Source organism: Dipodomys merriami, unplaced genomic scaffold (genome assembly GCF_024711535.1).
Source record: "Dipodomys merriami isolate MVZ:Mamm:240054 unplaced genomic scaffold, mDipMer1.0.p SCAF_25, whole genome shotgun sequence".
Taxonomy (NCBI): domain Eukaryota; kingdom Metazoa; phylum Chordata; class Mammalia; order Rodentia; family Heteromyidae; genus Dipodomys; species Dipodomys merriami.
Window position 1 is genome coordinate 15,474,926 of NW_027203937.1, and position 60,948 is coordinate 15,535,873.

Consider the following 60,948-nt stretch of genomic DNA (forward strand, 5'->3'; position numbering starts at 1 on the left):
AGTAAAATGGTAAACTGGAGATGTGGTTCAAGTGGTAGAGTATCATCCAAGAGCAAGAAAGTCAAGCAAGAGAGAAGAATGCCAGGCCTTGAGTTCAAACTCTGGTACAAGCTACACACATAAAACTTTTTTTAGCCGGAAACTGGTGGTTCACACCTGTAATCATAGCTACGCAGGAGGCTGAGGATTGCTGTTCAAAGCCAGCCCATGCAGGAAAGTCCATGAGACCCTTAACTACAACTAACCACCAGAAAATAGGAAATGATGCTGTGGCTTAAAGTGGTAGAGCACTAGCCTTGAGCAAAAGAGCTCAGGACAGCACTCTGGCCCTGAGTTCAAGTTCCATGACTAACAAAAACAAAAACAGAAACAGAAAAACAAAAAAACTTCTAGTAGTTTATGTAGGATTTACATTGTTCACCTTAAACTTATTAGTACATCTTTGAATAATAATATTCCATTTCATGTTGTAAGAACCGTGCAATGCTAAATTCCATTTCTTCTTTCCTGTCCTTTGTCCTATTTTGTTACATATTTCTACAAATGTTGTAAGCTCCATAGTAAATTTTAGTGCTTTTGTTTTTAAAGTGATTGGAAATGAGAATATGGTCATCTTATTCTGTTTTGTATCACTATAACTTAATGCCTGACACTTGGTAGTTTATAAAGAAAAGAGGTTCATGTTGGCTCTTGATTCTGGAGACTAGAAAGTTCATAATCAGGTAGCCACATCAAGTGAGAGCTCCCAGATACTCCAACACACAGCATAAAACCATGAGCAAGCAGATGAATTTGTGAGAGTGAAAAGGGGACCAAACTTCTATGATAGCTAACCTATTCCCAAAGAGAAAAGCATTAGTCCATTCTCTCAAGGGATCTCTTCCCATGACCCAAATATCTCCCCAAAGTGCTATACTGAGGAGTTACAGCTCCATCACATGAGTTTTGGGGGATATCCTTGAACAATAGCAACATTCTTGCTGATTTCTTTTCTAGTTCCCAGCGGGCTTTGTTTCTTTGTGTAAATTCAAACTGTCTGATGTCATATTCACCCTTTCAACAAAACACTCTCTAACCTTTCTTGTCATACCCATGTGCTGGCAATGAATTCTCTTAGCCTTTATATTTAAAAAGTCTTACTGTTAGTCTTGAATGATATTTTCCTGGCCAAAAATAAAAAATTCTTGGATGACAAGTTTGTTTGTTCGTTTGTATTCAGTATGAAAGATGTCACTTCATTGTCTTCTGGCTTGCAAAAATTTTAGCAAGAATCTACAGTAAACATTATCTTCATTCCTCCCTATACAACTATCTGTCTGTCTTTTATATTTACTTTTTATTATTGTTTTTGGTAGCTTGATTATATACTTAGATGTGCATGCTTTTGCATTATATTTTTGCATTTGGGTTTCTCTAGAATAATTGGATCTGTGTTTTTGTGTTCATTAAATTTGGAAAATTATTAGCCATTATCTCTTTGAATATTTATTTACATATTTTTGTGCATGGGCACTGTTTCTCAGCTCTTTTGTTCAAGGCGGTTGATCTACCGTTTTGAGCCACATATCCACCTCCATTTTTCTGGTGGTTAATTGGAGATGGGAGTCTCAGGGACTATCCTGATGGGACTGGTTTTGAACCTCGATCTCAGCCTCCTGTGTAGCTAGGATTACAGGTGTCAGCCACCAGTGTCCGGCAGATATTTTCTTTCTCTTTTCCTTCTGGAGCTTTTCATTTCATGCATGTTGGGACACTTTGATATTGTTCTTAGATGCTTTGTTCTCCTCTCACCATACACTCTTTTTTTCTCTTTGTGTCTTGGTTCTATATTTTTTTTCGTATGTATGAGCAGTCACTGGGACTAAAACTGAGAGCCTTACACTCTTGTTCAGCTTTCTTGCTCACAACTGGTGTTCCTAACCTTGAGCTATGCTCCAGTCTGGCACTTTTCTGGTTAATTGGAAATGGAATCTTTCAGACTTTTCTACACAGGTTGGTTTAGAACCATTATCCTTTGGGTCTCAGCCTCCTGAGCAGCTAGGATTACAGGTCTGGCTTGGTTCCATAATTTCTACTACGAATATTCACCAGTGTTTTCCAGCTTGCTTGTGAGTGCATTCAGCAACGTCAGTTGTATTTGATGTATTGCTTTGTTGTGTTTGATACATTTTTTGTTTTTGTTTTTGAAAATAATTTTGTTGTTATTATTAGGGTATTGTACAGAAGGCTTACCATTTCACAAGTTAGGTAATGAGTACAATTTTTCTGGACAATGTCACTTCTTCCTTCCCTCAGTTTCCCCCTCCTGTCCCTATCCACAAATTGCATAGTTCATTTTCCACAGTGTCTTTTGAGAACCATAACTACATTTGTTCATTCTTCTTCCCTCCTTTTCTGCACCCCTCCTTTGCCTCCTAAAAAGGCAAGGAAAAACCCAAAGCAAAAACAAACAACAACAACAAATAACATGTTTCCATTTCCTGGAATTTGTTTTGATAAATAGTATTTTAAATGATCAGAAGACTTCTCCCCATGAGAGTATCATCCTTTAGTCAGACTGTGTGTGAATGCCTAGAGTGTCCTGTAGAAGTTATCATGTTTAGTTGTGATATATTGCTTTTTATCTGTAGCATTTGACTCTTTTTCTATATGTGGTTTTCCATTTCTTAGCTAAAATTCCTATTCAGTTCACACCTGTTACCTATCTTTTCCAAGGTTTCTTGTTTAAATTCTTTCTAAAGAACAAATTGTGGTGATATATAGATAACATCAAGTTTATTGTAGCCATTATCTTATTTTATCATTTCATCTCTAGAAATTCCAAGTATTTATTCAGTAGTAGCATGGACCTGCTATGGATAGTTTTTCTTTTTTTTTTTTTTTTGTCGGTCGTGGGGCTTGAACTCTGGGCCTGGGCGCTGTCCCTCAGCTCTTCAGCTCAAGGCAAGCGCTCTACCACTTGAGCTACAGCGCCACTTCCGGTTTTCTGGTGGTTTATTGGAGATAGGAGTCTCATGGTCTTTCTTGCCCGGGCTGGCTTTGAACCGCGATCCTCAGATCTCAGCCTCCTGAGTAGCTAGGATTACAGGCGTGAGCCACCAGCGCCCGGCTTCCTGCTATGGATAGTTTAGCTTGCCTTCTATGTTATTTTTCCCCTTCCTCCTCTCTACCTTCTTTTCTCATTTGTTCTTTCATGTATCCACAATCTGCCTTTTGCCCATTTCTTAGCTATAGGGAAGTTATAAATAGTTTCTGAAGCTTTCTCAACAGCCCAAGAATTTTTAAAAAGGTTATTCCTCATGGTTTAAAAACTCTAAGATATTTCATTGCAACACTATGAATCATATTCTCCAAGTTATAGAATTCAAGACAGAGGGCTGCCAACCAGTCATACCAAGTGTCTTGGTTCTCATTCCTATATAAGATCTTGTATATTAATTTACATCTTTTAAATTGGCTTCAGTATTTCTCTTTAAGAGGAAAAGATTGTCTGGATACTGATTTAAATCATGTCATTGTAAAGTTTTCTAAATATATATACATCCAACATTATTATATATACCATCATTCTCATAATCCTTCTACAACTAAGACCTAGACATTTCACAAATCAAATACAAAGAAACTTACAAATGGATGATATTGGTAAGTGATGGATTCCTTGTGCTGATACAGGGGCTTGATTTCAGGGCCTCTCACTTTAGCTTGGCTCCTTTTACAAATGGCATTCTATCACTTAAGACACAACTCCAGTTCCTACTTTTTGCTAGTTAATTGGAGATAAGAGTTTCTGATTTTTGTCTTCTTGGACTGCTTTTGAATTGGGATCCTCAGATTTCAGCTTCCTAAATAAGAAGATTACAGGCATGAGCCATGAGTACCTGACAAGATATGGATTTTTTTCTTTTGCCAGTCCTGGGGCTTGAACTCAGGGCCTGGGCATTGTCCCTGAGCTTCTTTTGCTCAAGGCTAGCACTCTACCACTTGAATCATAGCACCACTTGTGGCCTTTTCTGTTTATATGGTATTGAGAAATCGCCCTCAGGGCTTCATGCATGCTAGGCAAGCACTCTACCACTAAGCCACTTCCCAGCCCAAAGTGTGGATTTTTAAAGTCTGGTTTTACTGGATTTTATTTGGGCCTTCTCTGACCTCCCAGTCCAAATCAGTCTTCAGAAATACTTCTAAAGTATGCCTGTCTATATTTAAAAAATAAATTGTCTGAGTCCACATAACTTCCATGGGTGCAGAATTTCATACTTTCTATTTTTCTTGATTCAGTGCCTTGCACTTATGTATGGGATATGAAAAACATTGAATAATTTTTAAAAAGATGATAATTTTATATATAGTGAAAATATTCTGCCTGTTTAAAAAGGGTGTCTACCTGGAATTATGTTAATTTGTATGTGAGAAAGAGTGTTGTCTGGCTACAAGTAATGGGAGAGCTGAAAAAAGTAGATGTAATGATACTGAGTTCACTATCTAACACGAAATGAATTTATTATTATTATTTTTTGATCAGTCATGAGGCTTGAACTCTAGGCCTAGGCACTCTTCAGCTCAAGGCAAGCACTCTATCACTTGTGCCACATTGCCACTTCCAGTTTTTTGGTGGTTAATTGGAGATAAGAGTCTCACAGACTTTCTTGCCTGGGCTGGCTTTGAACCACGATACTCATATCTCAGCCTCCTGAGTAGCTAGGATTACAGATGTGAGCCACTGGCACTCAGCTATGAAATCAATTTTAAGAGTAGAATAGTTCTAAGGGTGACTAATTCCTTTGCTCAAAAATGTCCTCAAGGCAGGAGCCAGTGGCTCATGCCTGTAATCCTAGCTACTCAGGAGGCTGAGATCTGAGGATCACGGTTCAAATCCAGTCCAAATGGGAAAGTCTGTGAGACTATCTCCACTACACTAATCAGAAAAGGATAGAAGTCGCTCAAGTGGTAGATTGCTAGCCTTGAGCAAAAGAAAGTCAGGGACAGCACACAGGCCCAGAGTTCAAGTACCAGGACCAGAAAAACAAAAACAAGAGCAACAGCAAAAACAACTCTTTAAATCTTAAGAACCTTCCATCTTCCTATTCAGCTCTCTTCCGTATTCCACAGCTGTCTCTGAGAATGGTCACAAGACAGCTGTGGCAAGTACCATATTCAGGTAGATGATAGCCGAGGCTCCCAGCTAAGTTCCAGTGACTTCACTGAAGTCCATTGCTAAATTCTTGTTCTTCCTTCTGCAGCCTGGAGGTCAGGTCAGACAGACCCTTACAGCTCTCAGGTATTGTATTCTGTGGTGCTTTGTGAAGTCTAATGCCTCCCACTCTGCCTAGTCTTCTACATCGCTACACAGGAGCCATGGCTCCTGCCCCACCTCTTGTCTCTGATTTACCCTTGGTGCCAGGCTGAATTTGCTATGCCATCTTCACTACCTTATCCCTGGGGGATGCAGAGAGTGGTGGTCCCTTCATGAGCCCTGGCTGGGCAGCTGTCCCTGGCCACCCTCAAGGAGTGCCTCTCCTGCTGCCCATTTAAAAATAGCATTAGTTGCACAAACACTATGATCTAATTCCAGAACTCTTTTTTAATCCCTCAAACAGAACCCTTTACCTATTTTTCCCTTCAACCCCCGGCAACTGCAGGGGTTTGGGTACTGAGCTCTCTCTTTCAACTCACATGATGAAATGTTCTAAAACGGACTGTGATGATGGTTGCAACTCTTACTAAACTAAATTCATTGGATTGTACACACACACACACACACACACACACACACACACACACACACACACACACACACACACACACACACACACTTCTTTGCCAGTCTTGGGGCTTGAACTCAGGGCCTGGACCCTGTCCCTGAGCTCCTTTGCTCAAGGCTAGCAGTCTACCAATTGAGCCACAGTGCTACTTTTGACTTTTTTCTGTTTATGTGGTGCTGAGGAATCGAACCCAGGGCTTTGCGCATGCTAGGCAAGCACTCTACCACTAAGCCACATTCCTAGCCCTGGACTGTATATCTTAAATGGATGAATTCTATGATTTTGAGGTGTACATCAATAAAGCTGTCATCGAGAAAGAAGGCAGAAAGGAGAGATGGGTCGGGAGGGAGGAAGGAAAGAGAGACACAGAGAACCTAAGCAACTATTATCTGACAGTATTTGCCTCTTTTGGATTTTCATGCAAATGCAATCATGCAATGTGTGATCTTCTGTGTCCTGCTGCTCTCACTCACTTTGCTTCTGCAGTTCATTCTTTTTTTTTTGATTTTTTAAATATTATTTTATTTTATTTGAGAACATACTGTACAGAGGGGCTACAATTACATGGGCAGGATAATGCATACATTTCTTACCAAGCATTGCAGCCTCCTCCTTTGTTTACCCTTCACCTCCCTTCCCAGCCTCCCCCCTCCCCCCACCCAATTATACCCCCTCCCCCCCCCACCGACATTGTAAAGCTGGTTTTGACATGACATTTTGTACTTCTCGTTGTTGCAACAGGTCTGCAGTTCATTCTTGCTGAGGCACTGAGTATCTTCAGTACTTCTCTCTGTTATATGGCTATATATTCCCCTGCACAGACACTGTTTCAATTTGTCTGTTCATCAGCTAATGGACATATGGGCTGCTTCTACCTTTGGGCTATTATGAATAATGCTTCTATGCACATTTTGGTACCAGATTTTCTGTAAACCTATTACTTTTTTTGTTTGTTTGTTTAATTGTGGGGCTTGAACTCTGGGCCTGGGCACTGTCCCTCAGCTCTTCAGCTCAAGGCTAGTACTCTACCACTTGAGCCACAGCTGAGGAATTGAACCCAGGGCCTCATGCATATGAAGCAAGCACTCTACCACTGAGCCCCCTTTCCAGCCCCTGTAAACCTATTTTATTTCTCTTTATATATATCTGAGAATAGAATGGCTGAGCAGAATGGTAACTGCATGCTTAACTTTTTGAAGCTTCTAGGTTATTTCAAATGGTCTGTACCACTTTACATTCCTCCTAAGAGTATATAAGGGTTCCAGTTCCTCACATCTTTGACAATTCTTTATCTGACTTTCTCATTTGAACCAGATGTGAACAGTATCTCAGTGTGATTTTGTTTTGTACTTTCTATTTTTTTCCTGTCAGTCATGAGACCTGAACTCTGGGCCTGACTGCTGTCCCTCAGCTCTTCAGCTCAAGGCTAGTGCTCTACTGCTTGAGCTACAATATCACTTCCCATTTTCTGGTGGTTTATTGGAGCTAAGAGTTTCATGGCCTTTCCTGCCCAACCCAGGGTTGACTTTGAACCAGGATCCTCAAACCTCAGCCTTCTGAGTAGCTAGGATTACAGGCTTGAGCCACCAGCACCCAGCTGCTTTGTACTTTCTTTCTTTTTTTGGGGGGGGGGTCCGGTCTTGGGGTCTGAACTCTGGGCCTGGGCGCTGTCCCTCAGCTCTTCAGCTCAAGGCTAGCACTCTACCACTTGAGCCACAGCACCACTTCTGACTTTTTTCTTTTTTTACTTATGTGGTGCTGAGGAATCGAACCCAGGGCCTCAGGCATGCAAGGCAAACGTTCTACCACTGAGCCACCTTCCCAGACCTTGGGTATTCTTGTATTATTGAATTGTAAGAGCCCTGTATATATTGTAATGCCAGTGCCTTATAAAGTTTTCAACTCATAAAAATATGATCTCCCATTCTACAGTTTGTTTTTAATTTCCTCAATAGTGTCCTTTCCCAACACTGAAGCTTTTTTCCTTAGGGTACTGGGACTTAAACTCAGGGTCACTCTGCATGCTGTCAGTGCAGTATTCTAGGATAGAAACAATTTCTTGACCCTTTCAAGAGCCAGCTTTTTTTTTAAATTTTTATTGTAAAAATCCTGTACAGAGGGGTTACAGTTACATGAGCAGGTCATGAGTACATTTCCTATCAAGCATTGTTGCCCCCTCCTTTGTTTTTACCCTTTTCATCCTTTCCCTCCCCACTTCCCCAGCTCCTCCCTCCTCCCCACCCAAGTTGTAAAGTTCGTTTTCAACATAGTGTCTTGTACATCTCATTGTTACAATGGGTCAACCTGTATCCCTATTTAAGCATTTTGTTTTTTTTCCTTCTCCTCTCCAAATTAGAAAAGTGTATATACAAGATGCAGGGCACCGGAATCAAATACAGTGAAAACAGGGGTTTTTCACTGGGGCAGGAACATACAAAGAAACAAAATCACATGGTACATTATAAATATGTTAGAAACAATAGTAAGAATGGAAAAACCACTTGTGTCCCTATCTTGGAGTTCATTTCACTTAACATCATCTTATCTGATCATATGTACATAGCTTTTGACCTTTTCTGCTTGTCCCAGACATATACTAGTTATTGCAAATAAGGGAAAACATAGGACCTATGTTTCTTTGGGCCTGGCTTACTTCACTTAATATAATTTTTTCCAAGTCTTTCCACTTCCTAACAAATGGGGCAATGTCGTTCTTTCTGATGGAGGCATAGAATGCTATGATATATATATATATATATATATACACATATATATACATATATATGTATGTATATGTATGTATGTGTATTTATATATATGTATATATATATATATGTATATATACACACACATTACATTTTCTTCATTCATCCACTGAGGGGCATCTGAGTTGGTTCCATATCTTAGCTATGGTGAATAATGTTGCAATAAACATAATTGTGCTGGTACCTTTAGTATGGTCTTGCTTGGATCATTTGGGTAAATGCCCAAAAGTGGGATTGCTGGGTCATAAGGGAGCTCTATGTGGAGTCTTTTGAGGAACCTCCATACTGCTTTCCAAAGTGGTTGAACAAGTTACACTCCCACCAACAATGCAGTAAGGTTCCCTTTTGGCCACATCCTCTCCAGCAACTGTTGTTAGATTTCTTGATTATAGCTCTTCTAACTGGGGTAAGGTGGAATATCAATGTTGTTTTGATTTGCATTTCTTTTATGGCAGAGAGGTTAAGCATCTCTTCATGTGTCTATTGGCCATCCTTCTTTCCTCTTCAGAGAAGTTTCTCTTTAAGTCTTTAGCCCACTTATTTATTGGGCAGTTATTTCTTTGAGGATTTGTTGTTGGGGGATTTAATTTTTTGAGTTCCAAGTATATTTTAGATATGAGACCCTTGTCCGTTGTATGGCTAATGAAGATCTTCTCCCAATCCGTGGGCTTTCTATTGATTTTGCTAGCTATGTCCTTTGCCATGTAGAAGCTCTGAAGCTTCATGCAATTAGGGCCAGGTTTTTAATTAATTTTTTAATCCTTCCTATAATAATAATCTTTTCATGATAAGCACCTGACTGTGTCCTAGGGGTAACAGAGTTTCCTGTCCACAAAAAAGGGAAGGGTTTACCTCTTCCACAAGAAAGGATTGAATGTTGCTGTGCTCTGCCCCCAGAGGCAGGGCCTGGGAACATGATGATTTTTTTAATTTATTTTATTTTATTTATTTATTTTTTGGGTTCGGTCGTGGGGCCTGAACTCTGGGCCTGGGTGCTGTCCCTCAGCTCTTCAGCTCAAGGCCAGCGCTCTACCACTTGAGCCACAGCACCACTTCCGGCTTTTTTCTTTTTGCTTATGTGGTGCTGAGGAATCAAACCCAGGGCCTCATGCATGCAAAGCAAGCACTCTACCACTGAGCCACCTTCCCAGCCCCTGATTTTTTTTTTTAAATGATGATTTTTTTTTTTTTTTTTTTTTTTTTTGCCTGGGGCTTGAACTCAGGGCCTGGGTACCATCCTTGAGCTTCTTTTGCTCAGGACTAGCACTCTACCACTTGAGACACAGTGCCACTTCCAGCTTTTTCTGTTTATGTGGTACTAAGGAATTGAACCCAGGGCTTCATGCATGCTAGGCAAGCACTCTACCACTAGGCCAATTCCCAGCTTTAGGGCTTTTGGCTTTACTTTACAAAGAGATGGGTCAGAGCAAAGAGGAGGACTTCTGGACCACACTGCTGTGAACACTTGAGGAAGCCTTGGAGAAGACCATGTGAGTCTTTACTTAAGACTTTTAGTGACTGCAACTTGCATACCAAACCATGCTAGAACCTGTAGAATTTCTTATTACATTTCTTTTCACGTGCTTGCATAATGGCCGCCTTTCTTCAGAGTACTGCCAAAAGAGAAAGGATCCCTGAGTCTTGTCTTAGAGGGCACTTGGTGTTCACATGTCTAGTCTCAAAGGATTTGCCAAACAAAATGCCCAAGCTAGAACTCCTGAGCAGAGAAAGAACAGTGTCCCCATAGGACTCACACTGACTGACCGTAGGGCCTGCATGTCAGAGGGCTACAGTCAAGAATCTCACTGGTGGGACCTAGAGCAAATCCTCTCGTCCTCCCTAGGTGTACAGTGCAGCCCCACAGAAGAGCAAGAAGGCCCTGGGCTCCAGAGTTAGGCTGCCTGGGTTGAATCTAGCCTCATCCCATGCCAGCATTGTGACCCTAGGCAGGATACTATGCTTTTCTCTGCCTCAATTACTTCATCTGTTCAATATAGATAATACTAAAGCCAACCTCATAAGGATGATGTAGAAGTTCTATTTAAGACTGTTACTGTGATGCCTGGGACCATTACATTAGCTCCAATCACCATCACTATTACTAGCAGAAATGTGGCAATGCCAGTTGTAGCAGCATAGAGCTACACCATTACTCCTGTCCTGGGGCTTGAACTCAGAGCCTTGACACTATCCCAGAGCTTTTTAAATCAAAGTTAGTGCTCTACCACTTGAGCCATATCTCTACTTCCAGCTTTTTGGTGGTTAATTGGAGATGAGAGTAACAAAGACTTTTCTGCCTGGGCTGGCTTTGAACCATGATCCTCAGATCTCAGCCTTCTGAGTAGTTAGGATAATAGACATGAGACTCTAGCACCTGACTTTTTTTTAATGTATGTGCCAGGATTGGACCTTGAACTTAGTGCCTTGAACTCTCACTTGACATTTTTGCCTAAGAGTTTCATGAACCTTCCTGCCTAAGTTGCTTCAAATATTGGTTCTTAGAACTTAGTCCTCTAAGCAGCTAGCCACCAGCACAGTGGCCATTACTTGAGACCATCTCGATGGATGTTCTCCAAGATTCTCATTCTATTTAGGATTTGATTGAGTTTTGCTTTATTTATTTTGGTGGAAGGATATGGTAGATCAGGTAATAAAATGACTCACTTGGTGAGGGAGAGCAGGCTCTGTTTACATTGTGGCCTCTGGCTAAATCCCCAACCAACTCTGAACCATGCTATCTGTCTGTATAGTAGAGTTGAACCAATGATCAAGGTTGTTTGAGTCTGTGTCAAGGAGCAGGGTAAATAAGAGATGGCTTCTGAACAGTCAGTCAGAAACGGTGTCTGCTAATTTATTTAAATCACAAATCACATAAATTGCCATCCACAGGATATAGGCGCTCAGAGACATCAGGTTTATGGAGAGCTTTGTCGAAGTTCATTCAGAATCATGATCTATCTTAGACATAATAAAATGTCTCAAGTGCATGAATTGGGTGTTGTTAAGTCCAACTTAGCAGCAGAGTACCATGCAAGGAGGGAAGAGAATTAGACCTGGCCACCAAGGTGGGATCTTATAGAGCTGAGCTGGACCTTAGCATCCAGGTTCGTTGTGCAGTGCTTTTTCCATGAATTCCAAGGAGTGGAGTGTCAGTTCCCTAGACTTGTGCTTCCCTTGGTGATTGGGTAGATGAGATCTGGTTCAGCAGAGGGACACGGAGAGAGGGAGCCCAAGTGTTATTATCCTATTTCTTTATACTGACACCACACGTGAACACCTCCAGGGGGCAGTGTGTGTATGTGTGTAATGTGTGTAGGTAATAGGACTTGATCTTAGAGCCTTTTCCTCTTGCCTAGCTTTTTTGCTCAAGGCTTAACAGTCTACCATTTGAGCCATGCCTCCACTTGTGGCTTTTTGCTGGTTAGTTGGAGATAAGAGTCTCATGGTCTCATGGACTTTCTGCCTGGGCTGGCTTTGACCCATAATGCTTAGTTCTCAGCCTCCTGCATAGCTATTTGGCACCCAGCTGTTTTGTTGAACAAATAAATGAACAAAAACGATCTCCTATTTTATATTTTTTTAGGCTTTAGAATCCTGTGCTTTCAGAATGGGTAATACGCTTCACATTTCCCCTACATTTTTGGCTTGGTAAAGCACCAGGAGCAGAGGAAATCATCAGTGAATACTTATTAAAGGGATAACATCATCAAGCCCAAATTTTGCTCAGATCAACACCAACCACAAAACAAGAGGACTGCAGAGAATAAGAAGTGATGGTTTCACTTTGGAGGCAGATGATGGTGAGAATAGCAGAAGGTTGTGTATGTTCTTGAACTCTATGCTTAAAAGTGTTTAAGATGGGGCTGGGAAGGTGGCTCAGTGGTAGAGTGCTTGCCTTGCATGCCTGAGGCCCTGGGTTTGATTCCTCAGCACCACATAAGCAAAAAGAAAAAAGCCGGAAGTGGCACTATGGCTCAAGCGGTAGAGTGCTAGCCTTGAGCTGAAGAGCTGAGGGACAGCACCCAGGCCCAGAGTTCAGGCCCCACAACTGGACCCAAAAATAAAAAAACAACAACAACAAAAAGTGTTTAAGATGGAGAGCCAGGGGTGTAACTCAGTGTATGGCGCATTTATCTCCCATGTATGCGCAAGGCTCTGGGTTTGACCCCACAGCTTGGGGTTAGGGGATGCAAAAATAATACATGTTATGTCACCTGCATTTTACTACAAATAAAGGCTGAAAAGAGGTCAGATGTGGGTAGGAGGTAGGGGCACTGAGGTCAAAGGCTGGTACTAGCCAGAAGCTTGAGGCCCTACCTGAAAAACCAACTAAATCGAAAAGAGGCTGGATTCATGGTTCAAGAGGTAGAGGAATAGCTAAAGGGTCCTGAGAACCAAGAGAATGAGAAAGAGAGAGACAGAGACAGAGACAGAAAGACACATACATACACAGAGACGGAAAGACACATGGAAGACAAAAAATAAATATATTTTCTAACAAACTTGAAAGGAAACAATAAGAAAACCTCTTCTGAATGAATGAGGACTGGCATGAAGGGGAAACCTCCATGACTTCTGCTCACCTCAGCAAGTAAGAAAAAACCACAAGATTAGGTTGTGCCAGCCCAAAGGACCTGCAGATACAGACACAACCTCCACACCCCCACCTAGATTAGCTCACCACCAGATGCCTGGAGTCCTCCCCCTTGGCGAGTCTGCTGCTCTTTTCTGAATCCAGAGCAGACATTAGAGGCAGGCTGGGTGAGACAAGGAGGAGGAAGCCCTTTAGACTCTGCTTCTACCAGGGTCTCCTTCATGCCCTCACCTTTGACTTTCACAAAGCCTGGGAGTTCTGTCAAGTCAGTGAGGCCACAGGACACCGGGCCTGTTATACAACACTGAATAGTACACAACAAGAATAAAAATAGCTCTCCATGTGCCAGGGGCCTGCCAGCAGCCCTGTGTGCCTTATCCCACTTAATCCTCACAAGGACCTAGGAGGTCAGTGCCACCGCCATCTCCATGGACAGATGGGGAAATCAAGGCACAGGCTGCTAAGGAAGTGACTCATTCTGTGAGTGTCACATGCATGGGAAATGGAATTGAGATTTGAACCTAGAGCATCGGTTTGAAACTGGAATTTTGGACTTCAGTCCCAAACTCCAGGAGGTCCACATGTCAGATTCGATCATCCACCTCTCTATGCCAAAAGGTGAAGGGCAGAAAAAGGTGATGTGGCACTGGAAGTCACAGGAAGACAGCACTTCAGTACATCTGCTATCTTCTGGGTATTGATGTGAGCCATAGGTTTTAATAGACAAAGAATATAGGGGCCAGGGGGAAAGCTGTGCATACTTAATTCTTAATACTTCTAGCCATAGGTGTGCTCTAGAGGTGGTATTAGACCTGGTCTGATAGTCCTTGGTATCAGGATTGGTTAGGTAGGGCCTTGCTATAATAAGAGTTATTGACTTCTTCTGGTTTGGTCCTGCATGGATTCCAAGATGATGGCAAAGTGACTGCACAAGAGAATGGTTCAAGTCAAAAGACCTAGATAGAAAACAGAAGCAAAGCTGGGTGGCAGTAGCTTATGCCTATAATCCTAGCTACTCAAGAGGCTGAGATCTGAGGATCTGATTACGGTCTGAAGTCAGCCCAGGTAGGAAAGTCTGTGAAATTCTTTTTTTTTTTTTTTTTTTTTTTGGGTCCGGTCATGGGGCCTGAACTCTGGGCCTGGGCGCTGTCCCTCAGCTCTTCAGCTCAAGGCTAGCACTCTACCACTTGAGCCACAGTGCCACTTCCGGCTTTTTTTCTTTTTGCTTATGTGGTGCTGGGGAATCGAACCCAGAGCCTCAGGCATGCAAGGCATGCGCTCTACCACTGAGCCACCTTCCTAGCCCCAAGTCTGTGAAATTCTTTTCTCCACTAAACTGCCACAAAAAAGAAAAAAGTCTGGAAGTAGAGCTGTGGCCTAAGTGGGAGAGTGCTAACCTTCAGCAAAAAGAAGCTCAGAGAGCCGGGCACCCGTGGCTCACACCTGTAATCCTAGCTACTAAAGAGGCTGAGATCTGAGGATCACAGTTAAAGCCAACACAAGCAGGAAAGTCCATGAGACTCTTATCTCCAATAAACCACCAGAAAACCAGAAGTGGCACTGTGGTTCAAGTGGTAGAGCTCTATTCTTGAGCTGAAGAGCACAGAGACAGTGCCTAGGCCGAGTTCAAGCCCCACAACCAAAAAAAAAAAAAAAAAAAAAGAAGAAGCAGCAGCTCAGAGACAGAGCCCAGGCCCTGAGTTCAAGTCCCAGGACTGCCCCCTCTCCCCCCAAAAAAAGAAAAGAAAAGAAAAGAAAATGGAGGCAGGGATGCCAAGCTTTTCACCTGTTTTTAATTAATTCATGACCCAAGTAGGGAGTCAGTGCTTTTAGTGCTTTTCAGAAAGTACATGTTACAATCTGACTTTCTTAAAGTGACACAGCCAGTTGATGAGAGAATGGAGGCTGGAATCCAGATCTCTCAGTTTCTAGAATCGTACCTTTCCACCATGTGAGTGAGACCTCAGAATGAGGAAGTCTAGACTTTATCACTCAGGGTTCCATTTGTCTCCTTGAAAGTAGTCTGTGTGGGGGTGGGAGCAGAGAGCATCGGCTGAGGAATTCTTGCCAACCTCCATACTGAAAATCTCTGTCTCTATTTCTGTCTATCTGTCTGTCTGTGTGAGTGTGAGTGTGAGTGTGAGTGTGTGTGTGTGTGTGTGTGTGTGTGTGTGTGTGTGTGTGTGTGTGTGTGTGTGTGCCTGTCTGTCTCTCTCTCTCTGTCTTCTGAGTGTTTCATTTCCCAAGTAGACATAATGGCTTAAAGGGACAGTCTCAGGGCTAGAGACTACCCCCCTTGCCTCACACCCCCACCTCCATGCTCAAGAAACTTTCTTAACTCACAGCTGTTGGGAAATGTGGCTCAGAGGACTTTGGGCTGCAAGGAAGGCTAAGGTGAGCAGATATCACTATAGCTGGCATCTTTGTATAACTCAGTGGATGGGTGGTGGAAAGACAACCAGAGTAAAATGGTTAGAGGCTCATCCTTTGTGGTCCCCCTGGAAGCAGAGCCAGAGGTAAGGAGTCTTCATAAGACGTATCCATTAATGAAATGTCCCAGGAGAGACTGGAAGGGAGCTGGGAAGCAGGCCTAGGCAGGGGAAGCTAAGCAAGCCACAATTTCAGGCCCAGCAACCTCAACCCAGTCCCTTAGAGGATGCTGGAATGTGACTTGTGCTCTAGAGTTTGTTCCAGCTTAAAGCAAGGCAGCTGCCTTTCACCACTTAGTCTTGGCTGAAGGTCACCTGGGGTAGGAATGGGACGTTGTAAGTCCTAAATGTTTGCCAGCAGTCCACAGCGAACCCAAGAGCAGGGTAGGGGTTAGGAGCAGAGCATGAGCACTCAGAAAGAATAAAAGGGAATCCATTTAGGTCTCTAGACCATAAAATTTTTTTAAATAATTAATTGATTTTAAAAAAGGGAATCCAGGGCACAGTGGTAGAATACTTGCCTAGCATGTGCAAGATTTAGTAGCTAGTATTACCAAATAAAAGAGGCTGGAAGTATGCAGAAGCATGCCAGTGCCCACTGCCCTGCATTCAGAGTTTACCCTCATCATTCAGATGTGGTCTCTGCTATCATCACTGGATGGACTGGAGAAGAAATGATAGTCTGTGTAGGCTGGAGGCCAAAGACTTTGAGAATGGAAGCTTTCGGCATGAGCTACATAGAAGGCCAAAGGAGCCCCAAAGAACCAAATACCACAGTATGGCAGGCAAAAGGGCCTGGCTCTCCTCCGCCCTCTCACGCTGGACTGTTATGCATAGAGTCTTGCAGCCTCTGATCCATGGGGACACAGGAACAGCCTTCCAGGAATAGGTATGCTGAACATACAGGTATGTACATGCTTTCATACCAGTACTCATAGTCTTGTAGAAACATCTTTACAAACATGTGCACACTTTGAGTGTGTTGCATCTGGACTCACATCAGAAGCATGTCCAGCCAAGGTCCTTTTATTACTGGCTGTCAAGAGAGGGAAGGAACATGGGGTGGGCAGGCAGGGTCCAGGGCCAGGCCAGTTGCAGCTGGTCACTAGGGATTGACCTTTGGCTGAAATGGCCCAGATCACGCCGGTCCCAGGTCCCAGGCTCGTGTTTGTCCTGGGTTGCTGTGGAAGATTGATAAAGGTGTCTGGGAGCTCCACTGCTGCCCCGGGCCCCCAAGCTTCCACTCCTACCTTTGACCAAGGCCTTAAGTCAACATGGAGGGTGCAAGAGCTGTCCCACTGTGGATGTCCAGGAGAAAAAAAGGAACTGGGCCTCTGACTCCCAGCCTCAGCCCTTGCCTGCTCCCTCCCCAAGTGGCAAGAGCCAGTAGGACCTTTGGTATTGGGAAGTAGGGCCACCAGTGTAGAACTGAATCAAGGCTGCCTGGGGGAGGGGCAGGAGTTGCTTAAGTGGAAGCCATAGATGTTTAGAGCATATGGTCAGTAGGGGGCTAGCAGGAAGTAGGAGCTGTGAAAAAGCAAGAGAGCACCTGCTGGCACAGCAGAGGTGGGACTGGGAAGGCTTCTGGGGGAAGCCAGAGAGGAAGGAAAGCCAAGAGGAAGGAAAGAGACTTAGGCAGAGATTGTAGCTTTTGCTGTGCTAAAGGGAGTAAGCTGCCCCAGAGAACAGGGAGCAGTTCAACCCTACTGCAGGGGAGGGAGTGGCTGGAAGGAAGATAGGAATCAGAGAGCAGAAGGCTGTAGACAGCCCAACCTGGGCCATCCGGCAGGCATACACATGGGAAACTTGCACCAAGGAACTCGTGTGATCAGACAGACATCATGAGCTCTGGCTACATGGGGCAGAGCAGATGTGGGATGGCTTCAGATGATCTGAGATGGCAGCCAAATGACCACACAAGGTCAGTAGAGGTTTAGCCAGCCACGAGGTAATGCTGAAGATATCATGTAAGTATTTCTGTGACAGAGGATACTCAGTCCTATAAAATGTTAATGAGTACAACTCAAAATAAATAACTGAGTATATATATATATATATATATATACTCAGTTATATATATATATATATTTATTTATTTATATAAATAAAATAGAGATTCATTGGTTTAAAAAAAAAAGCCAGACGCCAGGCTTAAGCTTGTAATCCTAGCAATTCAGGAAGCTAAGATCTGAAGATCATGACTCAAAGCTAGCTGAGCAGTAAGTCTGTGAGACTCTTACTTCCAGTTAGCACACAAAAAAAGTGGAGTGTGCCTCAAAAATAGTAAAGCATTAGTCTTGAGCAACAAAGATGAGTAAGAGTTTGAGGTCCCAAGTTCAAGCCCCAGAACTACATACACACACATATACACACACACACAGATAGATAGATAGATAGATAGATAGATAGATAGATAGATAGATAGATAGATAGATAGATAGATAGAATCAAAAGAAAAAGAAAAAACAAAGGAAACAAGGAAGGAAGGAAGAAGGGAACAAAGAATAAGAGAGAAAAAGAAAGAAAGGAAGAAAGGAAGAAAGGAAGGAAGGAAGGAAGAAAGAAAGAAAGGAAGGAAGGAAGGAAGAAAGAAAGAAAGATGTAAGAAAAAGAATCCTATCTCTATAGATGTGCTATGGGACTTGGATGAAGATATAGTCCCAGATTGTCAGGATGTTCTCTAAATACTACTACATGAATCCTCTCCCCCCACCCCCACCCCATGCTCAGTCAGTTGTAAGGCTTGAATTCAGGGCCTGGGTGCTTTCCCTGAGCTTTTTGCTCAAGGCTAACACTCTACCACTTTGAGCCACAGTACCACTTCCAGTTTTCTGGTGGTTAATTAGAGATAAGAGTCTCACAGACTTTCCTGTCTGGGCTGGCTTTGAACTATAATCCTCAGATGTCAGCCTTCTGAGTGGTTAGGATTACAGGCATGAGCACCTGGCTATATGTTCTTATAAGACAGAAGCAGAGAGATGTAGCTAGACACAAGATCCAAGGTGATGTAACACAAAGCAGGGAGAATTGAAGGTATCTCTGGCTTTAAAGATGGAAAGCTGGTAAAGGCAAGGAAATGGACCCTTTACAGGGAGGGAGGCCCTGATTATAAAGGTGACATTGCTGTGGCTGCTTTCCAGCTTCGAGAACTGTGAGGATTTTTTTTTTCTTTTTCAGTGCTGAGGATCAAACCCAAGGCCTTGCACAGGCTAAGCAAGCACTGTACCAGTAAGTTATGTCTCCAGGCCTTTTCTGGTATTTGGAGTACTCAAAGTTTTGTCATTTGCTACAACAGCCTCAGAAATTGAATACAACATCCAATAGTGAGTTTAATTCTCTCTCTCTCTCTCTCTCTCTCTCTCTCTCTCTCTCTCTCTCTCTCTCTCTCTCTCTCTCTCTCTCTCTCTCTATCTATCTATCTATCTCTCCCTCCCTCCCTCTCTCCATCCCTCCCTCCCTCTCTCCATCCCTCCCTCCCTCCCTCCCTCCATCCCTCCCTCCCTCTCTCCATCCCTCCCTCCCTCTCTTCCCCCCTCTTTCTTTGTGTTATTCTGGGGCTGGGTACTGTTTCTTAGCTTTTTCACAGAACATTAGTTCTCACTTGAGCTACAGCTCAGATGGTTAACTGGAGATAACCAATTAACCAGGTTTTTCCTGTTTAGGCTGGCTTCAAACCATCGTCTTCAGATCTCAACTTCCTGAGCAGCTAGGATTATAGGTGTGAGCCAGCAGCACCTGACTCAGTAGCAAGTTTCTTAATATAAATAAGCTTCTGGTTTAGCACAATTTTAGATTTACAGAAAAGTTACAAAGACAGTACAAAGGGCTCCTCTATACCTATCACCCTAAAATGCTACCTAGTACATTTTCTATTAATATTGTACTTTGCTCTAAAAAGCCAAGTCAGGTACAATATCACCAACCAAAGTCCACATTTTAGTAACAGCTTTTCCTTGTGACTTCTAGCTGTCCTGGGATCCTACCTATTCAGCTCACCATACCAGACTTAATTGTCATGTCCTCCTTTTGGTGTGTGACATTTCTCAGACTTCCCTTGTTTTCGTTGATCTTTAGTTTTAAGGAGTATTTGCCAAGTATTTTGTAGACGTTTCTGGGTTTTTGTATGTGTGAGTCTGTCCTAGGACTTGAATTCAGAGCCTGGACAATGTTCCTGAGCTTCTTTTGCTCAAGGTTAGTGCCCTCCACTTTTGGCTTTTTTGGTAGTTTATTAGAAATAGGAGTCTCATGGACTTTCCTGCCCAGGCTGGCTTTGAACTGTCATTCTCAGATCTCAGCCTCCTGAGTAACTAGGATGACAGGCATGAGCCATCAGCACCAAGATCTGTAGAATGTTTCTGAATTTGGATTTGCCTAATGCTTCCCCCCACCCTCCCCTGTTTATGCTAGGCTTATGGAGTTGGAAAAAAAGATCCCAGAAATAATTGACTTATTATTAACTTATTCAATCACATGAAGTTCCATTCTCATCCTATATCAAAGTACATACTATCAACATAGCTTATCATTGGTGACATTCACCTTAATCACCTATCCAAAGTAGTGTTTGCTGGGGTTTTCCACTGTGAAGTTCCTCCTTATCCCTCCCACACCCAACACTATGTACATTCTCCCTTTATAAACATGTCACACAGCACATCCCAGTTCAACCGAGAGAAAAGTGAGTTCCACACCCTTGAGGAAAGAAAGTCCATAAAGGATTTGGAATTCCTCTGTGAGGGACATTTGTCTTTTCTTCCCTATTAGCTGCTGCTGCTTCCTCCTCCTCCTCCTCCTCCTCCTCCTCCTCCTCCTCCTCCTCCTCCTCCTCCTCCTCCTCCTCCTCCTCCTCCTCTTCCTCTTCCTCCTCCTCTTCCTCCTCCTCCTCCTCCTCCTCCTCCTCCTCTTCTTTCTTCTTCTTCTTTCTTCTTCTTCTTTCTTCTTCTTCTTTCTTCTTCTTCTTGTTGGATGTGGGGCTTGAACTCTGGGACTGGGCGCAGTCCCTGAGCTCTTCAGCTCAAGGCTAGCACTCTACCACTTGAGCCACAGCACCACTTCTGGCTTTTTCTGTGTTTGTGGTGTTGAGGAATTGAACCCAGGGCCTCATGCATGTTAGGCAAATACTCTACCACTGAGACACCTTCCAAGCCCTCTATTAGCTTCTTATTCAACCATTTCTATCAGTTTGTACTCATAGACATTTATTTTGTTATTCATATCTCAATATTATGTTGTTTTATTGCTCCAATTGTTCCTGCCAACCTGAGTCCTGGTGGCTCATATCTATAATCTTAGCTACTCAGGAGGCTGAGATATGAAGATTGCTGGTTCAAGGCTAATGGAGGTAAAAAAAAAAAAAAAGGTCACTAGATTCCATCTTTAACCAGCAAAGAGCAGAACTGGTGAAGAGCGCTAGTTGCTCAGGCCTGTAATCCTAGCTACTCAGGAGGCTGAGATCTGAGGATTGCAGCTCAAAGCCAGCTCAGGTTGGAAACTCTGTGAGACTCTTATCTCCAATTAAGCACGAAGAATCTAGAAGTAGAGCCTTGGCTTAAGTGGTAGAGTACCAGCCTGGAGAGAATAAGCCCAGGAATAGAGCCCAGACCCTGAGTTTGAACCCTAGAACACCACACACACACACACACACACACACACACACACACACACACACACAATCAAAGCTGGAAGTATGTTTCAAGTGGAAGAATGTTAGCTGAACATACATGCTGAGCAAGTGTGAGGTAGAATTCAAACCCTAGTACTGTCCCCCGCCAAAAAAAAAAAAAAAAAAAAAAAAAAAAAAATTGGCCATACTTTTACAGTTTAGCCCCTAGTCATTTTTTTGTACCAGTGCTTGAACTCAGAGGACTGTGAGCCTTCATTTGCTTTTTTCTTTTCGTGAGTACACAACTGGTTCTCAACCACTGGAGCCACACCTCCAGCCCAGCATTTTGCAAGTTAATTGGAGATAATAGTGTCTCAGACTTTTCTGCCAGGCTGGCTTTGAGCAGAGATTCTCCAGTTCACAGTCTTCTGAATAGCTAAGACTGAAAGTGTGAGCTACAGGTGCTCAGCAAATCTTTACTTTCTGGCACTCCAAAACTTTCTAGAGCCATCTCCATTCCCCCACCCCCCCACCCACCTTAGAATCAGTCATTTCTCCAAGAATCTCAGGACCCTCTCCCTTTTAATCTAATTTTCTTTTCTTTTTTTTTTCGTAACAGTAGTGGGAATTGAACTTTGGGCTTTCTCCTTGTTAGGAAGGTGCTTCACTGCTCGAGCCATCTCTCCATTCCCCCCTTTTTTTCCTTCTCAACCTAATTATTTTTTTCTCCAAATATTTCTTTTTTTTTTTTTTTTTGGATCCGGTCATGGGCCTGAACTCTGGGCCTGGGCGCTGTCCCTCAGCTCTTCAGCTCAAGGCTAGCGCTCTACCACAGCACCACTTCCGGCTTTTTTTTCTGCTTATGTGGTGCTGGGGAATCGAACCCAAGGCCTCATGCATGCAAGGCAAGTGCTCTACCACTAAGACACTTTCCCAGCCCACAAATATTTCTTTATTGACATTGAGTGATTACATAAGTTTCACAGTACTGTGGCATAGTTATATTTAGCTAAAGTCACCAACACATTTTAAGCTTCACAATGATTATCTTCATTATCTTAATCTACAAAGTTTATGAATTCTCTAAACTTTAACAATAAAAGTATTTCTTTCAAATTGGGTGATATGTACATTTCTTTCCTTTTGCTTAATATTAGTTATTCCCTCTTTCTTTCTCATTCCCTCCCTCCCATCACTGCCCTTGAGTTACTTAGTTCACTTTCATCAGTATCCAGTACAGCTGATGGGCCCCTCTGCTGTATTTTTTCACCCATTTTCCTCTAATTCTGTGCTCTCTTCCCACCTTCCTTCAAATGTGCATTTGTTTTGTTTTGTTTGTTTGTTTGTTTGTTTGTTTTTTGGGTCCAGTCATGGGGCCTGAACTCTGGGCCTGGGCGCTGTCCCTCAGCTCTTCAGCTCAAGGCTAGCACTCTACCACTTGAGCCACAACGCCACTTCCGGCTTTTTTCTTTTTGCTTATGTGGTGCTGAGGAATTGAACCCAGGGCCTCAGGCATGCAAGGCAAGCGCTCTACCTTCCCAGCCCCTCAGATGTGTATTTATATATACCATTTATGAGGTAAAAAATATAGAGTCATCTAAAAGTGATAAGGCAAATTAAGAAGAGGCCTTTTGTTTCCTTGTCTTTGGGGTTATTTTCAGTCTGTATATTATTTTATGCACATATGAAAAGGTGCTTGGATATTACAATTTGGCGTTTTTCTTCCAAGACTGACCTCTTTTGGTTTCACTGTGTATGGGAATAATGTCTTGTTTATTTTGTCACATCTCATTGCATTTTGAATCTAACATCTGCATATCAGGGAGACCCTGTGCTGTTTGTCTCTCTGATCTTGGCTCTTCTTACTCAACAAGATTCATTCTAGTTCCATCCATTTTCCTGCGAATGCCATTATTTTATCCTTTCTAATGGCACCAGCCCCTTTTACTTCAGGATTTTTTTTTTCAATCATGTGGCTTGAACCATGGGCCTAGATGCTGTCCTAGATCAAGCTTAGCGCTCTACCACTTGAGCCACTGAGCCACTTCCGGTTTTCAGGTGGTTAATTGGAGATAAGAGTCTCTGGGATGTTTTTGCCCTGGCTGGCTTTGAACTGTGATCCTCAATCTCAACCTCCTGAGTAGCCAGGATTACATGTGCAAGTCACCAGTGCCTGAGCTGCTTCAGTTATTTTTAAGATAGGATCTTGATTTTTGCTTAGGCAGGCCTAGATTGCCACCCTCCCATTTTATGCTTCTTACCATAGCTGAAATGACAGGTGCATACCTCTATGCCTAGTTTTTTTTTTTCTCTTCAGATAGGGTCTCATGGACATTTTTTTCTGGTGGGGGGAGGTTTCCAGCAGAAACTCCTCTGTTTTAGAGAATTATATTAGAAACCAAGATTTGGGCCCTTAGGTATGCTAGGTACTGGGTGTCATTACACCTAGGCTCTCCAGAAAACATCCCTGGACGTATTATTCTAACTTATAATCATTTCTGTATCCATCCATCTGTATATACAATAAGCTAAACATGCATTCTTTCTGCTGTGTCTCTTTGAATCCCTTGCACATGGATCTTCCTCTCCTCCTCCTCCTCTTCTCCTCCTCCTTCTCCTTTTTCCATGTAAGGATGGTATTAGAAGTCAGTGGCTTACACTTGCTAAACAAGCAGTCTTACCACTGAACCACTAAAATTTAATTTCTATTCATTAAAGTTCATTTTGTGAGATTTAGCCAATACAGTGTCATATCAACAGCACCTAAATACCACGTGGATTCATTACACTCTAGGAACATCTCTGTGCTCTCCTCCACCACCACACATACATACCAAGGCTCCCTAAAGCCACAATTTTTGGTCTGTTTTTCTTCTCTATATTTTATCCTCTTCCAGAATGTAAAAGAAAATGAGATAATCCAGTGTAGAGCAACTTTTTCTTTTGTGTATGTGTGCTGGTCCTGGGGCTTGAACTCAGGACCCTTAGCTTTTTCTGCTCAAGGTTGGTGCTCTACCACTTGAGCTACCATTCTACTTCCAGATTTTTTTGGTGGTCAACTAGAGATGAGTCTCACAGATTTTCCTGCCTGAGCTGGCTTCAAACTGCAATCCTCAATTCTCAGTCTCCTGAGAAGCTAGGATTACAGGCATGCAGCTAAGTACATAGACTTTTTGACTTGCCTTTTTCACTTAGAAAAATGTACTTAGAATTCATCCATACTGTGTGAATTAATAGTTTCTCTTTATTCCTGCATAGTATTCCGCTATATGAATATACTGCAGTTTATTTAATCATTCACCTATTGAAGTATATTTTATTTACTTCCACTTTTGAGTAATTCTGAACAAAGTGGCTACAAATAGTCACACATAGATTTTTGTATGAGCTTGCTTTCCAAATAGTGAAGCAAGTACCTAGGAGTACAACTGCTGACTTGTGCTGCAAGCCTAGGATTCATTTTATGAGAAACTGCCAAACTGTCTTCCAAAATGGCCTTGGCATTTTCAACAAATTAGAATTAAATTACACAACTGAAATTCAACCTCTCTGATCTTTCCTTTGTTTCCTAAGCTGGTAGATTCTACCTTACAAAGCAAAGAACCAGTTCTGTTGAAACTCACACTCTGACTTGGTTTTCTTTTCTTTTTTCTTTTTGTAGTGATTTTTGTTATACTTTTTAAAGTAGATAGGTCCGGCTGGCTTGCCTCTATCATCCTAGCTACTCAAGAGGCTGAGATTTGAGGCCTATGCAGGATTAATGTCAGTCTATGCAGACAAATCTGAGACTCTTATCTCCAATGAACTAGCAAAAAGCTGAATCTGGAGGCAAGGTTCAACTGACAAGGAGCAGGAAACCCTGAGTTCAAGCCCTAGTACTGGCAAAAAAAAAAAAGGGGGCCCATGAAGGATTAGAAACAACAAGAAACAAATTAGAAACAAAAACAAGTCCTTTACCACAGATATTTTGACAAGTGTTGAACTAGGATATCCTCAAATGCAGGCTTTGAAAATTTTTACTTAAAAAATATTTTAGAAGGAGACCTCTTTTGATCTTTATTCATTGTCATTTTATTATTTTATTGATGAGGAGGCTGAATTAGGCAGATCAAGAGTTGGAGGCTAGTGTGGGTTATATAGTAAGACCCAGTCTAAACAAACAACAAACGCATGTGTTAGGGAGACTGCCTGACATCTTTTCTATTCATTCTCCACTAAAGACCTACAAATGCATGGCACCAGCTCAGCCCGAAAACAGAATGCATGGGGAAGGGGAAGATGCAGGATCTAAGAAATGCCTAGGTCTGGTCTGCAATAGATACAAACATTTAAATGTCTTTTTTGTGTTTTTTTGTTTTTGTTTATGTGATACTGAGGAATCGAATCCAGGGTTTCATGCATACTAGACAAGCACTCTACCATTAAGTCACATTCACAGCTCTTAAATATCTTTTTTATTCCTTAGTGGTACTGAGTTTTGAACTCAGGGCCTTGAATTTTCCAGGCAGATACTTTATCACTCAAGCTATTTGTCCAGATCTTTCCCTCCCTTTCTCCCTCCCTCCCTCCCTCCTTCCTTCCTTCCTTCCTTCCTTCCTTCCTTCTTTAATTATTCTTATCCTCCTCCTCAACCCCTTCCCCCTTCTCTTCCTTCTTCTCTTTCTGCTCCTCCTTCTTCTACCTCCCCTCTCATAGTATTAAAGTTTAAACCCAGGGCCCAAGGCCTCAAGCTAATTCAGCTTGCTTGCTTTGGTAGTACTCTTAATACCTGAGCCATGCTTTCAGTCCTTCTTTTTTGCTGCTTTTTTAAAAAAGTCCTGTTTTTACTTTATATATTTTGTATCAGATAACTAGCAAATAACACACTCACCTGGGTGAAATACCAGCTTTGCTGTTTTGCTTTGTTTTGTTTGTGCCCATCCTGAGGCTTGAACTAGAGGCCTAGGTACTGTACCTAAGCTTTTTTTGCTTAAGACTAGTGCTCTACGACTTGAGCCACAGTGCCACTTCTGGCTTTTTCTGAGTAGTTTATTGGATATAAGAGTCTCTCAGACTTTTCTGACTGAGCTGTTTTCAAATTGCAATCCTCAGATCTCAGCCTCCTGCATAGCTAGGATTACAAGAGTGAGTCATCGATACTGGTTATTTTTGAGATGGGATCTCAGGGACCTTTCTGCCTAGTCTAGCTTCAAACTAGGATCCTCATCTGAGCCTCCTGAGTAGCTAAGATTTTAGATGTAAACCACTATCACTCACTTCACAAGTCTTTCAAAAGCTACTCTTGGAGGGTATCAAGGGGATGGATGAGGAAGAGCTAGTATTTACTAAATATCCATGTGTGGAGGAGACATTTACAGGTGAAAAAACGGACTCAGAGGGCTGGCAGGTTTTGTGTGGACTTGCACCACAATCAGAATGAGGGGGCAAGGGGAGCCTGCTGCCTGCCTGGCTCTTAGACCCTTTCTCCCTAGCCAGAACTAGCATATGGCAGAGCACATGATAGCTGTCTTGGCAAGCTACTCTCATTTTGAGTCCAGATTCTAGAACTTTCTTTAAACTCTGACAAATGACCCTCATCTACTACAAAGAAGTCACTGTTGGTGTCACTGAGGCAGTCCAGACTAGAATGTATCAGAACCTAGGCACACAGTCGGGTCTCGGGCAATTCTCAGGGCCCTGCCTGTGCCCTGAAATAGGTTCTACCTATCTGGCCTGGTCATGGCCCAGAATGTTTAAGAATGTTCAAGAATGTTCCAGGGCTTCTCCCAACCTTGGGAAGGAATTCCTGTCCTCTTGACATTGGAGTTCAACTAGACTGCAGACAAGGTAAAGTCAAGGACTCACTCTACCCTGCTCACTACTCTATTTCCAGCCCCTACCACATCCCCAGTACTTGGATAAGAGTTTTCAGAATAAAGACTGAAACCTCAAATCTCCTTTACTCTAAATCTCACCCTTGTGCCATGAATCACATCCGTGAACACCTCCAGTCTGCTGCTATTTCCCACAGCTTCCTTATGACACCCTCCCAGCTCCTCGACTCCTTCTGAGCCTGAAGAAAGCACAGTCCTTGTGGGAGGCTACGTCTTGGCCTGCACCATGTGACCGCCTGCTCTGCTGAGCTGGCTGACCCCTGTTCCACTTGCCACCCTTGGCCAAGTCATCATAAAGCAGTCTGGGACAGGCTGGCCCTCAGCAGGCCCTTTGTTCCCTTCAGTGATGATGTCTGAGAAGTTCTCTTGGGTCAAAGGGCAGTTTGATTTCCAGAGGAGACTCCAACCATCCCCATCACTGAGGACCTCTGATCCTCTCTATCATGCTGATGGGTCCAGTTATTCTCTGTTGTGCATATTGGGGTGTGTGTTGGGGTGATGGCAGCTGGTGGGGAGGCCCACTGAGCAGGCCCTGAGAAGGCTGGGATATGTCTGCTAAGAGGTGTTAAATCAGTAACAAACACTTATACATATCAAGCTAAGGAGGCCAGCCACTGGAACAGGCAATCTTCAACACCAGAGGTTTCGCATAATAAAAGTTCATGTGTGTGTGTGTGTGTGTGTGCGCGCGCGCGCGCGCGCGCGCGCGTGTGTGTGTGTGTGTGTGTGTGTGTGTGTGTGTGTGTGTGTGTATGTGTGTCATTCTTAGGGCTTAAACATCAGGGCCTGGGTGCTGCCCCTGAGCTTTTTGCTCAAGACCAGTGCTCTATCACTTTTAACCACAGCTCCACTTCCATTGGAGATAAGGCTCATGGACTTTCCTGCTTGGGGTGGCTTTGAATCGCTATCCTCAGATTTTAGCCTCCTGAGTAGCTGGGATCACAGGCGTGAACCACCAGCACCCAGCTAGGGCTTTGCACTCTTTCTACATTGTCCTGCAGCCCCTTCCAGGTGAGGACTCCAAGGTCATGTGGGAGGGAGTCCTCTTCCCTTAGTTGTCTCTCCTTCCCTAGGATCCTCATGCCTAATAGCCACCTTGTAGTCTATCTATCCCAGCCAGGCCTGGGTGCCAGGGTCTACCCATCTAGGAGGCTCTCTCAATGCCTGTTCTTTAGGTGGGCTACCCCATACAGCACACATGGGGCTGCCAAGCCTGGTGCAGAAGGGCTCACTCAGACCTTCCTGGAGGTCCTACTTCCTGGCATTCACACTTTCAGATGAAGTGTGAACTGGACGGAGTGGCTCACACCTGATCAAGAAACTGAAGCCAAACTGAAGGAGTGTGACTCAGAGACTAGTTCGTGATGGGCAAGTGGCCTCTGACTCCTCCACTCACTTGTCTTGGGAGGAGCCATATCTCGACAGCTCATGGAGAGGCCCACACCTTCACTGTCATCAGCCACCTGAGTGGGCATGAAGCTGGCCCTTCAGTGCTGCTCACACCTTCCTTCAGAGATGCAGCCCCAGCCAAAAGCCTGGCTGCTGCTCCTGAAAACCCAGGGCCAGAACCTCCAGCCAAGCCACAGTTCCCACCGTCAAGGTGCTAATAAGTGGGAAACAGCTAAGGCTGGCAATGATTTGTTCAATATAGCCATAGCTAAGAATTTGGTTACCTCCAAAGGCAAGTCATGAGTCCTTCAGTCCTCACCCCCAGCCCCCATGCCCAGCCTGCGTGGAGTTGAGTTAAAGTGCTTATGTGAGAATTGCCACCATCAGTTTGGTTTATTGGGGAGCTGGGTGAGGGATGGGGCTAGCGGTCTAAGCACTCAGGGGTTCCCAATCCATTGGGAGACAGAGAGGTCCATTCACCCATTACTTACCATGATCCTTGTAACCCCAAATCCAACTCCAAAGAGGAAACTAACCCTGATTCAGGGCAGAGGGTCAAGTTTGAGGACTCATAGGGTAGGCAGACATATGACACAGGATATGACTTTTCTCTGAAGAGAGTAAGGAGCATATCTGAGGCTGAGCAAGGTTAAGAGTCAGGCACCCACACCCAGAGTGGCATGCAGGATGCAGCAATGATAGGTGGCAGTGAAGGGTGTGGCACATCCCATTGGCCAGCCCTAGGAGCAGAAGCTAAAGGCCTTGAATGCCAGGCGGATGAGGAGGGTAGGCATTATCCCCAGGCCCTAGAGAACTCTTTCAGGAGGTCAGATTTATTTGAGAAAGGATAGAGGTGCTATCTGGGGTGCCCAGTATCTGCGAGAACAGTGATTTCCAAGGTGCTGAGTGGTGGTGAGGAGTCACCCAGGTAAGGAGGAAGTCATAGGAAGGGGAAGGTAACATTCCAGGCTGGGGGAACAGCACAGCAAAAGCCCAGAGGCATGAAGGAACACGGGCCATTCAAGGAACAGCAAAGGTCCCTGCTAGGACAGAATCCTAGGAGTCAGAGAGAGAAGATGAGCACAGAGGAAACCAACCAGACAATGGGGATGGGTGGATGGAGGCTAAGACAAATGGACACCTGTCCCCATTGACCCCTCCATATCCACTCAGACAGGCTCACCCTGCTTTCTGTGCCATGAGCGCCACTGCCCCCCCCCAGCTGCTTCTTTCAACTTCCCACTGGTATTAGGCAACAGGGTCTCAAAAGGAGAATGAAAGAAGGGCAGAGCCAGATGCGAGAATACATTCCTGCTCCTGCCCTGACGTGTAGGATCACCTGAAGCCACCTGTGCCCCTTGACAGAGGATAGCTGTGGTCATGACTCTCTCCTCCATCTGTCTCTCCATACTTCAAGGGCAGTGTCCAAGGCAGATGCCAAAGCTCCAGCTTATGGCACCGTTCTTTGTAGTTTCCAATACCCTGCATTCTTCAACTCAGCCTCTGCTTCCTGCTGGGATCTGAATCCCAGCCTAAGAGTGATGGGGAGCCATGGAAGTGAGGCAGAGGAGCTTCCATCAAGCCTCCTTTGTAAATTCCAAGATGAGAAGACACAGGAGGCGTGATGTAAATCTGCCTTCTCCTTGGAAATATAGGAGGGGCTACCTAAAGCCACCGGCTCCTTTGAAATTGTAAACAACAGCAGCAAAAACAATGGCAAATGAAACCTCATTACAAATGGGAAGCAATGGAGACAGAGACAGACAGACAGATGGATGGAGGGAGGGAGGGAGGGAGGGAAGGAGGGATAGATGGATAGATAGATTCCTGGCAGAAGAAAGTCCGGAAGGTTATGTGAGTTTGGGGTGAGCCTCCCTCGTCTTACCTACCCAGAGCCACTGTCTGAAGAATTTGAAGTTGCTAGTGGACAGGATCACAAGTATTTCCCCAACTCGGAAAGTATAAAAAGTTACAGATAGAGAGCTTTTTGAGTCTTTAATTTCCATTTCCTTCATGGGGAGCAGGCAATGTTTCTTTCTCTTCTCCATTTCTCCCTACTTCAACCCTGTTAAATCATAAATCCCTGCTAAAGCTTTCACCTTGTGAGACTCCTCTCCTCTTTGTGTGATGCCCAAAAGAGCTTTTCATGAGTGGATCACAAGGACCATGATTTTTTTTTCTGTTTTCACGGAAACTGGGAAGCTGGGCGAACTCCTTGTCCATCCTCTCCAGTGGCCAAAGGGGAATGATGTGGTCAGATTTCTGTTGTAGAGAGCTTAGTGTGTGGGTGTGTATGAAGGAGGGATGGAGCCAGAGGAGTGGAAACCAGAGCAGAAACACAAGGCTAAGCTGGGACCCTTTGTCATAGACACAGAGCGTTCCAGAGTGTGTGTGTGTGTGTGTGTGTGTGTGTGTGTGTGTGTGTGTGTGTGTGTGTGTGTGTGTGTGTGTGTGTGTGTGTGTGTGTGTGTGTTTGGTGGGGGTTCTGACACAGCTGTAAAATTTTGGTTACCATTTGCAAACCCTCCAAGCATCCACTCTCTTTTGTTACTTGACTCCATTGCTCTTTCCATCCAGAGGTAGAATCTCTTTCTTACTTGCTTCATGACTTGCTTTGATCAATAGAAGTGTTACAGTATAAGCTGGGTGGGCAGCCCAGACCTCCAGCCCTCAGCTCTCATTCTTTTGTATTCTAGCTGCAGTTTAAAAACCAGTCAGGAGAGAGTGGGGGCCCAGTGTCCCCCGTAGGTAGAGGGGCCCACTCCTGTGGCATCTCCAGCCATCCCAGAAGCAGAGAAGTCCCAGCAAGACTGAGAAGAGCCCCTCAGTGAACCCACAGACTTGGGGAGAAATAAGGAGCCCACTTTGCCCCCACAGGGTCAGTTTAGAAGTGGCCTGTGACAGTGGGCTGGCTGGGATGGATGTCCTTTGTAACCTCAGAATTTTTTGAGATCTGCCCAGGGCATCTTCCTCCACTGCTCATACCTGGAAGTTGTCACTCCCTTCCCTGACTCCATTGCTCCTTTTTCCCAAACCTTGTGTGACCCTTGTATGGTATTGACATTGCTGATTGCATGAATTCAGCTGCCTGAAGGTGTCACCACTCCTAATTTACATATTCCTTCCATGAAGGCATGGATGAGCAGGTAGATGAGCAGCACAGCGACTCAGGGACTACTCAACACTAGAGAGAGATTCTGTGATCTTCACTTACCAGATGACATCAATGTATGGAGGCCGAGTGACTCAAATTTACACATTTGGGGGTCAGTATTAGTGTTCGAATTCAAGGCCCTTTGATTGCTAGGCAAATGCTCTGCTGCTTGAGCCATACTTCCAGCCCTTTTTGTGTAAGGTTATTTGCGTGTATGTGTGTATGCATGTGTGCATACGTGTGTATACCAGTACCAGGGTTTGAATTCAGGGGCTTCAAACTCTTGCTTGGCTTCCCTGTTCACGGCTGGTACACAACTCAGTATTTTTGCTGATTAGAGATAGTTTTTTGGACTTTGAACTATGATCCTCCAGGTCTCAGGCTCCTGAGAGGATTACAGGTGAGATCTACCCAGCTTGGCACAAATAGCTCACTCCTTTTGTCCTAGCTACTCAGGAAGCTAAGATTCAGAAGATTCAAAGCCAGCCTGGATAGAAAAGTTTGAGAGACTCCATCTCCAATTAGCCAGCAAAACTCCAAGACTGGAAGCTCCAGTGGTTGAGAACTAGCTGTAAGCAGGATAAACCAGAGCCTGAGTCCCTGTGTCCTAGTACTGGCACAAAACTAAACAAAACAAGCTGGGTGCCAGTGACTCTCATACCTATAACCTAGCTACTCAGGAGGCTGAGATCTGACCATCGAAGTTCAAAGCCAGCCTGGGCAGGAAAGTCTGTGAGACTCTTATCTCCAATTAACCACAGAAAACTGGAGGGGGCACTTTGGCTCAAGTGGTAGAGTGCTTTCCTTGAGAACAAAGAGGCTCTGGGACAGTGCCTAGGCCTTGAGTTCAAGCCCCAGGACTGGAAAAACAAAAACAAAACAAATTTATTTCATTATTGTCCAAGACCAGGACTCAAGCTTGGTATCTGAGCTTGTTTTCACTCATTGGCTGGAGCTCTACCAACTGAACTGTGCCTCCAAACTCACACTTTACACTTCTAATATCCTTCCTGTGTTGCAGGTTTGGGTGTGAACCTACTCCAGAGGGGAGGGAGCTGCTCCCTCTTAGGAGAAGGAAGAGCCAAGCATCAGTTCCATGCAGCCATTCCCCATTCACTCACTACAGACAGGTATCCCCCACCCAGGAATGCAGAATTCTCCTGCTCAGTGCATCACCCAACAGCAGCACATATAACCCCGCACCTCCCTACTGGTTTTCACTGTGCTGGCCTGTCCCCAGACATACCCTTCTTTCTCAACAGAATGGAACCAGAAGTGACAAAGTAATGGGTCAGGAAGAAGGGGACCAGTGTGGTTGGTCCTCTCCAGCCCAGTCTGACCCAGCTACTGTGAAGGCATGTCAGGGCCATAGGGCCAATCTGGGGATCAGAGCTAAGGTTTCAATCAGCCCCCTTGGTTGGGGTAAAGGAAGGATAATAAAAGGACTAAAATAGAATCCTTTCATTTATTGAAGTAACATTTTTGGGCCCTCTGTTTTGCACCAAGGCTGAGGGCTGAAGTTGTAAGGGTAAGAGGCTTGCTCGTGGAACAATCAGCCCACTTGACCCCAAGGTCATCTTAGTCAGAACTGAGATTCAGAGGGAGATAGTCAGAATGCTGTTCTCCTTGCCTACTTCCTTCTAGGCACTGGGGCTGCCATGCCATAGCTCAGAGACGCCAGCAATTGGAAGGTGCCAAAAGAAGAAAGAGTGGGGTTTAGTGTCCACCTCTCTTTTTTCAGCTCAGGAAAGGACATCCAGGATAGGGAACATGGGATAGGACTCTTTTCCCCTACATTATCTTTTATAATCTTTGAGTAACATTACAACAGAATAGATCTTGGAAATCATTCTCTTCCAGTCCTCTTATCCATTCCACAAAGAAGCAGATAGAGGCCAGAGTGGGAGGGGAAAGGGGTAACCTGCTGAGCTTTTGCAACAGGAATACAAATCACAGATGTCAGGGTCTGTCTCCTGCCTGTGATGCCAGCAGCACTTGGAGTTGCAGGAGGCTAGAAAGGCTCTGGAGACTAGTTCAGCAACACCTCCTCCAGGAAGCCTCCTTCAATCACAGCACTTCCTAAAGGCTCCTGAATGCTGATCCTGACCTCCAAGGCAACCTCTTCATTGGCTGGAGGGGCTCAGATGATCTCCAGATGTTGGTCTGCAGGAATGTTGAACTTGAGCTTATGGGCCTCAAAGAGGTTGCACAGTTCCTTGATATACTTCTGGTGCAGCTGGCTCACCTCCTCCTCTGAAGGATTCATTATCTGCTGTACTTCGATGGGCTTTCCCACTGCAAGGCACAGGCAGAGAACCATTAGGGTCACAGGGTCCCTGGGAGTGATGCCCACTCCTACCCTCCTACAAGGAAAAAACTCTCCCATCCCTTCCCTCCCTAATTCTTTTTTCCATGACTGATCATTGAACCTAGGGCCTAATGTATGCTAGGCAAGCAGTCCACCACTTGAGCCAGGCTCCTAATTCTCAGGCACTGGATTCTAAGGTGTTGACAGAACTCTGAGTAATCTATATGTGTTTTATGTTCTCCCCTTTAATCCTGTTGTTTAACAGGATAACAAACCTGTTGTTATTCCTATGATATGAGTAAATGATGCTCAAAGAAATTAGGTAATTTGTCCAAGGTTACATAGCTCAGAAGGAGTAATACTGGATTTTGATATGGGTTTTGCTGCTGTAGTTGTTATTGTTTGTTTGTGGAGGTTTTTTGGTGTCCCATCTTGAGGCTTGAATTCAGGGCCAGGGTGCTGTCCCTTAGTTTTTTCACTCAAGGGTGGCACTCTACCACTTGAGCCAGGCCTTCACTTACAGCTTTTGCTGGTTAGTTGGAGATAAGAGTCTCGAGGAGGGCTGGGAAGGTGGCTCAGTGGTAGAGCGCTTGCCTTGCATGCCTGAGGCCCTGGGTTCGATCCTCAGCACCACATAAGCAAAAAAAGAAAAAAGCTGGAAGTGGCGCTGTGGCTCAAGTGGTAGAGCACTAGCCTTGAGCTGAAGAGCTGAAGGAAAGTGCCCAGGCCAAGTTCAAGCCCCACGACCGGACCTCCCCCCCCCCCCAAAAAAAAGGAGTCTTGAGGATTTGTCGGCTTGAGTTGGCCTCAAACTAGATTCTCAGATCTCAGTTTCCAGAGTAGCTTTACTGCTACTTTGCACACAATTTTAACATACTTCCCTGGTATTCACCTTCTCCAAATTAGTCTTATGAAATCAGACTTAAACTCTTTCTCTGACATAGTAAAAATGTCAGCTGGAACGTCATTCAAATTTCAACTTTGTTACTCAAAGGCAGTGTAATCTTTTGGATGGACAGAACTTAACTTCTCTGAGTCTCAGTTTACCACCAGTGGATAAAGATAACAGACTCTACCTCAAAGGTTGTTAGGGTCAACTGAAGCATGGCATGGAAGGCAGCAAGCATAGTATTTGTCACATAGCAGGCCCCCTGATCTCTTCCATTGAGAATAAGCCACAGAAATCAGTGCTGATATTGCTCTTGTTGTCTCTCTTACAGCTAGTACCAGACTGTCTCCTATTAGGGATATCTCCTTGAGCATGTATGTCCCAGTTTTGAACATGAACACCGAGTAGTCAGGGATGTGTCTGGCTCATGTTCACATCCTACTGTTCCCCTTAACCCGCCCCACCCAGTCTAAATCTTGACTCACCTATGGTGGTGATGGGCTGGCGGAAGGGCATGAGACCAAGGCTGTACTGAAAGACACCACGGCCATGGAACAGTGGGAGAGAAAAGCCCATGATCTTTTGCAGCTTGTTCTGGACAGAGCGGAGCCAGGAGCCAGGAGGATTGCTAACTTGTTTATACAGGTCATTCTCCCCAAAGGAGAAGATCGGTACCAAAGCTGCCCTAGAGAGACACAGGAGAGGGGATGTGGGAGGCCCCAAACAAGACACAAGTTATAAGGTTACCTAGCTTCCTGCAGGGACTCAGTGGCCAGGAACTGGAGAAGGAAAGAGCGCTCTGGGTCTGAGATAGGAAGCCTGGAATTAACTAGACCTGCAAGATGCTGGGCCCTGGTGGTCCCTCTCAGTCCTAGAACTTCCCAGACATAGATGACAGGCTAACCAGAAGCTCCACATACAAAGCACGTGCACTTTTCCACTAGAAAATTATCTTCAATGGCTCAGACTCCTCAAAGATGCTTCACCCATGGTGGGAAAATGGTTCTGCCAGATACTCTCAACCCCATTCTTCCAGATCCTGTATGTTTCAGGTCTTATTCCCCCCCTCTCCTTATCTCATTCTTTAAGAATTTGACTATGAGCCAGGGGCTAGTGACTCATGCCTACTCTGAGGACTGCGGTTCAAAGCTAACCTGGGCAGGAAAGTCCATGAGACTCTTATCTCCAATGAAATACAAAAAAAAAAAAAAAGTGGAAGTGGAGTTGTGGCTCAAGTGGTAGAACACTAGTTTTAAGAAAAATAAATTTAGTCTGAGATACCAAAATAGATTTTTTTCTTTTGGTCATGGGGCTTGAACTCAGGGACTGGGCACTGTCCCTGAGCGCTTTTGCTCAAGGCTAGTACTCTACCACTTTGAGCCACAGCACTACTTCTGGTTTTCTGGTGGCTAATTCAGCTGGCTTTGAACTGAAATCCTTGGATCTCAGTCTCCTGAGTAGCCAGAATGACAGGCATGAACCACCAGCTCCTGGCTGCAAAATAGAATCTTCCTCATGAGTGGACCGGACAATCTGTGTGCTGAAATAGAATCTGTGGCAGGCTGTCCTGTCTCCTCAAAACACAGTCATTACCAGTCTCTGAACCCAGAGTTCTCTCTCTCCCCGAAGAGTTTACACACCCGTTTTCCAGGGCAAGCCTGATGAAGCCCTTGCGGTTCTTCAGCAGAAGCCTGAAGGCTCCAGGCCTGGCATCCAGTGCCTCCTGGGCACCCCCAATGATGATGGCCAGCAAGTTCCCAACACCTTTCTTCTTCAGAATGTAAGCACCGCTGCTTTTATCTGAGCTGACCAATCCTGGGAATAGAGAAAGGTGGATCCACTATTCCATCATGGAGCAGGATTTTAAGGAATGGGTGTACCCAAGAAATAGACCACCAGCCATGCCCATTGAATCCCAAATCCAGCTGGGGCTTCTCTTTCTTCCTACTCCCCTCCCTGGGCCTCAGTGCATAGCACGGTGCTACAGGAAGTTCTTCTTTGGGTCTATATCCTTTTTCTCCTGTCTATGCCCTTGGGAGAAGTACAGAACTACTGCCTCCCTAAAATTCCTCCAGCCTCACTTGCCTGAGTTGCCCTGGGTGGAATGGGGAGACTCACCAGCCGACATGATGTAATCACGGAAAAAGGGTGTGTGGAACCAAAAGTTCAATACCATGAGGAAGGGGCAGATGCCCGGGAAAATAGAAGAGAAGCCGGTGCTCTCGGTGGCCAGGCTGAGAAAGGCACCGGCCGCCAGCACACCATGCGGGTGGAAGGCAGCCACGTAGTTCCGGGAGGGGTCCAGATCCGCCGTCTTCACCAGCTGTGCGGTTTGGGATGGGGACAGCAATCCTGTCAGCTACAGCCAGGCCTGCCTGCCAGGTCCGATGCCCCTCTCACTAGAGACCCTTGGGACAAAGCCTCAGGTTCTACCAGCCTAAGGTTTCTCGGGACGGTGGAGGGTAGTGTGTGACATCTCCTGGGGATGCCATGGTGCTTGGCTTTGCACAAATGACTCTCCTTCCACATAGCTGTGAAAAGGGGGACACGAGGCCCTGTCCCTTTACTTCCTTAGGTTGCTATAAAGCTCAGGCCTAAGATGGGCGCCTGTGGCTCACACCTGTAATCCCAGCTATTCAGGGGGCTGAGATCTGAGGATCACAGTTCAAAGCCAACCCAGGCAGAAAAGTCCACCAGACTCCTATCTCCAATCAAGCACCAAAAAAATCTCAGCTCCACTTTCAACATTTTTGGTGTTTTATTGGAGATAGGAGTCTGGTGGACTTTTCTTCCCAGGCTGACTTTGAACTGTAAACAAAAGCTATGTACATATGACCGTATAAGATGATGTTAATTGAAATAAACCCCAAGATAGGTACACAACTTGTTTTTTTTCTTTCTTGCTACTGTTTTTAATGTATCTAAAATGTACTATGTGATTTTTTTTTGTTTCTTTTGTATGTTCTTCCCCCACAGTATAACCCCTGTTGTCACTGTATTTGATGTCCGTGCCCTGCATCTTGTATATACATTTTTCTAATTTGGGGAGGGAAAGGGAAATAACAAAATGCTGAAACAAGGATACAGGTTGACCCATTGTAACAAGACACTATGTAGAAAAGGAACTTTACACCTGGGGGGGGGGAAGGGGGAAGGGTTGAGGGGGGAGGAAGGGATGGTAGGGGAAAAACAAAGGAGGGGGTAACAATGCTTGATAGGAAATGAACTCATTACCTTACTCATGTAACTAACCCCTCTGTACACTATTTTTACAATAAACAAACAAAAGTGCCTGGAATGACCAGTATCAGATAGGATATAATGTGCAAGAATCTATGGCCACTAGGGGGCGCGACAATGCCGGAAGCTCTCAGTCTAACAACACTCAATGTAAGAAATTGGCCCTTTAGCAGGATGTTGATGGAGAGGGCTCCTTATCAGGCTGAAGGAGTCTGCAGACCCAGAGGCTGGCTCTGGATCCTTTACCATCTCATACTAGATGAGTGTCACCCTGTGGCTCTGTGTCCCTCCCCCCAGGCTGGACCTCCTCTGCCCTTTGTCCACTCTCTTTTCCTGGCTGGGTGCTGGCCTAGTCAGGTCTGCGTCACTGAGGGTGTAGCAGAGTCTATAAGGCACTGTACTTGAAGAGGTAGACAAGAGCTCTGCTTGTCAAGAGCTGCTTCTAGGTGAACTGGGGTGAAGGTAGAGGGGTGGGAACTGAGCAAACAAACGGTGTTCTGCATGGGCTGTGCACAGAGCTGAGTCTGCAAAGATCATTGCCAGAGGCCGCAATGGTAAGCCAGGACCAGTTCCTTGCCCTGCCAGCAGGGATCCTGAGACTCACTGCTCCATCCCCTAATTCCTGAGCAGAAGGCTCCCTAGTGGAACTGCTCTCCCAATAATTAATTAGCAATTGGCAGGGAGTGGGGCGGTGTAGGCAGCCCTTTCTAATCTGGCTTAGCTTTTTCAGGGAAGTTCTTCCTACCATCATCCTGACTCCCAGAGGATTCTTGTTGCTGCCTTTGCCTGGCTTCCTGTCCTCAGAGCAGCTTGGAGGGTCCTGAGCTTGACTGCTCATCCAGCTGCACAACTGCAGTGTGTGTGTGTGTGTGTGTGTGTGTGTGTGTGTGTGTGTGTGTGTGTGTGTGTGTGTGTGTGTTGGTACTCAGGCTGGCTTAGCTTTTTTTTATTTTTTTGCTCAAAGCTGGCATGCTACCCTTCTGGCTTTTTGATGGTTAATTGGACATGAGTCTCAAAGACTTTCCTGCTTGGGCTGGCTTTGAATCATGATCCTCAGATCTCAGCTTCCTAAGTAGCTAGGATAAGCCACAGGTGCCCAACCAGCTCTATATTCTGTCATTGATCTGGACTTGATCTCTGCAACTTGCAATCCCTTTCTTTTCCCATCCACCAATATTCTCTGGGTTACATGATGGTCTTTGGCAGAAGGGCTGCTGAGAACACAGGTGGAGGGAAGGTAAGACCAAACCTCTTCCCTTGGTGCAGCAGAGGATGTATGAGATATGAAATGCAGACAGAGCTGAGACCCACATTTTCTCCCTGGGAGAGGCACAGGCACCCCGACCCCACCTGGTGATGAAACAGTTGCATATATACTTTCATTCTCTGCTCAGGAGGGGGAACTCTGTTCCTCCAAAAACAAAAAGCTATGTGACAATACCTATCACAACCACAAGAACAGAAAAGGAAAGGAGTTTAAACCACAGAACAGAAAAGGAAAGGAAAGGAAGGAAGGAAGGAAGGAAGGAAGGAAGGAAGGAAGGAAGGAAGGAAGGAAGGAAGGAAGGAAGGAAGGAAAGAAAGAAAGGGAGAGGGAGAGGGAAAGGGAGGGAGGAAGAAAAGAAAGAGAAAGAGAGAAAGAAGGGAGGGAGGGAGGGAGGGAGGGAGGGAGGGAGGGAGGGAGGGAGGAAGCAAAGAAGGTAGGGAAGGAGGGAGGGAAATATTAAGTGAAGTAAGCCAGGCCCAAAGAAACATAGGTCCCATGGTTTCCCTTATTTTAATAACTAGTATATGTCTGAGACAAGCAGAAACGGTCAGATAAGGTGATGTTAGGCAAAATGAACCCCAAGATAAGGATTCAAATGTTTTTTTCTGTCTTGCAATTGTTTCTAACACATTTATAAGATGATTTCTTTGTTGCTTTATATATCCTTCCCCCACGATATAACCTCTGTTTTCACTGTATTTGATGTTGGTATAATTTGGGGAGTGGAAGGGAAAAAACATCATTTAAATGGGGATACAGGTGGACACACTGCAACAATGAGATGCACAAGACGTTATGTCAAAAAACTAACTTTACAACTTTGGCGGGGGTGATGGTGAGGAGGAAGGGTGGAAGATGGGAAGGGATGGAAGGGGAAACAAAGGAGGAGTCAACAATGCTTAATAAGAAATGTACTCATTACCTTGCCCATGTAATTGTAAGACACGCACATACACACACACACACACAAATAATATTAATAAAAAAGATGTAGTTATCTAGGGAAACTCTGATTGGCCTCCCACCCAGAGGTCAGTTGTGGAACTAGGCAGAGCTAGGCACAGCCAAGTTGCTAGGCTCTGGAGCTTGCTTTTTAAAAAAATTACTGGTTTCATTTATATACCATAAAATTTCCCCTTTTAAAGTAGACAATTCAGTACATTTTGTAAACATTATGCAACCGTTACCATTAAGTTCAGGGTATTTTCATCTCTCCATAAAGAAACCCATACCTATACAGAAATGGAGGAACAAAGGGTGAACAAATGCATCAGTGCTACTCACTACACACTATGTTGGAAATAAACTATACACCTTGTAGGGTGGGGAAAGAAGGGAAAAACTGGGAGAAAGCAAAGGAATGGGGTGACATTGTCTAAAAAGAAATGCATTCATGCAAGTGGTGCTATGGCTCAAAGTTAGAGTATTAGCCTTGAATGCAAAAACTCAGGAACAGCATCCAGGACCTGAGTTCAAGCCCCATGACCAACAACAACCAAAAAGAAGCAAGTAAAAGAAATAAAATATATTCATTACCTGACTTATGTAACTGTAACCCCTCTGTACATCATCTTTATAATAATAACATTTTTTTTGTTTTTTTGTGGCCTGAACTCTGGGCCTGGGTGCTGAACCTCAGTTCTTCAGCTCAAGGCTAGTGCTCTACCATGTGAGCCAGAGTGCCACTTCTGGCTTTTTCTGCTTATGTGGTGCTGAGGAATCGAACCCAGGGCCTCATGCATGCAAGGGAATCACTCTACCACTGAGCCACCTTCCCAGCCAATAACAAATATTTTTTTAAAAAGACACCCATATCTATTATGAATAAGTTCCCCTCTCTCAGACCTGGGCAACCACTAATGCTCTCTGTCTCTATGAGCCTGCCTGTCTGAATATCTCCTTAGCACAAACATACATGAGTTGCTTGACACTGGCTATGTACTTAGCAGACTGTTTTCAAGGTCTCTCCATGCTGTAGCATGAATCAGTACTTCATTATATTTGATGACTGAGTAATATTTCATTGCATGCATATCCCACATTTTGTCTGTCCACTCACCAGCTGATGGACATGAGTTGCTTCTACTTTTTGGTTATTATGAATACTGTGCCCATGAGCACTTGTGTTCAGTCTTTGTGCAGATGTTTTATTTTCTATCCTTCTCCCCTCCCCTCAGCCAAGTGCCTTGTATTTTAAAGCCCAAACTGATTAATATACTAACTGGAAGATATTTCAAAAAGAATACAACAAAGCTGGGCACTGGTGGCTCATGCCTGTAATCTTAGCTACTTAGGAGGCTGAGATTTTCAGATTGCAGTTCAAAGCCAGTCCAGGCAGGAAGGTCTGTGACATTTTTATCTCCAATTAACTACCAGAAAAACAGAAATGAGAAGTGGTGCTGTGGCCCAAAGTAGTGAAGCATTAGCCTTGAGCAAACGTGCTCAGAGATAAAGTTCAATCCTCGCCATCCATGAGAGAAAAAAAAGAGTACAACAATAAAAATAACATTGTAGCTAGATACCAGTGGCTCATTCATATCTATAATCTTAGCTATTCAGGAGGCTAGCATCTGAGGATCCCAGTTCAAAGCCAGTCCAGGTAGAGAAATCCACGAGACTCTTATCTCCAATTAACCAGCCAAAAAGCCAGAAGTGGGTCTGGGGTTCAAATATAGTGTGCCAGCTTTGAGCAAAAAAAGCTAAAGGATATTAGGATATTATCCAGGCTCTACATTCAAGTTCCAGTACTGGCATGCATGCACACATGCACATACACAATAGATTAGTATACATATTAAAAACATGTGACTAATAAAATTATAAAAGTGTGTCCATTTCCTGGGCTGAACCAGCAGCCAACACACTCCTAGAATGCACACAAATAAAAACAAATAGCTTTCCTTGCTCTGGGTGATGTACCGTCAAAGGTTTAAATTCACAACTTAACAATTCAAGTGTTCATTTTCACAGGACTTCCTTCCTTCCTTCTTTCCTTCCTTCCTTCCTTCCTTCCTTCCTTCCTTCCTTCTTTCCTTCCTTCCTTCCTTCCTTCCTTCCTTCCTTCCTTCCTTCCTTCCTTCCTTTCTCTCTTTCTCTCTCTCTTTCTTTCTTTTTCTTTCTTTCTTTCTTTCTTTCTTTCTTTCTTTCTTTCTTTCTTTCTTTTTCTTTCTTTCTTTCTTTCTCTTTGTCAGTTGTGGGGCCTAAACTCTGTGCCTGGGCACTGTCCTTCAGCTCTTCAGCTCAAGGCTAGCACTCTATACGCTACTTCCAGCCTTTTCTGTTTATGTAGTACTGAGGAATGGAACTCAGGGTCTCATGCATGCAAGGCAAGCATTCTACCACTAAGCCATCTTCCCAGCAACACCCCCATTTTCTTTGTTTTGGATTCTTGGCACATGTTGGCAACATAAATATAATACTTGTCTTTGCGGCTGGAAAGCATGCTAATGATGTTAAGCCAAGCTGACTAGACAGAGAGTACTGGGGAGCATAAAACCGCCCTATGACCCAGCCACACCACTCCTGGGCATCTACCCAGAGAAGACAGTTGCATATCCATGTTCATTGCTGCACTATTCACAATAGCCAAGGTATGGAAACAGCCCAGATGCCCAGCAATAGATGAGTGGATCAAGAAGATGTGGTACATATAGACAATGGAATTTTACTCATCCATTAGAAAGAATCATATTGTGTCATTTGCAGCAAAATGATGAACCTAGAACAAATCATGTTAAGCAAGGCAAGCCAAGCTCAAAGAGACAAATAGCACATGTTTTCCTCATATGTGGAAGCTAGATCTAAAATACAACTGTTACACAACAAGTTATACAGGGCTCTATACATTTACATACACAGACTAAAGGAGGATACACAGGTGAAGAACCTAAAGTTGTAACTCTTTTGAGTAATTCTCTTGAACATCTAAAGTACTATTTATCTTGACAAGTTCTAGGTGGGATAGCTAAGATATGGAACCAACCCAGATGCCCCTCAGTAGATGAATGGATCAAGAAAATGTGGTATATCTACACAATGGAATTCTATGCCTCCATCAGAAAGAATGACATTGCCCCATTTGTTAGGAAATGGAAAGACTTGGAAAAAATTAAGTGAAGTAAGCCAGGCCCAAAGAAACATAGGTCCCATGGTTTCCCTTATTTGCAATAATTAGTATATGTCTGAGACAAGCAGATAAGGTCAGGTAAGATGATGTTAGGCAAAATGAACCCCAAGATAAGGGACACAAGTGGTTTTTTTCTTTCTTGCTATTGTTCCTAACATATTTATAAGGTGATTTTTTTTTGTTGCTTTGTATGTCCCTCCCCACGGTACAGTTGATGTTGGTATAATTTGGGGAGGGGAAGGGAAAAAACAAATTGAGATGTATAAGACTCTATGTCGAAAAACGAACTTTACAACTTTGGGGGGTGGGGAGGGAGTGTAGTTCGGATGGGAGGGCAGGGATAGGAGGCGAAAAACAAAGGAAGAGGCAATAATGCTTGATAAGAAATGTACTCATTATCTTGCCCATGTAATTGTAATCCCTCTGTACAGTATTTTCACAATAAAAAACTTATTAAAAAAAATTCTAAGCCGGGTGCCAGTGGCTCATGCCTATAATCCTAGCTACTCAGGAGGCTGAGATCTGAGGATCATAGTTCAAAGCCATCTGGGGCAGGAAAGTCCGTGAGACTCTTATCTCCAATAAACCACTAGAAAACTGGAAGTGGCCCTGTGCGGTAGAACGCTCACCTTGACCTGAAGAGTGCAAGGACAGCGCCCAAACCCAGAGTTCAAGACCCATAACTGACAAAAAAAATAAAATAAAATAAATTCTAGGTAGGAACAAGGGATTTTGGTAGGGGGGCGGGGAGCGGCAAAAAAGGGGGCAAAGAAATGGAGGGAGGAAGAGTGAGCAAATGTAGTCATTGTATTCTATATATACTACGTAAAAAAATGAAGCCAGGCACCAAAGGCTCATGCCTATAATCCTAGCTACTCAGGAGGCTGAGATCTGAGGATCATAGTTCAAAACCATCCGGGGTAGGAAAAGTCCATGAGACTCTTATCTCCAATAAAACCACCAGAAAACCAGAAGTGGCGCTGTGGCTCAAGTGGTAGAGCGCTAGCCTTGAGCTGAAGAGCTGAGGGACAGTGCCTAGGCCCAGAGTTCAAGCCCCACAACCACCAAAAAAAAAAAAAAAAATGAACTATGCGATTTGTGGGTGGGGATGATAGGTGGAAAATGGGGAAAGCAACGAAAGGGGTGACATTGTTGAAGAAATATGGTACTCATGACCTGACTTATGGAATTATAATCCCTTCGAACAACTTCTTAATAATAACAATAAAAATAAAATAAGTTAAATTTAAAAAAGAGAGAATGGGTTAACCACTATAAACCTGAATGAGAAACTTTGACCTGGCAGTCAACATGACCCAAGGTGAGTTGAAAGGATATCGACCAGTAAACATAAATAGAAGTTGAACATTTTCCCTTTCATATAGCGTACCTAGTACACCTTCCGTGTCTCCAAGCACAATCGCCTTGCATGCACAAGACCCCAGGTTTGATGCCCAGTGTATCTAAGTGAATTTTCACTGAAGTAATCTGGGGAGATGGGTCAGTGTGTGAAGCCAATTTCTCTCTGCAGTCCTTTCTCCATTGCTACCATGATGAAGCCATTCCACCATGCTAACAAGGCCTTGTGCCCCATCCTTCCAGAGGGCACCACTTTCAACCCAAGGCCCTCGTCAATGCCTGGGCCAAAGACACCAATACCACATAGGGCTCTGCCATGTCCAGCCAGTCCTGTGTCCCACAAGTGCCTGTGCTCTCTCTCATCATTGGGGTGACCCAAATGCTCCAGAGCCCAAATCCCAGTGGCTCCTTCAGGATCCACTAAGCACTGATGCTGCTGGCTTGTTAATTCTCCCCATGGCCCTAGAGGCCAGCTAGGACACTCAGGTGCTGAGGGACTCACAGATCTGCCGAAAGCCACACCAATGATGGAGTCTGAATTCTACCATCTCCTGCAGAGAGAGCTTTAGAGCCAGGGAGCCTCTACTCCAGATATAGATCACCACCTGGTAGTCAGAACTGACTCTAGAACTTTCTAGTCTAATGTGCAAAGTCCAGGGCACCAGGCTCCATCTCCTGGGGAAAAATGGTTCCTCTATCAGCTGCCTGCTCTTAGGACTCCAGGATGGCTGGAGGAGAGCCTTCAAGGCCTATTTCTCTCTCCTATGTGGAGAGATATTCATAATGACATATACAGGGCCCAATACATTTACTCCCAAACTGACTAACGGAGGATATACTTAGGGGAGGAATCCGAAGGTATAACTCCTCTGAACAACTAAAGTACTGTTTATATAAATGAAGACCAGACCAGGCTTTGGTAGCTCCTGCCTGTAATTCTTGTTACTCAGGAAGTTGAGATTTGAGGATAATGGTTCAAAGCCAACTTGGGCTTTGAAGCTAGAAGTGAGCTGTTGCTCAAGTGATAAGATGCTAACCTTGAGGTGGACGTTGTCAGACTTTGAGTTCAAGACCCAGGCTGGCATGCACACATGCATGCACACACATACACACACACACACACACACACACAAATACCAGGAAATAAAAACATGTTTGGGGGATGGGCAAGGAGAGGCACAGGAATGGAGGGAGGAAAGGGGAGTAAATACTGTCTGTATCCAATGTACACTATGTAAACATGAACTACGTAACTTGCAGTTAGAGACAGGGGGAGGAATATGGGTGAAATGAAGGAAAGGGTGACATTGTCTAGAAGCATTATACTCATCATCTGACTTATGAAATTATAACCCCTTTATACAACTAGTCAGTAGTAACAATAAAATTTTTTAAAATAATTCCCAGGAGGCAGGGGTTGATTGAATATGTCTGGTGCTGGGTTTCAGTAAGTTCAGACTGTTGGCTGTGTACATGTGTGTGCATGCACATGCACTCATGTTCATACATGCATGCGTGTTTTTTGGGGGGTGGTCAGTTGTGGGGCCTGAACTCTGGGCCTGGGCACTGTCTCTCAGCTCTTCAGCTCAAGGCTAGCACTCTACACACCACTTCCAGCTTTTTCTACTTATGTGGTGCTACAGAATCAAACCCAGGGTCTTATGCATGCAAGGTAAGCACTCTACCACTAAGCCACCTTCCCAGCCCATGCATGCATGTTTGTACACAGGGATTGGGCCCCCTCCCTGTCTTTTCGCATCACAGCCAATGAATGAATGGATGGAAAAGCTGGATATTCTCCCTGACCTCGGCAGTAACTCTTTCATGGCCCTGAGTCAGGCTTTGGCTTCCCCATCTTCTCAGTGAAGTTCCTACCCTATCACAACCCTGAGGTCATTTGATAGATACCCAGTGATTTCTATGGGCACATCACCTCAATACTACCTTTCCATTCACATCCTAAGCATCCTGACACCAAGATGCAGCTTGCTATTCTAGTTGGAAGAATTTTTTTTTTAGTCATACATAAAATACTGTGTGATTGGGGCTGGGAAGGTGGCTCAGTGGTAGAGTGCTTGCCTTGCATGCTCGAGGCCCTGGGTTTGATTCCTCAGCACCACATAAGCAAAAAGAAAAAAGCCGGAAGTGGCACTGTGGCTCAAGTGGTAGAGTGCTAGCCTTGAGCTGAAGAGCTGAGGGACAGCGCCCTGGCCCAGAGTTCAGGCCCCACGACCGGATTGAAAAAAAAAATACTGTGTGATTCACCATGTGATCCACACATGTGTGGACTTGATGAAATGTGTGGGCCCTAGACACTAGAGAGAGTGAACTTTCCCAGCACCTACTCTGTGCTGATGCCATGACTACACCAGCTCATACTGCTATTTACTAGTACCAATGTTCCTTGTTTAGAGATGAGTAAACTGAGTCACAGGAACATTAACTTGTTCCAAAAGGCAGAGTCAAAATCTGAGCCCAGACAGCCAGGCTCTGCAGGTGTAATTGTTTCTGTCACCCCACAAGAGCCCCTATTTTTTTTTGAGGGGATGGTCAGTTGTGGGACTTACTCAGGGCCAGAGAGCTGTTCCTGAGCTTCTTCCACTCAAAGCTATCATTCTACCACTTTGAGCCACAGTACCACTTCCAGTTTTCTGGTGGTTAATTGGAAAGAAGAATATCATGGACTTTCCTGCTTGGGCCAGCTTTGAACCACAATCCTCAGATCTCAGCCTCCTGAGTAGCTAGGATTACAGGCATGAGCTACCAGCACCTAGTTTAAAGCCTCTATTTGAAAGGTGTCAGAGATCAGTGGGGTAGGATATACTCTAGAGCTCAAGCCTGGAAATCAAGGTGGATAAAGGAGGAAGGGAGGCAGGTAAAGGATATAGAGGAACAAAAGGTTTAAATCTAAGAAGGTATTCAATGCAGGATGGATGGCAGGGGTGTTGGAAGAAATGAAGCACAAAAAGGGAGAGGTCTGTCTATAGTCAGGACTGGGCTAGAGGGGGAGAGGGAGGAGTCAGGAGCCTGGGGCTCAGGGGTCCTGGTTGTCAACTGTAGTGATTATAATGAGCTTGGTACCTCCTGCCCCCCTTGATGGAAATGCTTGGTCCTTCTTTCCTTCCTTCCTTCCTTTCTGTCCAAGACCAGGACTCAAACTTGGTACCAGACGCTTTTGCTCATTGACTAGCCTCCAAATCCAAACACTTGGTATTATCTGCAGATGGTTTGGTTTTCCTAGCTGGAGGAGGGTGGTGCTGGTACTAGGTGGGTAGATGCTAGGGTTGGGACAGTCGTGTAACAAAGGATTATCCAATCCTAAATACCAATACCAATACATGAGCTAAGAGGCCTCCTGCAGAACTTCCAAGCTGCAGAGTGCAGGGAGGGATTGGGGAGGGGAGGGATGGGCTGTCGTCCCAAGCTGGCTCTGACGATGGGCACGGTGATTTTTCCTGGCACTAGAGCCTGGACGCAGAACCTGGTCCCTCCCTAGACCTTGACCTGTAGAGACCGTGTTTGCTCTGGCTGATGAAATCTTCCTGGGGGAACACCCAGCACATGGGCTGGTCTTTGGCGTGAGGTAGAACAGCTCTCCCCACCATGCAAATAGACTCTCTCTCATTAGCTTTTCCTTTCAGAGGCTGACAGAATGAATTTACAAAGCTCCAAGGCCTAGATAAAATGTCCTAATTCTGCTTGAAATTTCATCACCAAGAGATAATTCATAAAAATCACAGTGATAGCCAAGTGTCACTGTGACCATGTGGCGCTGGTGGCTAATGCTTGTAACCCTAGCTACTCAGGGAGCTGAGATCTGAGGGTGGCGGTTTGAAGCCAGCCCAGACAGGCAAATACAAGAGTCTTATCTCCAATTAACCACCAAAGAGCTGAAAGTGGAGGTACAGCTCTAGTGATAGAATGCCAGTTGAGAAATGAGTGCTTAAAGTCTTGAGTTCAAGCCCTAAGACCCATGCAAAAAGAAAAAAGGAAGAGAAAAATCACAGTAATTTGAACTACCACCGGCACTTGAAAGCTGAGTACAGAAGCTGGGACTTCCTACCTTCTGCTTAGCCTAAGGTTCCTGCAGAGTTTGCACTGGTAAGGTGCAAAAGGTAGGAGTGTATCCTAGGAGGCCTATGGGAGAGGAGTCTGAAGGCTGCTGCCTATCTTTTGCAAGCACCTGGTCTGGGGCAGGCATAGGAAATTATACATTGCCCTCTGCTGGCCATTTCATGGTACTGCCTACACGAGGAAGGGCAGCAGTCCTTGGTGTGAAAGGAAACTTCAAAAATGGTGTATACAGAATCAAAATCAGTGAGGAGGGAAGAGCTAGGGGGAGAACAAAGGAGTGAGTAACGATGTTTGACAGGAAATGTACTCATTACCTTACTCATGTAACTGTAACCATTCTGCACAGCATTTTTACAGTAAAATAAAAATGGTGTAAAATAAAATAAAAATGGGCACCTGTGGTTCATGCCTCCTTGCTCAGGACCCTGAGATCTGAGGATCACTGTTCAAAGTCAGCCCTGGCAGAAAAGTCTCCATAAGACTCTTATCTTCAATTAACCACCAGAAAACAGGAAGTGGAACTGTGGCTCAAAGCAGTAGAGTGCTAGCTTTGAGCAAAAGAGCTCCAGGACAGTGCCCAGGCCCTAAGTTCAAGCCCTACAACCAAAAAAAAAAAAAAAAAGAAAAGAAAGAAAAGGTATATACAGTTCTGAAAATGGAGTCCAGGGTCATACAATTATCAACATTGCCCAGTCTAAGAACTCACCTTCTAGAATCCTGTCTGGGGAGGCAGGGTTGGAGCTGTTTTCCTAATTTCCTTTCACTTTCCAGCCCTGCAGGAGGAGGTACTCTGGATGTTGTCCTTTGCGATTCTGTGGGCTGCCCGGAAGATCCTCCCCGGGGCCACTGAGAGTGAGTATAGTGGTCTCTCTTGGCCAGGGCTGTGATGTGGAACACCTCTCTGGCTCTAAGTTCTAATGAGTTTAGAATTCAGCTCATAAGTGGGAGGCAAGGGCAGAGCCAGCATTTGGAGCATTCAGCCAGAGGCCAGAACCTGCTGAAGATTTCCTTTGGGTGTGTTACAATCGGAAGTACTTAAAACCTCTCCAGGATCCAGGTCACACTTTCCCAGAGACGCTGAAGACAGAGGACAGCAGGATGAGAGAGTGGTGCAGAGAGGAAGGGAGTTCAGAACAGCAAAGCTCAGAGTCCTGGCTGGAGAGGGACAGGAGGAACTCTGCTTGTCCTGACAAGTCCAGCCTGTCTAGACCTGGGGAGGGGCCCTGGCAGGGGAAACACATCTGAAGGGTAGGGAAGACTGCTGCCCACTGTAGACACCTCCCCTCCCCCCCCAGCCAGCCATGTGCTCAGCCCTTCCACACCTCTGACAATCTCTGCCTGTTCACTCAGTGCCCTCCGCTGCAGTCCTTATCAGCCCTTTGCTCTGGAGGCCCTGATCTCAGGTGCTAAGGGCTCTTGCAGGCTGCTTATCACCCAGCCCTACCCAGTCCCTCAGGCCCCAGAGCTCTAACAATGGAACGTGGCAGGATTCTTGGCTTTGATTGTGAGTCCTCATGACTCAGGCAAGTTTAACCTCATGTCCTCCCCTGTGGCCAACTGGGGATCTAATTCCTAGAGGGCTAGAAGCAAAGGGAGAAGCCAAGCAGGTGTGAAAGTCAGGGCAGCAGAGCTCCAAGTACTGAGTCCCCTCAAACCCACAGCCACACCCAGGTCTCCTGGTGAAAGAATAACTGTATTAGTTCTGCCAGCTTAGTTATCTGCAGTACCCAGGTTGGGATGTAGTTATCATCTCTATTTTGTATACAACCAAAGGGAGGTTCAGAGAAACTGTGTAACTCACCCAAGGTCACACAGCTGATGTATGGTAGATTGGAGACTGAAATCTGGGCTGTCTGGCTCCACAGCTTTCTTCTTTACTGCTTGCAGAGGAGGGTCAACTGACTCTGCCTGGCCCACCCATGCTCCCACTGCCTTCCCATCCTTGCCCAGCTGGCCAAACAAACCATCCAGGGTTTGGTCTGTCTGGATCAGTGGAAGGAGCCCCAGCACCATCCTTCAAGTCCAGGGCAGTGTCTACCATGACGATGTGGTACTGTGAACCAGAGAGCCAGAGATTTGAGTGCAAAGTAGAAGATATTGGTGTGCTCATGAATCCATGGGGAAACTGAGGTTCAGAATAGGACAAGGCCTTGCCCAAGGACACACAGTTTGCCAGCAATAAGGACAGAATAAAACCTGAAGACAGGAAACCTCAGGACTCCCTACCCCCCGCCCTAGCCTTGCATAGATTGCTGAAACATTACAATTTGCAAGAGAACTTGCTGTGTGACTTTGGTCATGCCCTAGTTCTTCTCAGGCCCCACTCTCATTGATGAGTATAACCTACAGTCAGATTGGCTCATAGGAGCTGTCATTTGTCACCCTAACCCTAAATCTAGTCTCTGACAGCACTGTTCTTGTGTGTTATGGCAGGTACCAGTAGCTTATGCCTGTAATCCTAGCCATGCAGGAGGCTAAGATCTGAGGGTCTCAGTTCAAAACCAGCCAAAGCAGTAAAGTCCATGAAACTCTTATCTCCAACGAACTACCAAAAAGCCAGAAATGGAGCTGTGGCTCAAATGGTAGAGTGCTAGCTAAGAGATAATGACTAGGCCCTCTCTCACACACACACACACACACACACACACACACACACACACACACACACACACACACACACACACACACACACACACACACACACACACACACACACACACACACATACTACCTGCCCTTTAGAGCTTCTCTAGACTCTCAGTGACCCCAGGTTCTTGGGGATAGAAAGCCACAGAGAGACACGGGACCCTCCCCTGAGCACCCAGGCTCCACCTCCCAGCTAGCATCCTGCTTCTGTGGGCAGTGATGAGGGGCTGTGGGGCCCTGACCACACCACACCAGCTCCACTACTCACCAAGGCTGGAAAATAGTTCTTCATGTGGTTCCATATTCTCCAGTTCCGGACGCTGTTGAAGCGCCTGCCCCCTTGTCGTGGCTTGTCCCAGTCCAGGTACAACCAGATGCCATACAGGAAAGAGATGAACCAGAACCTCGAGAACAGGAGGACTATGAAGATGACGACGCAGATCTGGGCTGCAGTAGGAAGCAGCACAGTCAGGGCCCTGAGGACCATGAGGAGGTAGTGGTCCTCTTCCCCAAGAGGAAGACATTAGCTCCCATGCCTTCCACCACGGCACATGGGAGCATGGCTGAGTGCAGGTGGGCTTAAGTCCAAAGCCATTCCCCCAGGCTGCCTGACCACGCCACTCCATCTTCTTTTCCCCAATTCAGCAATAACCAGTCTCTCAAATATGCAACCAAGCCAGGCACTGGTGGCTCACGAGCTACTGGGGAGACTGAGATTTGAGGATCATGGTTCAAAGCCAGCTGGGACAGGAAAGTCCCTGAGATTCTTATTTCCAATTCAGCACCCCAAAAGAAAACCAGAAGTAGAGCTGTGGCTCCAGTGGTAGAGTACTAGCCTTGAGCAAAACAAACAAACAGAAAGCTCAGGAACCCAGGCCCTGAGTTCAAGCCCCAGAACTGGCACCAAAAATTAATTAAAGAAAATAAAGGCAACCAGATTGGATCGAGGATCCCAGAGAACAAGAGAGCCTTTTTCTACCCAGCCCTTTCTGTCCAGCCTTTGCCTCATGTTTCCAGTAAGTTCAGTCCAGTCCTTCTTCATTGCTTCCAGGCAGAGCCCAGCCTGGCATCAGGCTCCTGAAAGTTGCCCTTTGTCCTCCTGATTTTGATCCCCTCACCGACTTATACACCCAGTGCTCCAGCCGCTGCCCAGTATCTCAGTTTAGTATCCAGTGTTCCTAAACACTTCCAGTGGTTTCCTTTTCCTCCGCTGCCCTCTGCTGAATTGGGAAGAGAGGAAGAGGACACCCTTGGCTATCCTGCAGGAACAACAGGCCTAGGACCAGGAACAGTGTGGAGTTCTATTATTCTGCTACAAACTAATCCTACTTTGTATCAGTGGTTGTGGGGCCAGCCCTAATCAGATGTCAATAAGCATCATTCCGAGAGAATATCAGCTCCCCAGTTCCTTCCACACAATACCAAGTTGTTATTGCTGTTGTTTTATGGGAGGGTGTTTTGGGGGCTTGAATTGAGGTCCTCACACATGCTTCACATAGCTCAATACTTTGTCACTGAGTACATTCATATAATCAAAACAGGCCAACTCCCTGGTGCATAGTCTTACTTGGAAGCAGTACATGGGAGCTGCCAGGAATCTGTCGGTCATGGAGGACTTCCTGGGGGAGGGGACTTTTGGCCCAGTTTGAAAAGTAAAGATTTAGCAGCCAAAGGATGTAAACTAGAGCCCAAATTATTCCCAATGCATGGAGCACCTACTATGAGCCAGGTGCTGGTGGTCCAGCCTTGAGCAACAGACAAATATTTACCTTTGTGAAGTCAACTTTCCAGAGCTGTAGTTGACATCTTTGACCTTGTGTTTTATTTTTAGTTATTTGTTTGTTTGTTTTGCCAGTTCTGGAGCTTGAAATCAGGATATAGGCACTGTCCGTGATCTTCTTTGGCTCAAGGTTAGCACTCTACCACTTAAGCCACAGCACCACTTGCAGCTTTTTCTGTGTATGTGCTACTGAGGTATCAAACCCAGGGCTTCATGAATGCTAGGCAAGCACTCTACCACTAAGCCCCAATTCTAGCTCTATTTTTATTTCTTGTATTTTGTAGAACTGGTTTTAAATTCAGAGCTTTGTTCAGCTAGCCAAGTTTCCTGCTACTTACACCACATCGCCAGCCTTTAAAAATATTTTTTTTCCTAGTAAAATTTTCTGAAAACAAACTTTGCCATCTTAGCCATTGTGTGTGAATGTGTAAGGGAGCTGAGGCATGTACTCTACGCTTTATACTCTCTGAGCTGAGGTTCTACCCCTGGAGCCATTACTTCTGGCTATTTCTGGTTCACTGGAAATAAAATGCTCACTGATTTGTGTGCCCTGGCTGGCTCTGAGCTGTGATCTTCAGATCTGTCTCCTGAGTGGCTAGGATTACAAGGGTGAACCAGTGGCGCCCACTTAGACTGGCTTAGTTGCCTTTTGGTTTATCTAATTAACAAAAAAGTCAATTAGAAAGTTGTGTGGTGGTACAAGGATCCCTGTAAATCTGTCAAATGGAGACAGGATGCCGGAGAGCAAGGATGGAAGGGAGATTGTCTCCCATTTATTAATTAATATTTTACATATAAAACAAGCCAGGAGTGTTGGCTTATGCCAATAACCCCAGCTACTCAGGAGGCAGACATAGGGATCAGGACTCCAGACCAAATGAGGAGAAAAGTGAGCAAAACCACATCTCAATCAATAAAAGCTGGACTTGGTAGTGCATAACCATCATACCACTGGTTGTAGTAAGGCACAACTCTAATTCCAGTACTTAAGAGGCTAAGGCTAGAACACTGAGTCTGAGGCCTGCCTGGGCTACATAGCAAGATATTATCTTAAAAAAAAAATCAGTGTAATAAGAAATAATGCCAGGGGCTAGGAAGGTGGCTCAGTGATAGAGAGCTTGCCTTGCATGCCTGAGGCCCTGGGTTCGATTCCTCAGCACCACATAAGCAAAAAGAAAAAAGCCGGAAGTGGCACTGTGGCTCAAGTGGTAGAGCGCTAGCCTTGAGCTGAAGAGCTGAGGGACAGTGCTCAGGCCCAGAGTTCAGGCCCCACGACTGGACCCCAAAAAAAACAAAAAAGAAATAATGCCAGGCACTGGTGGCTCATGCCTGTAATCCTAGCTACTCAGGAGGCTGAGATCTGAGATGGAGGTTCAAAGCCACCCTGGGCAGGAAAGTCCATGAGATTCTTATCTCCAATTAACCACAATCTATCACTTCTGTGGCACTGTGGCTCAAGTGGTAGAGTGCTCACCTTGAACTGAAGAGCTCACGGACAGCACCCAGGCCCACAGTTCAAGCCCCACGACCGCCTCCCCTCCCCCCAAAAAAAGAAAAAAAGAAAAGAAAAGAATAAAAGAAATAATAAAACCCCAGTTAATACTCTTGCCTTGGGCAAACCAAAAGTCTGTGCAGGTAGCTCCCACTTTAAGAAAACCAGCTCTAGGGCTGGGAAGGTGGCTCAGTGGTAGAGTGCTTGCCTTGCATGCATGAGGTCCTGGGTCCATTCCTCAGCACCACATAAGCAGAAAAGGCCAAAAGTGGTGCTGTCGCCCAAGTGGTAGAGCGGTAGCCTTGAGCTGAAGAGCTGAGGGACAGCACCCAGGCCCAGAGTTCAAGCCCCACAACCGACCAAAAACAAAAACAAAAACAAACAACAACAAAAAAAACGAAGAAAAAAAAAGAAAACCAGCTCTAGAGAATATAATCAATAGTTCATAGTGACCACCTGGAGGGTGAAGTTATGAGGGTTTTTTTTATTTTGAAAATATTATAAAAAGCAGGGACTACTTTTTCTGTTTAAAAATAAATTATTAAGCTGGGTGCCGGTGGCTCACGTCTGTAATCCTAACTACTCAGGAGGCTAAGATCTGAGGATTGCGGTTCAAAGCCAGCCCAGGAAGGAAAGTCTGTGAGACTTCTATCTTCAATTAACCACCAGAAAACTGGAAGTGGTGCTGTGGCTCAAGTGGTAGAGCACTCACCTTGAGCTGAAAAGCTGAGGGACAGTGCCAAGGCCCAGAGTTCAAGCCCCAGGACATTAGACTTATGAAATGATAACTCCTCTGTACATTGACCTTTATAATAACAATTAAAAAATAAATAAAATCTGAGGCTGGGAAGGTGGCTCAGTGGTAGAGTGCTTGCCTTCATGCATGAGACCCTGGGTTCAATTCCTGAACACTACATAAGCACAAAAAGCCAGAAGTGGCACTGTGGCTCAAGTGGTAGAGCGCTAGCCTTGAGCTGAAGAGCTGAGGGATAGCACCCAGGCCCAGAGTTTAGGCGCATGACTGAGAAAAAAAAAAGAACTAAATCTTACGCTGAGAAAAGTGTAAAAAGTAGAATTGACACTATAGTTTTCCTGACTTCTTTTCATTGTGAATTAAGGAAAATTTTGAACAAAAGAAAAAAAATCCAAAGTTATGAATTATTATTTATAAAAAGTATGTGACAATTCACAAATAATAACCAAAATATTACTGCATACTTTAACATCAAAAATAAAATTTTGAGAACATGAAAAAATTATTAGAAAAAAACCCTATGCAGATGTCATGTCATTTTATCCACAAATATTTCAGCATGTATTCCCAAAGTATGTGGTCATTTAAAATACGTACAGTCACAATTCCATTCTTTTACTTTCTTCTCTATTGGTTGATGGGCTTGAACTCAGGGCCTGGGCTAGCGCTCTACCACTTGAGCTACAGCACCACTTTCGGTTTTCTGGTGGTTTATTGGAGATAAGAGTTTCACGGACATTCCTACCTGGGCTGGCTTTGAACTGCGATCCTCAGATCTCAGCCTCCTGAGTAGCTAGGATTACAGACGTGAGCCACCGGCACCTGGCTTCAGAAGTCATTACTTTATTTAATTATTTATTTTTATTTTTTGGGTCCGGTCGTGGGGCCTGAACTCTGGGCCTGGGGGCTGTCCCTCAGCTCTTCAGCTCAAGGCTAGCGCACTACCATTTGAGCCATAGCACCACTTCTGACTTTTTTATTCTCTGCTTATGTGGTGCTGAGGAATCGAACCCAGGGTCTCATGCATGCAAGGCAAGCGCTCTACCACTGAGCCACCTTCCCAGCCCATTACTTTCTTTCTTTCTTTTTTTTTTTTATTGTGAAACTACTGTACAGAGGGGTTACAATTACATGGGCAAGATAATGAGTACATTTCTTATCAAGCATTGTAGCCTCCTCCTTTGTTTCCCCTTCCCATCCCCATTACTTTGTTAATAACATTAAATGTCCAGCCATTTCTCCAATTTTTCTGATTGTCTCACAATTGTTTAATCCCCTCTCTCATTTGTTAAAATTAAGACTGAAATAAAGTTCTGTGTATTGCAAAAACAAACAAACAAAAACCCAAAGGGTTGAATACTGGTGGCTCACACCTGTAATCCTAGCTACTCAGGAAGCTGAGATCTGAGGTTGGTGGTTTAAAGCTAGCCCCAGCAGAAAAGTCCAAAGAACTCTTCAATGAACCAGCAAAAATCAGCAAGGGGAGGTGCGGCTCCAGTAGTAAAGTGCCAATCTTGAGTGAAAAAGCCAAGCAAGAGCATGTGGTCCAGAGTTCTAACCCCAGTATTGGCAGGCACGTGTGCATGTGCATACCCACACATGTGCATACACACACAGAACAAAATAAACAAAAGAAAAAACCCCAGAGGATTTTTACCCCTGGCCAGAAAGATCCCCATCCCTCCATCCCCACCCCTAATTGTAACTCCTGATGGCAGGCAAATTCAGACTGGGGATCGTGTAAGAAGTGAGACACCTTCTGTTTCATATTCTTTATAACCCTGGGTGGGCTAAGTTTAAACCCTGACTATGCAAAGGCCTAAAGAAGGTAAATAAATTGACTAAGGAACCATAACAAGCTAGAAAGGGAGGACTTGAGATTCAGGTCCTACTGACTGGTCCATATCATGTGCCCAACATCCATCCATCCATCCATCTGTTCATCAAAGATGAGCTCTGACTCTTCTAGACACTAGAGCTGCAGATACAAGCAACAGAATTGGAAGGATGCTCATTTTCCCATGTAAGAGGCATGAGCTGTGGAGAGAGGAAAGCAAATAGACTGCTAGCAATCAAGAAGCCAATCTGGAAACCTTGGAGCCCTGAGCCTTTGGTGACTATCTTGACTTTCCCAGGCCTCTATTTGCATTTTGCAAAATGCATCCCCTACCCCCAGCATGAATCAGCTGTTCAATGTGTGTGCACTATCCTTCATCTCACCTCTGTGCTGTGTTCTCCAACTCTGGAGCATCCATTCTCCTTACTGGCCTATTAAACTTCCTCAAGTACCACATTTGTGTGGGCCTGCTGCCTCTTCCCCAGCCTCTCTGCCACAATGCTCACATGGTGACTTCTCAAGTCCCAGAGCTCCCCAAGATCACCCAAGAGCACTCAAGATTAAGCCAAACCGCTTCCTCTGATTTCCTATGCTTTTGCTTCCAGGAGTTCAGCTATACATGGGCAAGATCTGACATCCACCCAGGCTTCTTTACCCCTCTCTAGTCAACTCTGAAGTTTATATCCAGGAAAGCCCTTCTCCTAAAAAGCTCTTGAACCTAGACCTTTCTGCCCACCCCCTGCTAACCTGGCAAGTTCTTTCGACTTTATGGTTCAAGAAGCCAAATTGGAAGTTATTACATAAGTACCTTGATAGTCATTTAAAATACAACCTTTCACCCCAAAGATAAGGAAACAAAGGACCTCTTTTTAATTTTTCCCATTGTTTTTAGATAACTCTGTATTCTTTGCCTCATATATGGTGTATACATATGTACATCTGAGGAAAGGTGGGAACAGAGCACAGAATCAGTAGGTTAAAAAAAATACAGCAGAGGGGCCCATCAGCTGTACTGGACATTGATGGAAGTGAACTAACCAACTCAAGGACAGTGATGGGAGGGAGGGAATGAGTAAGAAAGAAGAAAGGGATGATATTGAACAAAAGGAAAGAAATGCACATATCACCCCATTTGTAATAAATAGTTTTGGGGGCTGGGAAGGTGGCTCAGTGGTAAAGCGCTTGCCTCACATGCATGAGGCCCTGGGTTTGATTCCTCAGCACCACATAAACAGAAAAAGCCAGAAGTGGCGGTGTGGCTCAAGTGGTAGAGCACTCACCTTGAGCTGAAGAGCTGAGGGACAGCGCCCAGGCCCAGAGTTCAAGCCCCACAATGACAAAAAAAAATGGTTTTCTTGTTAAGGGTCATAAAGTCCATAAGCAATGTAGATTAAGATAATGATGAGTATCATTGTGAAGACTAAAAGGCGTTTGTGACTTTAAAAAATAAATATATTAATATATAGAGAACCTTTCAAAAAAAATTAAGCCATGTGTGGTGGCACATGCCTTTTAATCAGCACTTGGGGAAATTGAGGGAGAAGTTCAAGGCCAACCTAAGCTACATAGTGAGACTTTGTCTCAAGACACAAAACAATTCAAACTAATATATTCTTAGCTCTTAGAGTGTCTAAACACATTCTCTGTGTTGGATTTGGTCCCTACACCCCTGAGCTAGACTGTGACTGTTCCTCCTTTTGCCCTGTCCCCCCACCCATGCCCCAAGACACAGAAGGCACCTCCATGGCAGGGACAGGGACCTTTACCCCCCAGGCTGGACCTTGTCACTCCATTCCCTGAATGCTGAGAACCTCCTTTGCCCCCAGAATAAAGGGAAAAGGTAAAAACTCCTGCTCTTAGTATGAGTGAGCCCAGGCTCCTTTTCTGGACTCTTTTCCCTTTGCTCCAGGCTGCTTTGATTCTGTGCTACTTATTCCTGACTTTGCCAATGAACCAGTGGCTATGCCAGTGAACCAGGCAGGTCCCAGAGTGTAAGGTGTGCCTGCCTATCCTGCCTTCAGAGATCACAGGAAGCAGCGTGAGCATGATCCACTTCTCTCCTACCTCTGGACTCCCCCTGGCCCCTTGCTCTCTATGCCCACCCAATGTGGCCTACACCTCCTCTCTCTTCCTCCTTAGCTCTTCTTCTTCTGGCAGATAGAAGAGTCTGGGACTCCTGATCTGCGGCCTGGGCCTTCATGTCTTTGCCCTTTTGTATAACAGGGATGACTTGGAGAACTGAACATAGCTACCAACCCTAGGACAGAAACAGAGACCAAATTGAAGGAGTGCTGAGGCAGAAGTCCTGGAGGGCCTACCTTGCAGGGATAAACACTTTAGCTGCAATACCATGAGGATATTCTGCATGTGGTCAACAAGTACTGAGTAAGTTCACGTTTTGATGACCACCAGTGTTTGTGCTCAGGCTGAGCCCCAACCCCAGTGCAGTATTCCTTCCCTAGCCTGATGCCTCCAGATGCTTAACTGACTCTCCCTTCCCGGTCCTCATGTTAAAACCCTTCTGGAAAGCATTCTGTCAGCAGGCTTAAAGTCTGGGCCAGGGGGAAGTGAGGCATACCATAGGACATTGCCACCAGGTTGGATCTATGCTGAGCAGAAGAAAGCACAGATCTGCATTTCATCCCTGCTCTCCTGTTTGCCTGTATACCACTACTGGGTCTGAAACTCAGAGGTGCATGTTCTTGCTGAGCTTTTTCACTCAAGGCTGATGCTCCACCACTTAAACCATACCTCTACTTCCAGTTTTTTGCTAGTTAACTGGAGATAAGAGTCTCCCCCCATGTGTCCTTCCTGGGTTGGCTTCACAGAATCCCCAGATCTCAGTCTCTTGGGTAGCTAAGATTCCAAGTGAGACCCACTGGCACCTGGCTTCCAGATAACTCTGAAAAATGAGATGGAGTCCATCATGTCAGAGCAGCCTGAGGAGCCTGGAACTTTCCCTGCACCTAGCTGCCTCCTTCCCCGCACTCTCTTTAGTGCCAAGAGAACCTGTAGCCAAAATCCAAGAACACTAAAATCCTCCCAAAGTCACAGGGGACCTCTCAAAAGGCTCTGGGACAGGCTCAGAAAGTCTTCCTGTGGGCAGGAGCTGTGAACACAGCAAAACTCCCTCTAGATTTTTTTTTCCCACAACCCTGCCATGGCTGCCCTCCCCGCGGGCTCATGATCTCTTGTCTTACCCACGACCAAGAAATTGAAGACCCAGTGTAGAACCGCGAAGGTTTGCAGCCTGCGCTCCCAAGGCACGGACAAAGGTGCAAACTTCATCCTGGTGGCCTGGCTCCTGGGATCACCTCGGGGCTCCAAGCGGTGACAGCCAGGTGGAAAGGGCCACGCCCACGCCACGCCCACCCAAGGTCTTCCTGCTCCGCCTTGGCAGGGTCCAGTTTACCAGAGGAAACCATTAATTCCTCTGTAGGGCCCTGGCCAGAGGAGGAGAAAGAGAAAGACCTGTTCCGCCCTTATCAGTCTTCTTAGGCAATGTCTTATCTGTCAAGAGGCCTAGCTGTGTCAGCTAGAATCTTGCTCTCTGTGCCGTGAGCCAGATGAAACCTCAAGTGTAAAGCAATCTGTCCTCTTTCACC

At 45.0% G+C, this 60,948-nt stretch overlaps 1 protein-coding gene across 1 annotated transcript; it reads right to left on the reverse strand.

Annotated features, from left to right (window-relative positions):
• Positions 1-33,036: 33,036 nt before the first annotated feature.
• On the reverse strand, positions 33,037-60,631 carry Mogat2 (monoacylglycerol O-acyltransferase 2). The gene is made up of 6 exons (XM_070034663.1): positions 60,544-60,631; positions 51,749-51,927; positions 36,887-37,091; positions 36,409-36,583; positions 35,254-35,453; positions 33,037-33,866 (listed from the first exon to the last, which is right to left on the reverse strand). Exons 1-6 carry the CDS (start codon positions 60,629-60,631, stop codon positions 33,712-33,714), a joined length of 1,002 nt encoding a protein of 333 aa, XP_069890764.1. The 3' UTR covers positions 33,037-33,711.
• Between the last annotated feature and the right edge of the window lie 317 nt (positions 60,632-60,948).

Bases quoted from the DNA above. Each gene is read 5' to 3' on its own strand.
- Mogat2 (XM_070034663.1), bottom strand. From the start codon at position 60,631: ATGAAGTTTGCACCTTTGTCCGTGCCTTGGGAGCGCAGGCTGCAAACC. The intron at 51,928-60,543 runs GTAAGACAAGAG...TTCCTACTGCAG, and splicing joins CTTCAATTTCTTGGTCGTGG to CCCAGATCTGCGTCGTCATC. The intron at 33,867-35,253 runs GTGAGTCAAGAT...TGTGCCTTGCAG, and splicing joins CCAGCCCATCACCACCATAG to TGGGAAAGCCCATCGAAGTA.